The sequence below is a fragment of the Epinephelus fuscoguttatus genome, linkage group LG22, assembly GCF_011397635.1.
Source record: "Epinephelus fuscoguttatus linkage group LG22, E.fuscoguttatus.final_Chr_v1".
NCBI lineage: Eukaryota > Metazoa > Chordata > Actinopteri > Perciformes > Serranidae > Epinephelus > Epinephelus fuscoguttatus.
In genome coordinates, this window is record NC_064773.1 from 2,424,487 (window position 1) to 2,496,196 (window position 71,710).

Here is a 71,710-nt window from a genome sequence, read left to right on the forward strand (position 1 = left end):
ATGAAGCGTTTTCCTGTCTGATTTAGCCTTTGTTTTAATCAACAATTAAAACTGTCAGTTTTAATTGTTGTTGGTTTCCTCTTTGTTGCTCTGTTGCCTTCAGACAAACTAAACACTGTTTAAAGTCAAGTTATAAACGACATGGATCAAAGCAGCTCTGTCAAAAACAGACAAGGTGTGTATTCTTATTAGTTTAATGGACACTTCTGAAGCGTGCTGCGGCACATCTGCTGGAATCACAAGAACTGTCCTCTAGTTTGCTTGTGCCTTTGGCCGTAAAAGAGGAGGTAGGGAATAAACAAAGGACGCAGAGAAGGAGAGGAGCAGGTAGAGAAAGAACACAAGGGTACAGGGAAGGAAAGGAAAGGAGGAAGGACTAAAGGGACGCACCCTCAGTGAGAGGAAACTGGTAGAGCAGGCTGGTCTGTGGGAGCTCGAGTCAGTTGAAGGCAGTGAGTCGTGAAGTGAGGAGCTGCTGAGGAGGACGGAGTGAAGACGAATACGAGCCATGGCTGTGAACAGATGCATCAAATACCTTCTCTTCTTCTTCAACCTTCTGTTCTGGGTGAGTCTGAGAAACAGAACTGAAGTCATTTAACATGTTTTTAAAAATGATGTCAAACTTTTGAAGACTTTGACTGACAGGAGTTGTTTTGGACAAGTGTTCACGTTTCATCTCATTTTTATAGATGATGTTTAAATCATATTAATCTTGTTTCAAAGAGTTTCTGAGTCACAGGTTGATTTAGTTTGTCACTGGAGGAGTTTCCTCTCTTCAGTTGTTCAGTCAGTGGGTGTGTTACACTGGGCTTTAAAGCTAATATGTGACCTTGTATTGAAACAGTGGTTTATTAATATTGTTTATTTGCCTCTTTTCAACCATTTTAACTTGTTTGTAAGTTGATCAGGTGTTTAACAGGTGTTTTATATTTGATCTTTCCTCTCTTCTCTCCTCCTCTCTCCTCTCCATCTCACCTCTTTTACACACATTTCTCATTTCTCTCTCTGTACCTGTTTTAGTCGAGCAGGTGTTTCCTCGTTTGATCCTTTTTAACTTTTGTGTTGAGTTTACATGTTTCAGTTGTTAGTGTGTAGCAGCTCTGGTGTGACCACCATTGGCCTCCCAGTGCTTTGTACTTTCTCAGTCAACCCGTCAGTAGCGTAGAACAGGTTGTGTGGGCTCTCCATTATCTCCCTGCCTCTCCCTCCACAAACAAACGTCTGCTCAGTTTCAGGGCGTGGCTCAGCGCTCAGCCTCCCATCATCATGTCTGACATCTGCAGCCTCATGTTACTCCTCAGCCCGTGATTAAATTTTAAATGTTGCACGTAAACGCTGGAAACAAGTTGGACAGAAAGCACAGCCGTTGCTTCACATTTCCTCACATTCTCCGCTGGGAGTTTCCCATTAAAACTTAATGGTCCATGTTGGTTAATCTATAGCTCGACTCAGACATAATGGAATAAGTTGCTACACACAAACCTGACTGTGCTTGTTGTAGGTTTGTTGTAACAGTGCTGTAGAAATGCACATGGTATTATTCTTAAAGGAGGAGGCGGCTCATCAAACCAGATGTGGTGGTTTTTTCAGCAGGTAGCGCGGGAACGACAACCGCTCAAAAGATTATCAATCAAATGACTTTGGAGCCGTAGGAACGTTTATTTTTTATGTCACTATATTGTTTAGGACGGATTTAGACCAGCAGTTTTCACTTACTTCCAGTTTGTGTGCTAAGCTAAGCTAAAGACCTTGGTACGCTTCAAAAGGAGTGCTTGTTGGATCATCTAAAGGCCTCGTCACACCAGAGAGTGGTACTGTGAATTAATCCATGTGTCATGGTGACAGAGACCGCTCACACGGCTGCTTGGTGAAATACTTCGAGCTAACAGCTGAAACACTAGTCAATCAAAGTATCTCTCAGATTGTTTTTCTACACTATATTTTCTATAAAGTTTTTAGCCCCTTTTACACTGCCAGATTTTCCGTGAATGTCTGCTTTGCCGGCAAGCTGCGAGCATTTAGACACACAGAGCCGGATTGGCGAGTTGATCCGAGGTGCCCAATTTTCTTCCTCGTAGGGTAGACATATTGGAGGAACCCTTTTAGTTTAAACAGACCGAGGCGACCTTCTGCAACGGGAGGGGCTGTTGATGACTTGTGGGAGGAGCTGTTGATGACTTGTGGGAGGGGCTGTTGATGACTTGTGGGAGGAGCTGTTGATGACGCTGCACGTGCGAGCCACTGGTGGTGGATAAACAGGAAACAGCTGATAGCAGGAATTAGCGAGCAGCTAGTAGCAAGAGGGAAACACAAACCTGACAGACACTGTAAAGATGAGCAACTGGGGAGACAAGGAATTGCGCGCCCTCCTTGTCCTCGCAAACGAAGAGGCCATTAACCGTCAGATGACGGGGACGGTGAAGAACGGGCCGACTTACGAGAGAATCACCGAAGGACTGACCAGCCGCGGCTTTGACGTCACTGTTTACGTCGCTGAGCTGTTTTGATGACTTGTGATTGGAGGCTTCTGTATAAACAAAAGTAGGTAGGCGGCATTTTGCTGCACTCCCCGATTTTGTTTTTATACTGCCAATGCTGAAAAAAGACTGATTGGGCTTTCCTGCAAATTTGCACAACTCCTGTCTAAAAAGGGCTACTGAAGAGGAAAAATTAAAACCATTGCCAGAGAATGTTGGACAAGGACATTTTTATGAAGTGGCTGTGTTGAAACTTTACATCTATTTACCTTTCAACGACCCTGTGGTTAACATGAGCAGGTTTAGGGACAAATACTACTTGATTATGGTGAGGAAAAAAATCCTGTTTTAAATTAAAATACCTGCTTTAGGCGGTAGAAGCCTGGCAGGAAACTCTGTGACGTCTCAGGAAAAAACAACATTTTTGTGGCACGATCCCAGCAGGATTGGAATATTTGTGCATATTCAAAACCTGCTAATATCCAAGTCTTCATAAAGTTTAAAAGTCAGTTTGTTTCTCTGTCCGAGCAGAAATGTGGACGTTTCTTGTGGACACATTTCTCCACACCAACCTTCAGACTGTTGGTTCGTGTACAACGTGTCCATGACAACGCAGAGCTGAACGTAAAGTAACAAGAAGCCTGTAAAATGTCAATATGGCCTCTGCCCATCAGATATCTAATAATTGTAAACTGAGAAACCAAGTAAGTTTATCAGTGTGTCATTCCTTAACTCTTAATTGACATAGTTAGAACTCCTGATATTCAGTGATGGATCTTGGTTTTGAAGTCCCACCACAAGATCTGCAGTGACTCCATCTGACCACCCGAATGAAGAATATCAGGGTGTATCACTGCTTTGTACAGAACAAGACAAAAAGCTGGTGTCACTGCTGAAGAGTGGCCCATGGACGCTTTTGACGTTCTGCTAAGTCCTCACTTTGCACGTTGTAGTGTTATATAAAATATTCTGTCATCAGCACATGTGGACACATCAGCAGAAGTTAGTGATGGATCTTGGTTTTGAAGTCCCACCACAAGATCTGCAGTGACTCCATCTGACCACCCGAATGAAGAATATCAGGGTGTATCACTGCTTTGTACAGAACAAGACAAAAAGCTGGTGTCACTGCTGAAGAGTGGCCCATGGACGCTTTTGACGTTCTGCTAAGTCCTCACTTTGCACGTTGTAGTGTTATATAAAATATTCTGTCATCAGCACATGTGGACACATCAGCAGAAGTTAGATTGTTTTGTGTTTGCTATGGTTCATTGGTTTCTCAGCCTGTTGCTGCTCTCCTGAGGCTCAGCTCTCTTTACTTAAATTAGGATTAATAACTTAGAAAAATGGAAGTCGTCCTTCTTGGTTTTCTCTAAGAAATCATCTTAAATCCAAAGTCCAGCTTCAGCTCTGTGTTTAAAATAAACCTGCATCACTTCTGCTGCCTGCTGAGGTTATTTCAGTCCTTCTCTCATGTTCCCAGAAACGACGTTAAATCGATGTTAACCTGATTCTACCCACTCAGTGGGACATGGTGGACATGATGTGTTTACCTAATGATGATGGGATGATGGCGAGGGTGCGGCAGGATTCATTTACTGTAAAGTTTTTAACTTTTGGCTCTGCAGCAGCTTTTAGTTGCTAATGATGCTTCGATACACGACTTTAATGATCTCTGGAGTCAAACATCCATTTAGTGGCCCCAGTGTCTCCTGACAGGAGAGAATACTGTGTCAACTTGGATTCTGACTTTGTTTTTCAGTCCAGAAAAGCATCAGTGATCAGTGAAGAGGTTTAAAGTGTCCATAACTTGCTTTCTGTGCTGACCCTTGATCAGTGGCTCTCAGTATTCTGCATGTAAAGAACCCCTGAACTGATACAGATTAGTTAATGGACCCCCACTGGTAAGATTTCACTTCAGGGACCTCCATCTGTTAGATGGGATTAAGACCAGAATTCTTTAGTTGTCAGCCACAGTTGAGGAGATGATCCTACAGGAAGTAAAGCCTGAGACAAGAGTAGTCGTGATGCGGCACTGCTCATGAAATCAAGACAATCGTTCAGTTTGTGATAAAAGCACCACATTTGGTTCAAATAAAGGTTAAGATATTGTATTTAGAAGACATCTGGATATTGAGGCGACCATGGCGGCAAAATCCAAAATGGCCGCCACCTGAAAACCATTTAAACTGTAACTTTTGAACCACATGAACCACAAAAGAAAGCTTGGTGTCTTTTACCCCTCATTTGCATTTTTCCAAGATGGTGGTCACCTAAAAAACAGGTGTTTTTTGTTTGTTTTTGATTCTTTTTTTTACTCTGTGATGCCCTGATATCCAGATGTCTTCTGTATATTTTAAGCTATGTATACCAAATATACCAATATACTAAATTTGGTGCTTTTATCACAAACTGATTGGTCAGATCGCATCACTATAGAGGGACTATTGCTAGTACTTCTGTTCTTCTGTAGTGAATTGAATAGTGAAAATAAAATATTCCCCATTTTTCTGGGGACCATCTGGAACTCCCTCCCCATTCTCATTCCCAGGTTGTCAAATACTGAAGCTTTTTGTACCCCTCGGCGTCTGATAGCGACACAAAGGCTACCCCTTAGCGTCTCTATGTGACGCACAGCTGAACACGTTGTCAGACATGGTTAATGCTGTGGAACAGTTGTGGTTAGGTTCAGGCTACAAAACTTCTTGATTAGCTTTAAAAAAAAAAAAAAAAAAAAAAAAAGATTTTTTGCGGTAAAGTTACGATGTTTGTTACGTAACGTGACATAAACACTTCATGTCAGTGCACTATGACCATACATAAATTATGTTGGGGTTTTTTTTTGGTTTCACATGGCCAACCTGGTCTCATTCCGAAGTTGTCAAATACCGCTGCTTTGTCAGTGGTTTTAGCATCGAACACCTGACACCAAGCCACCTGTCCTGGTGGTATGATAGCCTGCCATCAGTTGGTGACGCAGCCAGACGGAACTTTTGGCAGTGCGGTTGGCCGTACAGCACCTGCCACGGCAGCATGATATGCATGTTGGATGGTGTCAGGTTGAAACACTGCCAATAACAATGTAATATAAGAAGCAGGAAAGTCTGTACAGGGCAGGCAGGTGGGAGGGGTGGTGGATAGGTCAACAAATTCCGGACTTTCACCAGGGAAGCTGGTGTTTCCTTTTTGTAGAGCCAAACCTAACCAAGTGCTTTTGTTGCCTAAACCTGATGTTGGTAGCAACACCTAGGAATGTCAACAGCAGACACAGAAGGATACCTAGTGCGTAATTTGTAGACGTAAAAGGCCACTGACAAAGTGGCAACATCTGACGACTTGGCATGAGAATGCATGGGGCACCTTAATCTCATCCCTAACTCCTCAAATACAAACACGTGGTCAGTGGCCTTCGGCAGCAGATACTGACACATCAAGGCGCTCCTTAGCAACAATATGAGATGCACCGGGTCCTGTAAAAACAGCAGTTTACTTCAAAAAAGGCACACTACATGTTACAAACTTAAATTTACATGCCGCCCCCAAGCATCCAAAATTGATGCTGGAGGGTACCCAGAGTGTCATAGTTTGACATGTAGGGCCACTGATCAAGTGTTTGACAAGTTGGGAGTTAGAATGTGTTGACACGGGACACAAACTGTGGCCTCCTGGGTGAAAGTCCAGTTTCCTTTGACCCTGTACAGACTTTCTTGCTCTTAATACTATGACAGTTTCTCTCAGCATCAAGAATGGCTGTGGATGGGTCCACCTTGGAGACAGAAAATGCTAAAGGGTGTCTTTGGTGTTGACAGCACACGCAGAGGGGTGTGATGAAGCGTCAGTATTTGACGACCTAGGAAAGAGAACGGGCTGAGGTCGTCCCTGCACCCCTGGTTGAGACCCGCTGCCCTACACTAACCCTCTGTTTCTATTGTGAAGTTTGAAGAGGAGCTGTGTTAACGTTAATTCCAGCTTGTTAGAGGCTTGACAGTGAAACAGGAACCTGTTAATATGTGTTTGTTTTGCCAGTGCCTGTTGATTTCTTTGTTCTTATTCAGCTGTTGCTCAGCAGGATCTTTGTCTCTCTCAGTTGTCAGTCTGGTTGAACCATTGAACAGTGTCATATTCTCCATGTATTAAAAAAACCCATCTGTTTGTAAAGGGGACTTTCTACGAACTAAATGCATCAAAGTCCATTAAGACATTTAAAGCAATCCTCTCACACATCTGACACTTACTTTCAGGACATTACAAACTTCTGAACTGTATTTCCGTACAGTGCAACTGAATAATTGGCTCTCACTGGTTCCTCTTGGCATCTTGAGACCTCTCAGTCCATCTGCGGCTCTTTCTGTGGCTTCACAGACGAACTTCTACAAACATGTTGACATCTTTTCAAACAGCAGTGCTTTCACGGCTTGCACGACAGTAGAGATATAAACAATTATGTGCGGCTCTGTCTCTGTACATTAACGCCTTTTAGCAGAGTGCTCATATACTCCATGAATAATAGATGCTGCTTTCAGGGACCATTCTTGCACAGGAAGAGGACGATCCAGACAGAAAGAAAACGTGTTGCAGCTCTGCAGCAAGTCATCACTTTTTACATTAAAAAACATATGATATGCGTATATAATGAGACTTAGTACCACAGCTGACTACTAATATACCAGTACTATACAAAGTACATTAAACTTTTGCTCCATGTTGATGAGCTACAACATAAAAAGGCTCTGACATGATCATCATTCATGAACAATATAAAGGAGCTGTTTTGCACACGTACGTTCAGGACTTTTAGACCATGATATTTCTACTTTTACACACCATCCAGTCGCCAAACAAAAATACTGTTATGTTTCTGAGAGCCACAAGTATGTTACATTGCACATTTCTACAGTGACTTAGTATATGAGCTAACTTTGTCATGTGGAGGTGGAGGATGACATAACACCTAGGGGAGACACCTGTCGCTGTTTTTCCACCAAGGATAGTGCCATTTTTACGGAGACATTACTGTGTTCTCTGCCAGGATAGTTCCCCCAGGATCGGGTATTTTTAGTTTTTACACGAAAATGATCCACTGAAAACTGAATCATTTCTCATTATTGCTCTGAACAAAGTTCTGCATTCAGATGACAACATTTTGAGAACAATCGCCGTGCACATGGATCCACAAAAATGACCAAAAACGCTGTAGTATACATGCCAGGCCAGTAGGTGGCAGTGTGACTTTGTAATGAAACAACACCTGCGTTTCCTTCTACAGAGCAGTGATGTATAGACAAACAAAATGGCAATCGCACAAACGTTTGTCTGGATGGACGACGAGGTGGAGTTGCTACAGTAGATCTACACTTTACTGGAGAAGTGTGGATAAATTCAACAAACAGAGCTCGGGAGTCCGCCATTGTTGTTGTGATGGTCGACTTTCTCGCATGCATCTATGATGCGCATGTGCGAAAAGTCTCCGTTTTCAGACAGACTGTTTAATGCAAATGTACATGACAACGGAGACGCTGCTGTTTCCAAAAAATTGCACTCTGGAACCCGTTTTCAAAATGTTGTGTTTTCAGGCACCCACAACGTTGCTGTCATGTTAATGATCGGCCAAAACTAAAGTTCACTGTTTTCGGTTCCAATCGTTGTCGTAGAAACAGGACCAAAGCCATAACCTGATCTTTTCCAACCATAACCAAGTGTTATTTGTGCCCAAATCTAACACATGGTAACCATAGTATTGTTGAAACTTGTGGAAGAAATATTTACAGGAACCAACATTTTTTCTGGCCATTGGGTTGTAACTTGAGTAAAGGATCTAAGTCTCTATTCTAAATATATTTCTATACTGATTTTGGTTGATAATCGAAGAGAAAGACATTCCCAGAACAGCTGCCATGTTTTTCATCATCATGTATTTCAGTCAGGCTGGTGTCAGTAAAGCAGAGGACTGCCGATCATCAGCAGCTCAGCCTGATAGGGACAGTGTCTGTCTGAACTTACAGCCACAGAGACGTCAGGGGCCCCGGACCCTGTGGGTTGTCTCTGACAGGCTCAGTGGGCTTGTATGTGTTTGTGTGTGTGCGTGTGTGTGTGTGTGTGTGTGTGTGTGTGTGTGTGGTTATGACATAATGATACTCTGATGGATTTACAACGAATCCAGCAGATCAGTGTGTGTATGTTACACAATGACTTGTTACCACTGTGTTCTCTGCTGCAAGTGAGTCACAGCTGACGAACGAGTCGCCCACTCTCTGGTTTAAATGACAACATGAGCGCCCTTTAATTATTATGATTATCACAATATTTGTTACTTAATACTTAAGACTGAGAAATAACTGGTGTGTGGTTGACCATCGTGACCTCAACAACATGAATGAAAGGACGAGAATCCAGATCCAAACGTGACAAACATATTTATATTGTCTGATTTAGACACAAGACAGAACAAACAATAGGCGTAAGTTAAAAGACAGGAAGAAGATACTTTAATCCTGATAAACTATCATTAAAAAGTATTAAAGGGACAATTTGGATCATTTGAAGTGGGGTTGATTGAAGTTCATATCCATCGTCAGAGTACTGACCTATGGCTAAGCCACGCCCCCTCCACTCACCAGGACAAACCATCAACATTCAGTGCCCGGCGCTATGGCAGGTGTCACAGTACACGGCATTTCACAGGAGGCAATTGATGATTTTTGGAGACATAACGATCAGATGTCATTGAGAAGTAACCAAAAGGGCCTAAACTACGCATTGGAGGGATATATTCATCATTTTATTGTTGAGAAGGTCGATGAAAAGCTTAAATTACAAGCCAACATTTACAGGTCACAGTGTACGCTTGTGAACCGCATCTGGTTGCCGTCACCATCAAAGACAACAAGTTAAAGGGCCACTGAAGTTAAGGTTTTTGGCTCAGAATATGAGAAAAGGATAACGGCCTTTTTACCATCTTTACCAAGAGTGTCTCTCCTTTAGTTTGGTGCTACAGTATTTACACTGAATCATTCAGCATAACGTTTGCCAACCTTTGTTATCTCTGCCATTACAGATAAGTTAATGAAGCTAAGCTCCAGAAGTTAACGTTAGCTTAACTAGAGCCCTTTGGACAACAGCTAACAATGATGTACCATCACCAAAGTACAAAACTAGAACAAAATAGGCTAATGAACTCCCAGCAAACAAGGTGACATGATGAACAACGCCGCTAGGAGCTAACGTTAGGCTAACTTTAGCTAACGTTAGCTAGAGATGTTAAAGATAACTTTATATTTCTTTGCAGCAAAGTGACAATATGTTGCCTCAAACACAATGTTGACTTACCTTAGAACAGATGTAGACATCATTGTTAATCTTATTCACGTTGAGTTGATGTTGTGGTCTAACGTTACCACACAACTTTATCCGAAAAAGCTCATAAAACCCAACAAACTGACTTTCTGTAATGCATTTCAATGGACGTCCAGGCAGAGAATGTCCCAGTGTATGGGAATGGCTATACGCACTGTGATTGGCTCATCACGTTTGAGGGCGGGGCTTAGCCATAGGTCAGTTGCACACAGTAGATGTCAGTCAGCACACCAGTTTGGAGAAGCAGACTGGAGTACTGACACAGAAGTGAAACAGGGGGCAGTGGCAAAATGTATTTTAGCTGTCTAAAAAAAATCAATGTCAGTTTCTTGCAGTTTCTTGGAAATGCTCTAAATATAGTGTACAGTTAAACTCATTGATTTTACATTTAGCTGCTGCAGCTGTCCACAACAGGACTTTGTTTAGCTTCTCCAAGTTGGGGACGTGCCGACTTGACACGTACTGTTTGGACAAGAACTTCATACAACCAAATGATCCAAGCAACACCTTCTCACTCTGACCTTGTTAAAACAATAATGGCGACTGGCTGCATATCATGCCGACGTGAAAGGACGGCTTTCTTCGTTGGTGTCTGACACTGGAAGTCACTGACCAAGTGCCAGTATTCAATGACTTCAGAGCGAGACTGGTTGGACCCAAGCTATCCTTTTAACTTCAGTCTTATAAATATTCATCTGAATAACTTTGCCCCCAGTCAGCTTTGTTCTGATCAGTTCTAAGTTTATGATCCTTCCGTCAGCTCTTGGTTCAGAGCCAACGTGCCGCTGCGAGCTCAGAGGGTGTGTTAGTGTGTCAGACCTGTTATGTTGCTCTGCAGGTTTCTCTCTCTCTGTGTGAGTTCATGTTACTGTGACTCAAGTTTTAGTCGCTCTGCAGATGTTTAGGTGATAACAAAGATCCACAGCTCTGTGCAGACGCTTTTCATTCAGTGTTTGTGTGGTTTTTTGGGACCCGCCTGCAACTGTTGGCAACCAGCTTTAAAAGTAAACACCAGCTTTGTATGGGGTGGGTTTTTTTCCCGGTGATTAGCAGGAAATCACTCCTTCACTGTAGAGTCTCACATCCAGTAACTGAAAACCACACAGTCAAAGTCCTGCATTAAACATGTTCCTTCAGTCAAAGTGGGAATGTATCATCAGTACAATGAAATAAAGAGGTTGTCTTTTAAATATGTAGTAAAACCAGAAGGATCCTGAGCAGCTGGAGCAGTTTCGTTAACTTCAAAGGTTTTATTTCATGAGGGCCGACGTCTCGACATCAGACCCAGTGTGAGCAGACTGATGGAGGTTTGTTCCTCAGGCAGTGTTTCCACCAGCAGCTTCGTGTTTGTCATTCAAACAACCTGAGCTGTCGTTCCTACAACACCCGAAACTGTCTGACACTAAAGTGGAAGAGTTTCTGTCTGTGCCCTTTGATTTTCTCTACAACCGTTCATCTGATTCCTCTCACACTTTTAATTATGTTGTCTTACGATATAATGACGAAAACACGTTTTTCTCCTCACTGACTTGGTCAATCCATGTGAAATTTGGCACAGTGGTAGAGGGTCATGGGAGGATGCCAATGAAGCAATATTACATCAATTGGCCAAAGGGGGGCGCTATAGCAACCCATTGAAATGTCAAACTTTGAATGGGCATATCTCATGCCCCGTATGTGGTAGAGACATGAAACTTTGCACAGAGATGCCTCTCCTCATGAGGAACACATTTGCCTCAAGAACCCATAACTTCCGCTTATATAGATTTTCCACCATTTTGAATGTTTTGAAAAACACTTCAAATGGATCTCTTCCTAGGAAGTTTGAGCGATCTGCATGAAACTGGGTGAACATAATCTAGGGAGCAATATCTAAAGTTCCCTCTTGGCAAAAGTTGGAAAACTTCCTAAAACTGAGCTTCTATAAGGCAATGAATATTGCGGAGGGCGTGGCTCATCACATAAAGGTGTAGAACATCTCAAGGGTTTCACCCATCACCACGCAACTTTGTAGGCATATGACCACACATAATCTGAGGGGACCCCTCCATTATTGACCCCATCAAACAAAATGGGGGTGCTAGAGAGCTCATTTTCCCATTTCTTTAAACTTGGTTTTGCGTGTTCACAAGAGGGGAAGTGGTGTCCCAATTCTCCGTCAGGTTAGCTCTTAACCTCTCCAAATTGGGACACTACCTCCCCTCACGTGAACGTCTTGTCTTGGCCCTTCTCCTTGATAAAACCAAGGGGAAGGGCCAAGACAAGGGCTAAAGGGAAGAAATGGAATTGGTCCTAGGTCTGTAAGGGCTTAGGGCTTGAGTCAACGAGTCTGTAAGGGATCCATTTGGGGGAATGTGTCTCAAATTGCATACTTCCATTAGTACACTGCACTTACTGGAAGTGACGATGGCTTCTTTTTGTTCTTCGTCCTTTTTCTAAAATGGCAAATTGCAAACAGACGGAACATTATCGCCAACATTTGACGGCTTCTATTCAACAACAGTTTTGGTGCTTAGTGCAAAAAAGATGTAGAGCTTACATCTGTATAACGGTGCGGTGTTCAGTGCAGCCAGCTCAGGTTTGTGATCAAGTCAAGTTTGTGACGTAGCTATGGCGACTGTTGAGGGTGAGAAGTGTCCGTCAGTCCACACTTTTGGATCATTTTTCCATACTATGCAGTGTGAACACACTTGTGCTCTCAAATGATAAAGTATTTAGTGCGGAGGTATGTGATTTAAGACACACTCTTATACTGTAGCATTGCTCAAGACCAACTCTGTCATGACAGGTGTGTTCAGGTTGTTTGTATGAGCGGTTCTTGAGAAAGCCACAGGCAGTGACACCTCAGGCCAAGAAATCGTCCTGTCTCGACAGGAATGTTTTAAGGAACTCGTTTATTCATCAGTAAAACACCAGAAATGTATCATATTCTGTAATAAAGGAGCCGTCCTGCATGATGAGGACTTTAAGTGCAGTTTGCTGATAATATCTCTGAACAAAGTCACCTTTTGATTTCAGGGCTTTAACTTATAACAGAGTATTTTAAGAATGTGGTGTATCAGCCGTCACTTCAGTAGAAGTGAAAATGTCGCATTCTTGCTTTAATTTCAGTACAATATCTGAGTCTTTCACCTCCCACTGCTGAAGCACTGACATGACACTGGGCTGAGGTTTTGTCTGATTGGTCAGACGATAAATCACCAGACTGACGAGGCTCTGGTTTCACTGGTCAGGTGTATGTTTAGGTGTGACTCACTAAATCCTGGACATGCTGTTGTTTGTTGTTCAGCCTCCTGAATAAGGTCAGGGTGTGGTGGCACTACAAGTGTGTGTGTGTGTGTGTGTGTGTGTGTGTGTGTGTGTGTGTGTGTGTGTGTGTGTGTGTGTGTTTGCTGACATTGTAAGCACAGAGGTCATGTCCTCTTTGTGTTTGTCACGTCTGTTTCCATTCATTCAGAAGTCGAATGAATCATCCATTTAGAGTTCATTTATGGTCTAAAAATATTGTACAGATTCACAGAGAGATGAACGCATGAATGAAGTCAGTGTGAACCACTGATGTCATATTAAACCAACTGCAATGGAGAATAGGTGGCACGGTGGTGCAGTGGGCAGCATTGCCAGGAACCCTCTTGCTGTGGCAAGAGGTTTCCTGGTTCTGAGGTGGAGGAGCTCCCTTCTGTGGAGTTTGCATGTTTCCTCCAGGTGCTCTGACATGTTCTCCCTGTGTCAGCGTGGGTTCTCCAGGTGCCCCCCCTGCTCTGCGCTGCACACAGCTCTGAAGATGAAATATTGATGGCACATAATCACTCACAGTCCTGTGTTTGCGTTGGCTAATTGTGTTGAGTGTTGAATAATACATGTCACTTATCAGTGGAGAGCCCCGCCCACCAAAGAGCTGAAGATCCAGATCGTTGACTCTGAGGATCAGCTGCTGTTCTGTCTCTGCTCCAGTTTGATTTATTGTCAGCTAAAGATGAATCAACCTGAAGGTGCAGACCTCCACCGAGGCCTGATGTCTCATAGCGTTGAAGCTGCAGCATTCAGAACAGCAAACCACGACTGTCTGTGTAGAGATATAGTGGAGTAATGGCGTCCCCACTGGCGAGCACTACCACTACCATCCCACTGGATGGTCATTGTTAGCACTGCACTTCTAGCTGCCACCGTACTGGATCAGCCACCTCTGCGTTTGCTTGTGACGTCCGATGTGAAAGCTGTGTGCATGTTCAAATTCAAAGGTTCTGTATGTGGAATTCAGAACATTCCTGGAGTCATGGGAAACCTGACAAAGTCCTGCAGCTCAGGAGGCAGAGTGGGTCATCCAGCAGTCAGAAAATTGGCGGGTCAATTCCTGCTCCCTGGTTCCCACTGGTTAGCTCATGACTGCCCTCATATGGAGATTAACCCTAATATTGGGACAGTGTCGTTTCCAAAGTGTAGCACTCACCCACCAGTTCTCCCCTGGTTAACACCGTTAGCTCTGTCAGCGCTGTTGCCATTTTTTAGCATTGTTTATGGAGCTAGCACCGTTAGCTGCTAGCCGCCAGCTCAGCCACCTCCATGTTGAGAACCGTGTGCAAACAGTTCATGCACCTTGAATTCAGCAAAGAGTTCCTTCAACAAAATCAAATTTGTGTATCCACCCCTCGATTCAAATCTGGATTCACCAGTCCAGATGAAACCGCATTTCAAGAACATCTAGCTTCAGTTTTGTGACGTGTTTCCAAGTGAAACAGGATAGATGGGCGGGATATAACGTTGGGACAGTTTCATTTGATGATTGAAAAGTGGGTGTGTCATAACAGTTACGCTCCGAGGGTGTACAACGACAGGATAGCACGATCCGAGAGGGATCTGAAGTCCATCGTGTGCTTCATGTAACGTTGCAAAATCAGAAGCCATCACAGGCACCACTTTCCCTAAAGTGAATAAATTATTTAACCACATTATTTTGTCACATGCTGTTGCTAGCTAGCTCACTTAACTTTAGCAACGTGCAGCTCTGTCGTGGACCGAGCAGTCAAAACACAAAGAACAAAGGTTTAAGTTAAAAAAGGTGGCTGTATTTCCCCCCAAAAATAGATTTTACAAGGTACATAACTGAAGGCAACAGAATTAAAGTTGCAGGACCTTTAAAGAGGTCGACAGAATGAACTAGACATTAACTGACAGACACCAAGAATGAGACATATCAGAGCAGACTAAACACACAGTGGAAACTAAACAGACTCAAAGAGACTCTGGTCTGATCCATTCAGAATGAGCCCACGACCCACCTTTGGACCACGAGTTGGGTTGCAGTCCAAAGGTGGGAAGAGCGGAGGCTGTTAGAGCGGCACTTTGTAGTCCATGATTTCAGAATCACAGCTCCAGAACACGTCTCTTTTTGTCCTGACGGTGGCGCTAGAGATAAGGCGCTCATCCTCAAGGAATCACAAGTCTACTCAGTAAATTTCAGTCCAGTCTGCCTGTCAGGTTTTGAGATGTGCTGTGTGTAGATCTGACTGTGAGGTTTGAGTTGCTGCAGGTTTTCTCCACTAGGTGGCGCCAGAATCTCAACACAAAAAACACCTGTTGCACATTTTGTATTTACATGAGATGTCTCTGTTCTCCTGCAGATCAGTGGGTGCATCATCCTGGGCGTCTCCATCTACCTGAAAGTGCACAAGGATGGAAACGAGGTGAGACACCACATCAACATTAACGCAGATGAATCTTTATTGTTCCTTCTTTCACACCTGAGTCAAAGTTTTCACCTCCTCAAGTCTCAAGTTATTTATTTTCATATGAGCAGCAATTACAGAGGTGTTGGCAGTAAAACTCTTAGAGCCGGTCACAAGTGTTCTTATTAATCTATCTCTCTGTGGTCAGCGGTGTGACGTACTGACTCACTGTCTCCCACCAGATCACAAATGAGTCTCTTCCGGGCGTCGACCTGATGATCGCCATCGGGGTCATCATCATGGTGCTGGGCTTCCTGGGCTGCTGTGGAGCCATCAGAGAGAACCGCTGCATGCTGCTGCTGGTGGGACTCAGCACGTTGTTCTCACCACATGCCAAACTTTACTGTTACAGTTACTGTGACTTGTTAATTACTTTTTAATGCTGAAGTATTCTAGGATTTTATTTTTACTTTGATGAATTTTGTTTGACACACTGTTCAGTGACTTTTAAATGAATTTTTATGACTTGCTATATCAGTGAAATTTCACACATACTATTGATTTTTAGTGAAATTTTATGAATTTTATTCCGTGACTTTTTTATGATTTTTTAAAGAAATTTTAAGGGCATTTGATATTATGAGTTATTTTAGGACAGACTTTACTATGATTATTTTATGACTTTTCAATAAAATCTTTAGAAAAATACAATACTGTGAATTTTAGATTACATTTTATGACATACTTTGCTATGATTTTTAGATAAACTTTTAGGATAGTGCACCCAAAAATGAAAAGTTTTAGAGTCCTCACATCACTTGCAGAGATCCAAGGGGAGAGGAGGTAGCAACACAACTCCACCTAATGGAGGCTGACGGCGCCCCAGATTCAAACGTCCAAAAACACATCATTGAAACCACAAAATATCTCCATACTGCTCGTCCGTAGTGATCCAAGTGTCCTGAAGCCCCGACATAAAAAGTTGTTTGGAAAAACCTCATTTGAACTCTGTTTTTAGCCTCATTGTAGCCTGTAGCTCTGACTGTTAACTTTTTATGTCGGGGCTTCAGGACACTTGGATCACTACAGATGAGCAGTATGGAGATATTTTGTGGTTTCAATGATGTGTTTTTGGACGTTTGAATCTGGGGCGCCGTCAGCCTCCATTAGGTGGAGTTGTGTTGCTACCTCCTCTCCCCTTGGATCTCTGCAAGTGATGTGAGGACTCTAAAACTTCACCTGAGCCTCCCTCAGCATATGGGTGAGTAGATAATGGCTGAATTTTCAGTTTTGGGTGCAATATCCCTTTAAGGGCATTGGTATATTGAAATATAAAGGACATACTTTACTTTGACTTTTTTTTTTACATTAAATTCTTAGGACAAACTATACTATATATTTTTTTACATTATTTTTTTAGGTAACACTATACAATGGCTTTTTACTACAAAGTTTTGCGTGAAAGTTTTAGGACAAACTACACTATGACTTTTTAAATGAGAAGTTCGGGACATAATATATGATGATGTACTATACTGTGAGTGTTTTAATTAAATTTTCAGAACATACTATAACTTTTTGATCAAATCTTTATGACATACTCTATTATGGTGTTTTTTTGATGATTTGTTTTTAGCTCGTGCTATAGAATGACTTTTAAACAAAAAACTAGTAAATACTACAGTAGTACCATGACTTTCAGGTTACTGATAACTTTGCTGTGACTTTTAAATAAGCTAAAGGGCATTCTGTACTATGAAATAAACTGCACTATGACTTTGAGATGAAATTTGTAGGACAGACACACTTGGACTTCTTTTTACTGAAACTGTCATGACATACTTTACGATGACATCTCAATGACATTTATAGAGCAGACCATACTGTGACTTTAAATGTTTGTGACATTTGCAGCTGTTGATGTTTGAAACCTCAGCTCAGTCATATATTCAGAGATCATTTTCATAAACATAATTATCATCTCAACATGATTATATGCTGCTTTTCTTTTTCGCCTCTGTTCCCTCAGTTCTTCATCAGCCTCCTCATCATCTTCATTCTCCTGCTGGCGGCGGGCATTGTGGCAGCCGTGAATGAAAAAAAGGTACAACAGGAAGTGACAGCGTCCTTGAGTCACATGCAGTCTTGTAAGTTTGTCAGTAGTGTCAGACTTGATGTTTATTTGTTTGTGTGCAGGTGAAGGACTGGATGAAGGAGCGTCTGGAAAAGTTCCTCCCACTGTCAAGCCAACCGCAGAGCGTGAGGGAAGACCTGGAGGCACTGCAGGCGGAGGTAACACACACACACACACACACACACACACACACACCTTGCATACCATGTCGTCACACTTAAAGTCAATTTATTCTTTATAAAGAAATTAAAGAACACACACACACATGGTGCCAGAGAGGAAAAACTTTATTAAATTTCTATGAAAGATAAAATTATTGATAACCAGCTGGTGGAAAATATACAAATGAGGAATGATTTGTTATTTGAGGGTAAAAATCAGCAATTAGTGACAATTATTTATCAAAATTACAATTACAGTACATAAACCCTAACCCTCATAAACAATCAGCGTGCATGACAAGTGATTCTGATTTGTTTCCACAGATTAGTTTACATTTATGACACACATATTTGAAAAACTTGATACCTGCTTTGTGGATGGAGACCCACTAGGGGGCGCACATGCGTCACCATCCTATACTATGATATCTTTGATCACATTTTTTGACATACTTATTTCATGTTTGACATACGTTGCCATGGATTTTTAAAAATATTTTTTATATACTATACCATGACATTTTTCGTGACATGTTTTGACATACGATACTAATACTACTAATCAACTCAAGTTACTAATATTAACTTGAGGTGCTTTTTGGCATTTGTGCTGTAAAACAAATGTAAGATTGATGATCCAGATGGTTGCAGGTTAATATTTATTTTGGCTCTGAAATGAATTAAAGCTCCAGTGTGTCAGTATTTTGGGTCCAGCCTGCTCTTTATAACCTGCAGACTGTTGAAAGGAAGTTTAGAGGTTATTAATGAGCTGACAGTTGACCCTCATGTGTTGTTGTATTTTCCTTCCAGCTGCAGTGTTGTGGTCTTGTAAATGGACCGTCGGACTGGGACAAGGTTCCCGACTCCTGCCTCTGCAACACCACCGTAGCAGCCTGCACCCCCGGCACCCACTACAGCACGGTGAGAGCAGAGCACAATATGTTCAGTTACAGTACTCAGGGAAAATATCAGTAGTTGGTCAAAACAGACAGCCGTGTGATGAAGAGCATGATGATGTCCTGGTTTCCTCCTGCAGCCCTGCTCCACCCAAGTCATCAAGCTGATGGAGAAACACATGGAGGTGGTGCTGGGTATTGCCTTTGCCATCGCCATCCTGCTGGTGAGCACACACACAGAAACACACACTTAAATTTCTCACCAGAAACTGCTGCTAGACATACAGATAGTTAAGATTCATCCTACAGAGCGTCAATGAATGACGATGTGATATATGATAAAACCATGTTTATATTAAACAGCCTTTGACATGAACAAACAGAACTACAATCTGTTTTATAAAAGATTAAAAATACACAAAACTACTTGACTGTTTCCATTTTATACTTGTAATCCACTACATCTCAGACAGACACATTGTACTTTTTAGTGCACTACAAGGATTTGATAACTTTAGTTATTTTGCAAATTCAGATTATGAATACAAAATATACATTAAGTCATGATATATTAATATAGATTGAGCGACCTAGCAGTCTATAAAATATTTAAAATGAACTCCACTTTAACCAGCTGCAACATTAAAGTTATAAACAAATGAATACATCATTAACTATAATCCAGTAATATATTATTCTGAAACAGGTCGTTCAGCATAATAAGTAATATTGGTACTTTAAGTATATTGTGTTGCTAATACTTTTCTACTTTTCTACTTTAACTTGTAAGTACCTCTACCACCACTGGTAGTAATAGAAGCAGGTGCCTCATTTGTGGATAATCAAACCTAATTAGGAAAACAAGTGGGCCCAGGATCAAACCATGGGGTACACCACATTAATATTAAATCTTCCTGAACAGAACTTCCCAAGAGAAGCAAAATCAGAAAGAAACCTGCCGAGCTACGTTGCTAGACTCTTAAAAGGAGATCATTGCAAAGTCTTAGCAATTAATTATATTTCCAATTGAGGTGTTTCAACTAAAAGCAAAATATAATAAATGTTTGACCAGATTCGATGATTTACAGGACAAAATAAAACTATATTTTATATATTTTTTAAGTATCATGTCTGTGTTTAGGGTTTGGTTATCTGAAGTGTTTCCTCTCTTTCCCTCGACAGATTTTCGGCATGGTCTTTGCCATGATCCTCTACTGTCAGATCGGCAGGAAGGAGGGCGTCACCCCTGCCACCACCGCCTGAACACGCACTTGTGATCACACCCTCTTGCTGCCTGGCAACGGCCAATCAGCAGTGCCCACATGACCCATGTAACCTCAGTACTACTGTAACCTATGCTTTTACTGTGGAGGAACACACTGATATTTTGGTTGAAATTAAATGTCATTAATACAGATAATACACGGCCTGATGTCTGAGTAATGACAAAAAACTATATACATATTTTAGGTAAACATGAGAATTTCTGCATGTGAAAAATTAACAAATTAGTGTATTTTTAATTAACTAAATGAATGAAATTGTTTTCAACAAGTGGATTTCCCACTTGTGTACCTTAACTCATTGTATGGACGTGTGTTTATGCTGTGGACAGTTCACACTGTGGCCTCAAGGAACAAAATTTAGGAAAATGACTGTGTTGTCTGGGGCTTAATATGTATGGGCCTCCATTACTGTAAAAAAAAAAAGTTATGCGAAAGGTGCCTAAACGTATAATGAAGTACTAAATCATAGTTGTCTTGGTATTTCTATTTTTATCTTTTCTTAGATGCAGAAATGGGCTTACACTGTTTTTTCTTTGTCCAAACGCTGTCTGTCATGTCTGTCGCCATTTTTGGAAAATATTATAAGGTAATCCTCAGGAAGTTAAAGTTGTGGTGTGTGCGTGTTCGTTCTAACATAACTCCGTAAACCTTTCAGAAATACAAGATACAGTAATAGAATGACATATACATGAGAATTTAATGTTACACCACATTGTTATATTACTTATCAACTTTTGATTGTTTCATTAAAGCGTACAGGTGATCTAATCTTTTGGAGCAAAATTTCTTTGTCTTTGCACTCTGAATGTTGTTTCTGTTGCATTTTTTATGTACACTGGTTGAAAACTGTAAGGATCATTTTTTTGTCACCGAACTAGTTTGGGGACATCAAGTGTCACATGATCAAGGAAGGGAAATAAAAACTGAGAGAAACAAAATCAAACTTGTCATGAGTATCTCGTCATCATTGTCTTTATTTATATTCTGAGGGACTGTATTATGACTATAGTTTATTCAACATACTCAACTACTTATTTCACGTACTGCACGATGACATTTTTTTATAATTTCTATTATGCATACATATGCATATGCATTTTTTTCATGATTTCGGACTACATGCTATACTATGATGTTTTTTGATGATTTTGAACCACATGCTATACTATGACATTTTTTCATGATTTTGGACGACATGCTATACTGTGATGTTTTTCATGATTTCGGACGATATGCTATACTATGACGTTTTTTCATGATTTCGGACGACATGCTATACTATGACATTTTTTCATGATTTCGGACGACATTTTATACTGTGATGTTTTTTCATGATTTCGGACGACATGCTATACTATGACATTTTTTCATGATTTCGGACGACATGCTATACTATGACATTTTTTCATGATTTCGGACGACATTTTATACTGTGATGTTTTTTCATGATTTCGGACGACATGCTATACTATGACATTTTTTCATGATTTCGGACGACATGCTATACTGTGACGTTTTTTCATGATTTCGGACGACATGCTATACTGTGACGTTTTTTGATGATTTTGAACCACATGCTATACTATGACATTTTTCATGATTTCGGACTACATGCTATACTATGATGTTTTTTGATGATTTTGAACCACATGCTATACTATGACATTTTTTCATGATTTTGGACGACATGCTATACTGTGATGTTTTTCATGATTTCGGACGATATGCTATACTATGACGTTTTTTCATGATTTCGGACGACATTTTATACTATGATGTTTTTTGATGATTTCGGACGACATGCTATACTATGACATTTTTTCATGATTTCGGACGACATGCTATACTGTGATGTTTTTCATGATTTCGGACGACATGCTATACTATGACGTTTTTCATGATTTCGGATGACATGCTATACTATGACATTTTTTCATGATTTCGGACGACATACTATACTATGACATTTTTTCATGATTTCGGACGACATGCTATACTGTGATGTTTTTCATGATTTCGGACGACATGCTATACTATGACGTTTTTCATGATTTCGGATGACATGCTATACTATGACATTTTTTCATGATTTCGGACGACATGCTATACTGTGATGTTTTTCATGATTTCGGACGACATGCTATACTATGACATTTTTTCATGATTTTGGACGACATGCTATACTATGACATTTTTTCATGATTTTGGACGACATGCTATACTATGACGTTTTTTCACGATTTTGGACAACACGCTATACTGTGACACTTTTCCTGCTCTGGTTGACATTCCTGCAGTCAGCATGTTAACAACAGGCTTCTCCTGTGTCATTGTGTTGTGATCAAACATCACATTTCAGATTGTACTGTTGTTGTGACCATTCTGCAGCACAGCTATGAAGTTATGACGCTGTTTAATCAGCTAATCTGTCAGGTGGATGGATTACCTTGGAAAAGGAGAGCTGCTCACTTACACATATTTTAACTAATTTATGATCAAACTTTGAGAGATATAAATCTGTTGAGTGCATGAAAAAATTCCGAGATCTTTAACTTAAACCTGTGAAAAATGGGAGCAAAAACAAGTGTTGTGTTTAAAGATTAGTTGAGGGTATCTTCTATATAGTTTCTGCTCTTTTGTTGTTTCTCTGCACAGAAGTGTGTTTCTATCCGTCTGTCTAATCCAGAATGACTCCACATCACAGGTTGCTGTTACAAAATTGCACCACTTTATTCATTTAAGGCTTTTTAGTTTTTACTTTACATTTGGCTTCACCCCCCCTCCCCCCCCTCCCCTACCTCCCGCTGCTGCTGTGGGTTTCTGTACTGGAAGAAACCAGTTCGCACCAACGTTCATACCAGTTTTAAACCCCAACGACTGCCGAACCCTGATGATTCAGCAAAGTGGAAATTTAACCTGACACGTGCGCTGGCTGAACTGGTTCCTTTTACATTTCACTGGTCATCATGCCATACAGAGAAAAAAGAAGCAGATTTATTTCAGTAATGTAAAATAATTTCTTCTTTAAATGAATCGTTTCAGTTTGCATTTTGGCTGCGGCTGCAGTCGTCATTTCGGTGCAACTTCTATTCAGTGTAGGAGCCGTTTTTACAGAAGATCATAAATCAGTTTAATCAGTACAGACACAGGTCCAAGATGTGTTTAGCCTAGCTTAGCACAAAGACTGGAAGCAGAGGGAAACTGCTAGCCTAGCTCTATACAAAGTGAACAAATATGCCTCAGTTTATCATGGACGTTCACAGGATACTTCCAATTTTTTAGAGTGGGGCAGTATGAGGTACTTATCTGTAGCCAGTGTATTAGTAGATAAGTACATGTCAGTCGGCACGCCCCAGTTTGGAGAAGCAGCAGGAGTACAACCAAAGCTAAGTAATGTATGGCTATGTCGGGGTCAGCAATAAAACACATTTCAACTCCCTAAAAACGTCCCAAATAAAACAATCAAAATTAGTTTTAATATACTCTATACTTAGAGTATTTTCACTGCTTAACCTTACCATCAGACAGCAACTTTCGATGGGGAACTGAAGCTGTTATATCGCCCTGTTCAAAGCCAGACTCCTTTGAGAAAAACAGTGATTCAACATCACTGCATGTGAGCTGCTGGTCCACTGCTGCCTCAAACAGTTAGTTTGTGTTATTGGGGTTTAAAAGGGTCAATTTGGACTCACCAAGGTCACACAATAACACAAACTAACTACCTGATCGAGGCAGCAGTGGAGCAGCAGCTCCTGTGTTCTGCAAGCTAAAATTACAGTTTTAGGGAATGGAGTTTGGCGGCTTTGGAGAGAACACACATGGAAATAAAAAGCAACGGCTTCCCAATTGAAACGGGCTGTCTGACAGAAGGTAAAGTGGTGAAAATAATCTCAATATAGCATACACTTAATCTGTGATAGATTTTTTTAGGTGGCTAAAATATATTTTGCTGTGGCCCCCATCCACAGCAGCTCACTGCTTAGATTCTGTGTCAGTACTCCAGCCTGCTTCTCCAAACTGTTAATGAGCATCTACTGCATGTAATACACTGACTATGGATAAGTATCTCATAAAACCCCACTTCAAAAAATCCTAACCATCCCTTTAAAACCTCTGTATGCTTCAAACGAAAGCATCTGATGCCAAGTTTTTAACTTCTTACTCAATGCCAAGTGTCCAGAAAGAACGAAAGAAAACTTTTGCCTGTAGAAAACAGATCATTCATTCAACTTCTTCTGAAGCATGCTGAGGCCTTTAGATCTGCCAAACGTCTAAGACAAAACTACATAATCACTACAAGAGTTAAGCCAAAGCAGTCAACCGTTACAGCCCAAGAAGTCGCACGAAATGACGAATGCCACCACAGTCTGTGTTACTGTGGAAGCCAGAAAGATCTGTCTGCAGCTGCGGCAGGTGTTGATCTGACTGGCGAGCACATCATCCAGGTGCTGCATCGGCCACTGAGCTGATGGCAATATTTATACTACATGTTTTAATCACACCAGGAACGCCTCACCACAGCCGCAAACAGACCTTTCACCTGGAAGCTTCTGCTTAGCATGCAAACTGTCGCAGCACCTCCTGGAGGTCAGACTGAGTACTGACAGAAACATCAACATGCTACATGACTGAACGTACTGCAGGAGAACCAGAATACTGACAGCAGTACCACACTGTACCGCAGTACTCCCGATAGTACTACACTGTGCACAGCAGTACTCACAGAGGTCACTGGTCCAACATACTGTATCTGTAAGATGACCACTCTCACATTTCAGACAAAGACAGATATTCAAAGGCTTTCTGTGGCTGCTGCTTCACAGGCCACGCCCACTAATGCACAGGGGCGGGGCTTCCGCTTTAAGCCCAACCTCCTCAAAGGAAATACGTCTCAGAGATTTTAGGCCAACCTTCTTCTTTCACTGATGGGAATAAAAATCCAAATCCTCCAAATCCAAATCCTCCAAAATCCAGGTGTCAGTGGCTAACACTTTAGCATGTTAGCTTTAAGCTGCTAACACTCAACCTGGAGAGCTAAAGTTTTAGGGACTGTTCGTTATTTATGAGGAGCGGGGGCACGTCAAATATCTTTTTAAGCACTGGAGAGGGACTTAAGTTTTTCGTTTGGGCTGAGGGGAGGGGCAAACAACTTTAAATAGTTGTGTTCTGTATTTATTTTAAAGAAAACTGCCAAAATAAAACCATTTATCACCGCCAGAAACTGTAAAAACAAAAACTATCAATGGATTTTCACATTTCTGACAGTCCTTGGACATATCACGTGCGACAAACGCTTCTGAAAATAAACAAAAAAACAATCTGAGCTTAAAATAGTGATATTTCATCAAAATCACTTCATTCTTATGAAGCTTCGGGGAGGATCAAAATAAATAAATAAAAACAAATAAACAAAAACGAAGTCACACCCCAGCCACCCCCTCCACTGACAGGTAAAGAACAGTCCCTTAGCATGAAACATGTGACCCAATGGACCAGCTCGAACTTTCTGAGGCCAACGTTGGTCCTCCAGAGCTGAATACTTTAATATATGCCCATCAGTGAAAGGACAGATAATTCAGTGCTCCTCCCGAGATGTGTTAATAACATTAATAAGCAGATAATAATGTGGTTAATAATACAGAAACAACAGCTGCTGGCTGCCCTGCTCAATAATATAACTCAACCCCCCCCCCGGGCCAAAAAGGTCATCACAGAAACTGGCGTGGTTCATAGTTGTTATGCAGCTCACACACACTCACACACACTAACAAACACGCACACACACACACACACACACACACACACACACACACACGAAGAAGGTACTGGACCAGTGTGAGTCTGCTGTCTAAAGGCAACATGTCCGCCCTGAGCAGCAGATCAAGGGTCAGCTCACCGTGCTGCTAAAGTAACAAGTTAGCTCGCAGCTACTGTTGTTTATTTGTTTCTTTGATATTGTGGCGTTGATATTCATCTGTGATGTTTTGAAACTCAACACTGTTTACAAACAGCCTGTTTGGCATTGTAAGCTGTTCCTTATTTACAAGCTAGCTCTCAGCTAGCTGACAAGCTAACTCACAGCAACCATCATCCTATTTGTGAAGATACCATCAGTTTCTTTAGCGTGGGCTAATAATGCTAAAGTGTTGTCGCTCACAATGTTTTGAATGTATTTTACTAGCTGCTGGGCTAACACGGTAGCCCATGGCTAGTGCACAAACAGTGTGTTAGCATAGTTAGCATTTCCTCTTAACAATTTCATTTGCAACTGAGACTAGGAGCTAGCCCTTGGCCAACAGCTACCATCAACTTCTTTGGGGATATCCTAATAATGCTAACACCGCACACGCAGCCTAATTTGTTTACAATGTTTAAAATGTAGGCTAACAAATAGCCCAATGCCATTAGTACACAAAAGGAGTGTTAGCATAGTAAGCATTCCTTCCTAACAATACCAAAGCATTTCATTTGCTACTAGGACTAGGACTAGGAACTAGCCATGGCCTAAAGCTACCATCAATCTGAGAATATGCTATTAATGCTAACACCCCACAGTCAGCACTGTAGAGGTGTTGTTGCTGACAATGCTAAGAAAGTCTTTAACTAGCTGCTTGGCTAACAAAGTAGCCCAAAGCTATGAATACATAAACATGTGTTAGCAAAGTTAGCATTCCCTCCCGAAAACGTCACAGCATTTCTTTTGCTCACACGGCTAGGAGCTAGCCCTTAGCTAACAGCTACCATCAAAATATTTGGGGGCAAAGCTAACACCACACAAGTAGCATAATTTGTTCACAATATTTCTAATGCATTTTACAAGCTGCTAGGCTAACAAGCTAGCCCAAAGCTACAAGTAGCATACACAAAAAGTGTGTTAGCATAGTTAGCATTCCCTCCTAACAATGCCAAAGCATTTCATCTACAACAGGGACTAAGAACTAGCCGGTGGCCAAGAGCTAACATCAGTTTCTTTGGGGATATACTGGTAATGCTAACACCACAGAAAGCTCACTGTACTTTGAATGCATTGCACACAGCTACAGTATGTGTCCACATTAACCGTCTCTAAGAACATGCTAATAAGGCTGTCACCATACAAATAGCGAATTTGGGTAGTAAGTTTGCCAATTCACTCCCGTAGCTGTCAGCTAACTTAAGTTAGCTCAAAGTTAGGAACATGGTGAGCTGACCTGCGTGACCTGCTGCACTCCCTAACCCCCCGCCCCGAACCCAAAAATCAAAAAAACAAAAACATTAAATGACTTTTATATCTTTTCACACAGAATCATAATAATAACCACCGTAATAATAATCACTATAATGATCCACAGGTTAAACCAGAGCCACACACACACAGAGTCAGCCCTGTTAGCCGTGACATCACTGCGGCAACAACATGGCTGACAGTAAAGTGGTCAAATTGCGTGTGAATGACTCGGGGCTGCTGGAAAATAAGTAAAAGATAAAGAAAGGAAAGAAACATTTAAAAGTAAAAGCAAGAAGCCACTCCCCAGCACAAAATGGCCTAGCAGAGAGCATGATGGGAACCGTAGTTTGGACAGCCCCCATTCCTGCAACAGCAGAATCCTTATCTTCATCATCATCATCATCATCATCATCATCATCGCCGCCGCTGCAGTCTTTTGATGTTTGGTTTTAATGTTTCCAAGGCAACAGTCTCTGAGACTGTATGGTGAGGGAATGGGAGATGTGGTTGTCACGGGAACAGAGGTCAGAGGTGGCTGATGTTGATGATGACATGGCTGTGTTAAAGGGGCGTGGCCAGCTGGAAGATGTCCTGTGATTGGTTGGTTGGTTGTCGGTCAGGTAAGGAGAAAACTGGAAAGAGAGAAGAGAAGAATTCTCAAGAATACTGCCGACATACGTTGTGTTTCTAGACTTTGGTGTGTAGACGAGCAGGATGAGAAATAATCTCATAAGGAATCTTGTCGCAGTCTGTCGATACTGACCAGATCAGGCTTTAGTCTCCTTCGTAAGTCTTTTCAGGGTCTTCTGGATGTCTATAAAGACTTACCTGTCATTAGAGAAGTTGACAGTTGGACTTTTTGCGAGTTTTCCCTTGAACTGGACTCTTCCTGTTAATCTGTCGCACAAGGTCATAGAAGATCTGCACACACAAACACACACCACATCAGTATTTTGGGCTGAATATCGAAAGTTAAAGAAAAAAAACTTTTTCCGACCACATTTTCATTGGTCAGACGGTGCGTTGTGTTAATTCCATTAGGCTGTGTGTCCTCCAAAGTATTTTTTTTCCCGGCTGAAAATGCCACATTGGAGGCTCAGCGTTTTTTCAGCTGAGACACTTTGGTTGCGTCTGGTTGCTATGATAGAGAATATTTGCAAAAGTAAAAATGTCAGCACAAGATAAGAGTTCTTGCTCAGGATGAAAGGAAGGCTGAAGCACATAGGAGAGAGGACGGACTCGCTGGTCTACGTGGTCATTGGTATTAATTTCGCCTCCATTGTTGTTGAAATGACTGTTGATCTTTGTATTACTTGTCCCGCCCCTTCTTCACTGTGATTGGACCACTGGGTAAAAAGTGACAGTGACAAACGACTGAGTGACTCACCAAAACGTGGACATATTTCAACTCTCGATGACCAGAAAAAACACCAAATGTGCAGCGCCTCATCATACAGCTGGCATGTGGAGCACTGTGTACACGCTGTTGAGCACACTCAGTGCACTGTGGCCGATTTAAGCTAATCTAGAGATAACGTCCGAACTTTTTTCCCCATTGATCAATCAAATAGTTGAAGAGTAAGTAGGATTTCAGTCGACCAAGATTTTCCTGAGTTGGTTACAGACCTGTTTGATATACTGACACACAAACCTGAGACAACACAACCGAAACCCAAAGTGAACATAATTTGGCTCCTGGGTTGGGTGTCGGTTCGTAAGAACAACTGAATGTAAAGACCTCTAATGTATATGTACATAAAGTGTGTGTGTGGTCACCTCATTGACGTTGATCTTGCTCTTGGCCGAAGTCTCAAGGAAGGCGCAGGAGTTCCACTGGCGGGCAAGGCCGATGCCTGACTCTTTGGCCACCACACGCTCCACCTCCAGGTCACACTTATTTCCAACCAGGATCATGGGAACCTGCAACGTCACATTGAGTTTTCATATTTATATTCACAATCCGAATTGACGAATTCAGAAACTGAGAAAACGCTTGAAGTCATAGGGGTCCATGTTTAACAAGAGCAAAACGAATCAAACTAGAATTACCGCAAACTAGTCTCACTAATTCAGCATCTGACCAAATGTCTCCCCCTCTGTTCCCGAGTTATGACTCAGAAACAAATTTCCTTAAGGTGTTCTTGAGATATCACATTCATGAGAATGAGACAGACGCAAGGTCACAGTGATGTTGACCTTTGACCACCAAAATTCAATCAGTTAACTTTTAAGCCCAAATGAACGCTTGTGCCAAATTTGAAGAAACTCCCTTCAGGTGTTCTTGAGATATTACGTTCTTAAGAATGAGCCAGACAAGATGACAGTGACCTTGACCTTTGACCACCAAAAGCTTATCAGTTAATTGTTGACTCCAAGTGGACATTGGTGCACATTTTGAAGGAATTCCCTTGAGGCGTTCTTGAGATACAGATATTGTGTTAAGAAGCATGGGACAGATGGATGAACAACCCCTACACATAATGCCTCCGGCCACATCTCTCACCAGCGAACAGGCATAAACATCGTCAACAGAGTCTCAGACAACTTTGAGAGAATTTTCTCAGTTTTTGAATTCTTACTTTACCATGAAGGCATGTGTGAAAAGTGTTCCTCATGAATTTCATGTAACACACGTGGTGAGTAACTGAAAGACAAATGATCGTTTTGTGGGTGATGTCTTCCTTGAAGTTTGCGTCTTTAATGTGTTGAGAATACAATACAGTCAGCGATTAAATATTGACCTTTCAAATTAAGAGCACTGCAGCGAGGTGATTCCATAATGTGTAAATGTGGAGCTGTGGTCACTTCCACGTACAACACATGTGGCTCCACTTCAATTTTGATTCAGTGCTCAATGGTGAGGTTTCAAAGAAAAATGCAGTACCAAGATTTGTCCAGCAGATGTCACCATTTACACCGTACAGATCCCTCTGACTCAATCAAGAAAAGCTTCATCTCCACCATCACTACTTAAACTCTAGTGCTGAAACAACTGGTCAACAATCAAACAAACATCAACACCTCATCCATTTATCATTTAAGTCATTGATGAAGCAAAAGTGCCAAAACATTGTTTGGTTGCATCTCGTCTAATGTGAGATCTTAATTTAAACATCAGTGGATTGTTGGTTGGACAAAACAAGCAGTTCATGGATCTTATCTTCAGCTCGAGGACATTTTAATGGACGTGTTTTACCTTTTTTTAATTTGTTTTCATTTTATAGACAGTAATTTAAATGACGAATCAAAGAATTGAGCAAAAATAATTGTACCAGATCTTTAGCTTTACAGCACGAGAATTACAGCCGGACGTTACAAGTTTGATGGGATTAGAAAACGCTGCAGTGCAGCATCTTAAAAGCACTGCAAAACACATAATGTACATCATCTACAGTGAGTGTGAAGTGCTGCGCTGAAGACTATCGGTGTCACTTAACTTGATTCATCACTCAGAGCCGTCTCCTCCTGCTCCCTGTCTGACGTTATGAAACAACAGAGAGCAGCACAAAGGTAAATCTACACTAAGCTGCCAGTTTATTAGGAACACCTAGCTAATACTAACACAGTCTAATACAACAGCCCTGTTTTAGAGAGATGTTGATTTTACTGTATCATCTTTGTAGATGTAATTTGTGAGCTGTGGTGAAACCAGGACTTCCAGGTTCTGTTACAGAAGTAAGAAAACCTCATTCAAGAGACTTTCTCAGCTGTGTGTCGTGTGGCTGCTTCATATGTTTGGATAAAGATGTCAACGTTATTTGATATTCCTGTGTTTGAGTGGCCTTTAACGAACACCATTTCCCACAAGCCCTTCACCTGCAGCAGCTACATTACACACACGTCTGCAATAACAGCAGGACAAAGACGACCGTGGACGTTTTTGGACATCAGAGATACAAAGTTGTAAATATTAAAAGAAGACAACGCTGGTGAGGTTTCTGGATATAAACTCACGATGATGCTAACAACTCTGCTGAAGAGCTTGTCGTTTTTCGCAGTTTAAGTAAAATCGCAAAAGTTTTCACTTTCACTTCTGCAGCTGACCTGATTTGTTTGTTATGAAAAAATAAAAAATAAAAACCTCCAGCAACATGCCTCATATTTCAAAAAGTGCACTTAAAATAAACTTCATTTCCCACAAGCCAAGGAGCTTATTTAATAGTCTGGCTTATCCCAAAATCTGACAGATTATTCAATAACATCGACTTTACCTCATAATTTTTAATTATTTAATCACTTGAACTTATGTCTTATTTTTAATCTCCTAATTTTGATTAAACTCTTTATTTTCACTTACTTATTTTGACTTAACCCAAAATTTGACTAATTATTTAATAACAGACATTATTTCATATTTTCTTTTCTATTTATTATTTTTAATAATCATCTATTTTTAATCTCCTCATTTTAATGTATCTCCACATTTTTACGTTGTATTCAATAATTTTTACTTAGCACAAAATTAATTATTTCATTATTTTATTCCTTATTTTTGTCACCTAATTTTTGCTTATTTCCATATTTTTATTTTTATTTCTCAAACTTTTGGCTTAAATTTCTTAATTTTGACTCTTTATCTCACAAATTTATCATATCTCTTAAAAGAAATGCTGAATGAGAGACTGTGTTGAGTAATAGAAGCCAGAGTCCTGCAGCAGGTCGGGTATCTACAGGAAACCCTCAAAAAGCTGTGTCACGGTAAAAATATTCATGTACATATAAAGTCAAGGGCACGGGTAAAAATGAACTCCACACCGGCAGGCAGCGGGTGAGAACAAAAATAAATGTTTTTTATTTTTCAGAATAAAACCCAGTAAAAAGCTGTGCAGTATCTGTGTAATATTCTGACAGTTGCTTTTATTTTGAAAGTCAGTGACACAAGTGTAACCTTTGACCCCGTGGTCACATTGGTCACCGACGTGGAGGACTTCAGCCATGAAACTTTGCAGCCCGAGGATGAGGTGGCAGCCTACATGGAGTTTAAACCCAGCTTAATGTGAGGGACGGGAGCCTGGGTGGGTTTGATCATGGGTGCGGGTTTCCAAACATTGACCTGTGCAGGACTCTGACAGAAGCTTGTGGAACAGAGGCTCAACAGGAAATGACATCATGACCTCAGCTCTCTATGTTGCCAGGTGTTTCTAGTGTGTTTAAGTGTGTGTGAGTGCGTCTTACATCCTCGGTGTCCTTCACTCTGAGGATCTGCTCTCGGAGGTCCTGAAGGTCATTGAAGGTCGACTGAGCCGTGATGGAGTAAACCAGAGCAAAGCCCTGACCGTTCTTCATGTACAGGTCTCTCATCGCCGTGAACTGCTCCTGCACACACACACACACACACACACACACACACACACACAGGTCGTCAGGGACACGGACTAATACGCTATATGGCCAAAAGTATGTGGACAGTCCTGTAGAATTTAGTGTCCTTTCATGTCTGTTCTTCCTGGTTTTATAAAGGGAGGTGCAGATCAGGAAGCAAGTCACAAACTGTCCAAGGGTACAGACAGACAGACAGACAGACAGACAGAGAGACAGATCTTACTGTTCCTGCTGTATCCAGGATCTCCAACATACACTGCTGTCCATCGACCTCGACTTGCTGCAAACAGACAGAGACGTAGAGACAGTGAGTCCTCAGTTCTTCAACAAAACTACTCCACAAAGTTCCACCTCACTAAAACATCTCAACAACAGCGACCGGATGGACTGAGGTGAGATGTGGTTCATCACTCGTGTTCCTCTCCGTCTGGCTTTTCATCGTCATCATCAGGTCGACGTGTTAATGTGTCCAGTACTTTGGTTTATGACCAAACACCTGCAGAAGTTATGAAGTTATTCAGCTGGACTCTGTGATTACTGATGATTAGCTAACGTACCAGGATGTTCAACTGTACGCTGTCGGACTTTGCAGTACGTAAGCAGGCACGCCTCTCTGTCTGTTCTGACCCACAATATAAATTTAAACTACAGCAGACTTTATTATGTTTGTTTGTTTATGCGGCCCTGATGTTTGCGCATCAGTTTACAGACGCTGAGATGAGATGTGGTTTCTGTCGTGACGGATGTTTGTTGGGTGAGACCCATCGACAGCGTTAAAACACATTTCATTTCCACCTGTGGTCTCAGACGGGTGGAGTGAGGCGCGCTGATAGTGCTGCAGTGATGAGCCTGCCCTGAACAGGACGGGTGGAGTCAAGCGAGTGAGACTGAAGGAACAGGAAGTGTTCACACTGGACGTGCTGAGGAGACACATGAACGCCCTGCTCCTCTGCAGCTATATTCTTGTTTCATATCAAAGTTATTCATGACTTAAAAACATGTCGGTCAAAAAAATGAGACAAGAAGTTTTAGAGAAATAAACAAAGTGATCATCAGTGAAAATTATTGACTTATAATCTATTATTCCTGATTTATTTTCTCCTGCGTTTGACGTATTATTTTCAATTTTTACTTCCTGTATCGCCATATTTTAATTCATTATCTCATAATTTACTTTTTATCTCATAACTGTAACTTATCTCCTATTTTTTAGTTATTATTTAATATTTATTATTTATTTTCACATAATTTTGACTTATTATCTTTAATTTTTAATTCCAGTTTTACCATATTTTAATTTATTATCTCATAATTTTGACTTTTTATGTCATAATTGTAACTTAACTCCTAATTTTGATTTATTATTTAATATTCATGATTTATTTTCTCCTTTTGGGTTTTTATTTAATATTTTTTGACTTACTTTTACATATTTTTGATTTATTATCTTTAATTTTTAATTCCTGTTTTACCATGTTTTTAATTTATTGTCTAATAATTCTGACTTTTAATCTCATTATTGTAACTTATCTCCTCATTTTGATTTATCATTTAATATTCATGATTTATTTTCTCCTAATTTTGATTTTCTGTCTTCACTTTGTACTTCCTGTAAAACCTTATTTTAATTTATTATCTCATAATTATCTCCTCATTTTGACTTATTTAATATTAATTACTTTTTATCTCATAACTGTAACTTATCTCCTATTTTTTTTAGTTATTATTAATATATATTACTTATTTTCTCATAATTTTGACTTATTGTCTTCAATTTTTAATTCCAGTTTTACCATATTTTTATTAACTATCTCATAATTGTAACTTATCTCCTCATTTTGATGTATTATTTAATATTCATGATTTATTATCTCCTAATTTTGAGTCTTTATCTTCAGTTTTTATTTCCCATATCACCTTTTGTCACGTACTGTCTTGTAATTTTTACTTTCTTATCTTATCATTGGAACTTATCTCCTCATTTTGACTTATTTAATATTATTTTCTCCTACTTTTGACGTATAATTTATTATTCATAATTTATTTTCTCCCATTTTTGACTTATCTTCAATTTTTACATCCCATATCATCTCATTTTAATTTATTGTCTAATAATTTTGACTTTTTTATGTCATAATTGTAACTTAATTTAATTTATTATTTAATATTCATGATTTATTTTCTCCTTTTGAGTTTTTATTTAATATTTTTTGACTTACTTTTACATATTTTTGATTTATAATCTTTAATTTTTAATTCCTGTTTTACCATGTTTTTAATTTATTGTCTAATAATATTGACTTTTTATCTTATTATTATAACTTATCTCCCAATTTTGATTTATTATTTAATATTTATGACTTATTTTCTCCTAATTTAGATTTTTTTTTATCTGCAATTTTTACTTCCCGTATCACCTTATTTTAATTTATTATCTCATGATGTAAACTATCTCATTTTGTCTTATTATCTTCAATTTCTACTTCCTGTATCATCATATTTTAATTAACTATGTCATAGTTTTTATTTTTTATCTCCTCATTTTAAGTTATTTAATATTTATGACTTACTTTCACATAATTTTGACTTATCTATTTTTTTATTCCTGTTTTACCATATTTTAATTTATGATCTCATAACTTTGCCTTTTATCTCATAATTCTAACTTATCTCCTAATTTTGATTTATTGTCTTCAATTTTTGTTTCCCATATCACCTGTTTTCACGTACTGTCTCGTAATTTTTACTTTCTTATCTTATCATTGGAACTTATCTCCTGACTTATTATATTTGATTTTTACTTCCTGTATCACGTTATTTTAACTTCCTTTCTCATAGGTTTTACCTTTCAACTCAATATTTTGACTCAACAAATCTAAGTTCTGACAAACAATCATCATGATTAATTTTTCTATTCTTTTATCTATTTTTCTCTCTCTTTCATATTTTCCTGTTTCTCGACTTTTCTTGATTTTTCTTCTTCTCTTCATTTACATTTTGCTTTTTCTTATCCTGATCATTTTCCTTCTTTTCTTTCTCCTCTCTTGTTTTGATCTTCTCATCTTTCTGCTTCTTTGTCTTCTTCCTCTTTTCTGTGGCGTTACGTTGTGGGATGGTTAGCAGCTAACATTCAGACAACCCTCGCTCCGTCCCACAGTGGATATGAACCGTCTCACACCACTCACACAGACCGACAGCAGAGACAGACAGGCTGAAGCCGTCTTACCTTCCTGTAGGAATCCTCTATCGTCGGGTCGTATTTCTCCACAAAGATTCCCTGAACAAACTGGACAGTCTGGAGACAGGGAGACAGGCAGAGAGACAGACAGGCAGTGAGATAAAGAGAAGTAGGGCAGTGGTGTTAATGGAGCTCTGTTCTGTTCTCCATTGGAAGTCATTAGAATGGAATTAATGTGACACACTGACACATCTCCATTATATCATCTGGAGTAAAGCACTTCATTGTAGTGACACTGTGTGTGTGTGTGTGTGTGTGTGTGTGTGTGTGTGTGTGTGTGAGATGGAAACACTGAGGATGATTCACAGAAAAACACAGTGACATCAGTCTTAATCCGTTTTCATCTGCAGAACTTTGTGTGAAAACATTTCAAATGTTGCAACAAATGCAAATGAAACTCGATGCATTTTCATCATCATCATCATCATCATCATCATCATCATCAGGTGAGTTTGGGTTTGAAGCCTCACACACAGTTATACACCTCTTAAAGCGCGGTGTTACTCTCTGTGTGACAGGACTGTGGCAAAGAGCTCAAGGCGTCGACTTTGCCTCCAAATTCCTCAGATCCCAGTCTGATCGAGCATCTGTAGATGTGCTGGTGCCTCTCCTCACAACACACAGGACTCAGAGGATCTGCCACTGGTGCCCTGGTGCCAGACGCCACAGGGCACCCTACTCCACACAGTCGATGCCACGACAGGTCAAAGCCAAGTCCGCCCCAAGGGGATCAGGCGTACCTCTGTGGTACTGGAACGTCCCTCAGGTTCTTGAGGCCGGGTCGACGCCTTGAGGTCTCTGTCACGTTTTTATGGCGAGACATGGTGCACTGTCCTGCTGCCATGGCTGTGAGGGGGTGAACTTGGTGTGTGACGGTGTTTGTGTGGGCGGAGCAACATCCACTGTCGCAACGTTGACAGTTCTGCTTTAGTAGAAACAGCGAAGTGTGTTTAATGACTCACCAGAGCTGACTTGCCGACTCCTCCTGATCCTAAAACAACCAGTTTGTATTCACGCATCCTGACTGTCTGTCTGCTGGGCGAGAGGAACACACACACACACACACACACACACACATACAGACAGAGAGAGAGAGAGAGAGAGAGGTTACATTTCCCAGCAGCCAATCACAGAGCAGCATTACGACAACACACCTGGAGCTGTAAAACCATCAATTACACACACACACACGCACACACACACACACACACACAGATGGAGACTTCCTCCCTTCTCTCTGGGAGGTCACGATTACCCAGCATGCATCTGGGCACCTTCATGAAAACAGAGAGAGGTCACATGATCACCCACAGCTGGTAGTGATGTCACAACTGTGGAATCCTTCCTGGTTACTGTTACTATGCACCCTCATATATGTGTTTGTGTGTGTGTGTGTGTGTGTGTGTGTTTGCATACCAGTCATGCCTCATTGTGTGTTTGTCGTTGCAGCAACAAGAAGCAACATGACACACACACACACACACACACACACACAGTCAGAGCTTCTTGAATCTGTTAATAAGGGTCTGCTGAGGTTACCATGGTGATGAGATAAGTGTGTGTGTGTGTGTGTGTGTGTGTGTGTGTGTGTGTGTGTGTGGTGAAGCAGGTGGTGTCAGGACCAAACATTAACAGCTCTCTCCCTCTAACAGCCATTTTTCCAGTGTGTTATTTTACCCAGAATTCCCTGTTTCATCTTGCCCGGCTCCAGCCCTTTGAATCCGCCTACTCCACCAAGTCGACTGATTCGTGTGTCATCACGACATCAAACGGCGGCGTCTCGGTTACAATAAAAAAAAAAAACGATCCCATGAGCGCCATGGGTGGGACTAGTGTCGTTGTCATGCATGAAGCGACTGGGTGGAGTGTTATCTGTTCGGGTGTCAGTGAACGCATCAGCAGAGGTGGATTTTTAGTGCCTGGAGGTGTGAACGCCGCCCGCCTCACTCCGTCTCCTTTCTGTTTGATGCAACAAGTCCAGGCGAGTTCAGGGAATCGCAGGAAGTCACAAACTGAGGCAGCAGGCGAGGCCGGTGAAGAGAAGGTAAATTATGACTCCCAAACCTGAGTCTGGATTTTCCCCTCACGTTTCAACATGACACACAGTCAGAGTAAAAACATGGAATGAAGACATTTAAATCTGCATCAGGTGATGTTTGTGATCACACCCACACATCATCGCCTTATTAAACTGTTACTGCTGATGTGTTAGCAAACAGTTTGATGATTCATCTTTGTGTTTGTGTCACATGATGAATGTTGGTCCAGTATTCTCTCTCTGTGTTTGGTCTCCACCACCTCCTGAGTCTCAGACTGCTGTCAGCCCTAGAGTGGTCTCCTCTGGTCTGAATCAGGGACTCATGTTGTTCCAAAGTTGTATAATTGCCTAGAGTTGGTTGGTGTTCTCACGGCAGCATTTACAAGAGGACCAGATCAAATGCCTTGTGTGAGAAAGCTGCTCTTGATTGGTCAGAATTTCCATGTGGGAAAAATCCAGGAAGTAAAGCAAACGTTGAAGAAGAGTACACTTGCAAGATAAATGTGACACTTTCTAATGTCACAATGGAGGGACAACTACGCAGGTTGATTTTAGCGCTGCTCATCGTGGACTATATTGCTGTCATTGTTCATTTTAGTCAAAGCATACAGTTTGAAAACGAGGCAAACGCGGCTCCAACTAGAAAACAATGTTTTGATGCATTGGATGTGCTGAATGTGCATATTAAGGCAGTACAGGAGGAGGTGCACATTAATAATCCTCCAGGACTGTAACATGCTCATGTTTAACCCAAACAATGTGTCATGTGACTGCAGTTGCTTCACATCCAGGTCAGAACACCTTCTCACCACAAACCAACCGCACCAGAGTTCCTTTGGAACCGGACTGAGACCACCTCTTCAAACTGCTGATAAAATCTTTGTGGTTTTCACACTGTGAGCAACATATTACAACAAACAGGATACTCAGAAGTTTCAGATGAATCCAACAAACAACAGTTCAGATATCAGATCATTAAAATGACACCTCGAGGTCACTGAAGACTAATGGATAAACTGTTTTATAACCGTCAAACGTCTCAGCAAGTAACACCTGGATAATAAGCAAATAACATACATGCAGAACATGATTAGTCAAGAGTTGTAGTGGAAAATAAATCTGCAGCTACTCTGATCATCAGTTTATAAAAATGCCAAAATATTCTCTGGTTCCAGCTTCTTAGATGTGAAGATGTGCTGGTTTTGCTCATCATATTTGACGGGAAACTGACTTTTTGTCACTGACAGGCTCAGATTGTTATGCTAAGTGTCTGACAACATTATGAAAGGATCCCTACAGAGATAGAGCTTTGTGTTAGAGAGTAAGATCCACAAACAGCCCTGAAATCACCGTCACCAAACCCACCAGACGCCATTTAAATAAACAGTCATGTTAGTGTGTATAGAGGCAGCACGTTGTCACATCTGACTGGTGAGTTAACGGTTAATTTAAACCAAACCAGAGCTGGTGATTGTTGGAACAATGGAAAGATGAACCAAGATGGTTTCTGTGCATTTGATTTTGTTTCTGTCGAGTGTGTTTAATGATGACAAAATGACTGTTTATTTAAATGGAGTCTGGTGGGTTTGGTGATGGTGATTTCAGAGCTGTTTCTGGTTCAACTAATGCCCAAAATAACAGCTGTTTATATTACTGTTTTCATTCATCAGCTGTCCAACTGGTCGATCACTTTGTCTAAAATGCCATAAAATAGTGATAAATGTCCATCACATTTCTTTCTACTATCTGATTTTGTTTGTCCAACAGTCTGAAACCAGAAATATGCAGTTTACCATCACAGAGGACAAATAGAAACACAAAACATTCACATTTCAGACACTAGAACCAGAGATTTTGGGAACAAAATGGACATAACTTATAACTGATTCATTTTCTGTCTACTGTTAATATCATACAACACCAGAAGTGATGGCTTAAAAGGATTCTTCAAACAACCATGCGTTCTAGATCCTTCAGACTACAATGGCCTCTAGATCCTTTAGACCACCATGGGTTCTAGATCCTTCAGACCACCATGGGTTCTAGACCCTTCAGACCACCATGGGTTCTAGACCCTTCAGACCACCATGCGTTCTAGATCCTTCAGACTACAATGGCCTCTAGATCCTTTAGACCACCATGGGTTCTAGATCCTTCAGACCACCATGGGTTCTAGACCCTTCAGACCACCATGGGTTCTAGACCCTTCAGACTACAATGGCCTCTAGATCCTTCAGACCACCATGGGTTCTAGACCCTTCAGACCACCATGGGTTCTAGATCCTTCAGACCACCATGGGTTCTAGATCCTTTAGACCACCATGGGTTCTAGATCCCTCAGACCACCATGGGTTCTAGATCCTTCAGACCACCATGGGTTCTAGATCCTTCAGACTACAATGGCCTCTAGATCCTTCAGACCACCATGGGTTCTGGACCCCTCAGACTACAATGGCCTCTAGATCCTTCAGACCACCATGGGTTCTAGATCCTTCAGACCACCATGGGTTATATATCCTTCAGACCACCATGGGTTCTAGATCCTTCAGACCACCGTGGGTTATATATCCTTCAGACCACCATGGGTTCTAGATCCTTCAGACCACCATGGGTTCTAGACCCTTCAGACTACAATGGCCTCTAGATCCTTCAGACCACCATGGGTTATATATCCTTTAGACCACCATGGGTTCTAGACCCTTCAGACTACAATGGATTCTAGATCCCTCAGACAACCATGCATTTTAGATCCTGCAGACCACCATGGGTTATATATCCTTCAGACCACCATGGGTTCTAGATCCTTCAGACTACAATGGATTCTAGATCCCTCAGACAACCATGTGTTCTAGATCCTTCAGACCACCATGGGTTCTAGATCTGAACATTTAAAGCTCTACTGATGTAGAATTTACCGCAGAGCTGAGATACTGCCTCTGACTGTACCAATGTTCCTGTTATTTTGTCCACACCTGCAACATCACCTAAATCTCAACCATGTGGTTATAGGGCTGATATTGATGAGCTATTAGACAAGGTAACTTAACACTGACACATATGAATGAAGTGAGACTGTATGTTCTACATCCAAACGTCAATGATGTAAGATAACAATCTGAAGCGAAACCTTTCTGCTGCACAAATTTCTGCTTTTATTTAAGACTCTGACGCCTCTAGAAATCATTGAAATTAAAAATGCTGCCACAAAAATCTTTCTTACATAACAACCAGTGATGAAGGGTATTCTTCTGAGAGCTTTTTATCATCAAAATGTTTTTATTAAGGCTGCGACCGGTGATTATTGTCGTTATAAATTCATCTGCCGATTGAGGCCCCTTTGAGTCCAAGGTAACGTCTAATCATTTACAACAACAAATTCTCACATTTAAGAAGCTGAACCCAGAGATTTTTTGGTAATTTTGCTTCAAAAACAACTAAAAGTTCAATTGACAATCACAAAAGTTGCCAATTAATAACAGACACAGCTTCGTTTAAAGGAGTCAGAAGCTAAAAAGGCTGGGAACCATTTTTTCAGATGATCATTGGTGCATTCAGGGAAAATTTACACAAAGAAAATCAATAATTCGTGTGTTAGAACACTTTCAACAAATGCAAAAAAATATGTCTCCAAAAACTATTTCGCGAATGTAAAACAGATCTGCTAATACACAAATAAAAAAAATCTGTGAATACACTAAATTAATTTACAAATTATTGAAAAACATTTGCGAATATTCTCCCAACATTTACAATTTTACACTTGCAGATTTGCTTTTTCGCAAATTATTTTTGAAATTTATTTGTGTATTTGCATTTCTGTTTTCTGTTTGAAATATTTCTGTGTATTTACAAATCTTTTTTTGTATTTGTGTAAGTTTTGTATTTACAGATGACACATGTACACACAGGTTGTTCCAGTGATGTTGACACAAATCTATCTCTGTACAATCAAACAGGTTTTCTGTGCTCACATCTTTTTAGACTTCAAACAACCAAGAGATTCAATACAAAGAGGAGTCATGTTTCCTTCTGTTAAACGATCAAGAACAGTCTCACCTCACAGTATCAATATTATATTGATCGATCACCAGCCTCAGATCTATCTCACACCATATTTGTATATTTTTGGTGCACTGAGTGTGTAGTTCTGCTTTTTCCAACAGGCCCCGAATGCAGCATGATGTTAATCTACTAAAGTAAAGTTGGTGGAGGAGAAAGATGGACACACACACACACACACACACACACAGATCCCTGAGTCAACGAGAACTAGGTGGGGCCTGTCAATACTTAAGTGTGTGTGTGTGTGTGTGTGTGTGTGTGTGTGTGTGTGTGTGTGTGTTTGCTGCTGACAGTACAACAGCAGAGGAATAAAACCAAGCCTTGTCTCTACACTACAGTCAGACAGACAGGTAGACAGACATGCAGGCAGACAGACATGTTCCTCCAAACTCCTCAGCTCCGCAGTCTGCAGTAAGTTACTTCCTCTCTTATTTCTCCAGCAGAGCAGCGGGAGTTCCGCAAGCTCTGTGGCCGCCTCAGAACGCTCCCCCCCGGGCCACCTCTGGCGGCAGGCCCCGCTGCCTGCCGGAGGAGCCGGAGACAAGCTGGCACGCGCAGATCTTACAGGGCGTGAAGACGGACAGACAAACAGCCGCCATGTTGTTCCTTCGCCCGTCTGTCTGTCTGTCTGTCTGTCCTTAATATCAACAGTTTTATCGTTAACGGGAGCTCCTGTCTGTCTGCCTCTCTGTCCGTCCGTCTGTCCGCCGGTCGCTTCCGCAAACCCAGCCCAGCTCGGCTCGGCACCGGCCTGTCCCCCCCCTCCACCACCGGCACCACCCCACCGCCCCTGTCCCGGTCCGGCCCGGAACAGGCCCGTGTACATGATGGAGGGAAGAAAGAGGAGAAAAAGGAGGAAAAGAGAGAAACGAGAGAAAGGAAGCGGTACTCACAGTCATCCACCCGTCCGCTCCGCCGCTCTCTCTCACTCTCACCTCCACTCTCTGTCTATGTCGCTCGACCAGAGCCGCTCCCTCCTGCCGCCGCTGCGCGCTGACGTCAAGTTCGACGCCGTGAACGCCAACGCTTCCGGTCACCTCTTTCAAAATAAAAGAACATAAATAAAGCTGCAAAACATTTTTAACATTAAGATAAGATAAGATATACTTTACTGATCCCCCAGAGGGGAAATTCAAATATCACAGCAGCACAAGACAAAAACAAAAAAACATTAAATAGAATAAAAATTATTATTGGCGTTATTATTAAAAAATAAAAATTAAATATTATAATAGATAAATAAAAAAATAAATAAAATTGCTACATCAAGATGAATAAAGTGACTAAAATGCAATGCTCATAACGACAAAATGAGTCAATAATAATAAAAGTGATAAAATTATTATTATTATTATTATTATTATTAACAACAAATCAGTTATTTGACAGGCAGATTTTTTCCCCAAACTTTATTGAATATATTGAGCACATGGAGGGTGTGTATGTGCATTCCAGATTTTCATTAGAAAAGATGGAGAAAATATATTTCATAATATTAAAAATAAAAAACAAATAAAATGTAAGGAAAAGAACAAAACATAATTAGAACAAAAATCTTCAGGGTCTGCAAAACAGATGATATAGAAATTAAATGTCTAAATAGCCTAACAGTTTTGCCAATTTACAATTCTTTTTTTTTTTTTTTTTTTTTTTTACAGTAAAGTATGTTTTAAAATCGGTATGTTTGAAAATATAAAGGGGAGGGCAGGCTTTTACATTCATGGTATTTTTTATTGTATTATGATATATATGTATTTTAATTTTATATATTACAGTTTTAATATATTACAGAGTTTAAAAAAGAAGAGGGAAGTAAGATAATTACTGTTAAAATACTTAAGAAAGAAAGTCACAAAAATATATTTATGCTAAATAAATAAACAGCAGAACCTCCACCTTAGTGTTTCAGAATAAAGGCTCACAGCAAGTAGGCTAAAATACAAAATAATAACAATGATAATAATAATAATAATAATAATAATGAAACATAAAATGAAACAGAAACTTCACTGTGTATCACACACAATAAACAATTCTGGTCAGTCATTAATGTTTTGCTTTTATTTTGAAGACAGTTTTCAGTAACTTCCGGTGTCGCTCTAATTTCGTCACATTTTGGCTCAGCTGCTCTTTTTTTTCTACTTCTTGTGACGTTTCAGCCTCGCTCTCAGCTGCTTCCCGCTTCCTGCAGAGCAGAAACACCACAGAGATGCTTCTTCTTCTTCTGTGGTTTCTATTTGCACCGGAATTAAATTAAATAAACTGAAAGAGGTGTGAAACATGACGTCACATGTTACTGTAGCCTACCTTACCACAAACTGAAGGAACTTGTACTCGAGTATTTCCACTCAGTGTAACTGTCTCCTCTTCCTCCACCTCTGAGGTGAATGCTGTACTTTTTACTGCGTTACATCTGACAGCTTTAGTTACTTCCTGTTCAGTGAAAACCACGTATCTCTGTGTTCCTTTATGTGTTGCTAAATAAACTCTCTAAAACCCTTTGATGTGCCGCAGTTGTTATGGAGACGAGCCAGAGCCTTCACCGCCATTGCTCATGTCAGAGCGATCTCCAGTGCGACCTGTGTGTGTGTGTGTGTGTGTGTGGGGGGGGGGGGGGGTCAGGCTGGAAAATATGAATCAGTCACTCTTTCTCCTGCTCAATAAAGGTGGATTTATAGTCGTGCTTTGGTCTCTATGCAGAGTCTATGTGCCATGGCCTACGCTGTTGTGAGCATTTGTGTCTGTGTCACTCTGCAGTTACACCTCCAAAACACTAGTTGGCGACAGGCTTTCTGTGAAGTGCTGTAAAGTTTAGTTGATTCAACACACGTTAAACACACATTAAACACACATTAAACACACATTAAACATGGCTTAATAGAGACAGTTTCAAACACAACTCAGCTTCACTATAACTCGCAGCATTCACAGACAAACACTTGTCTTTATCTGGACACATTTTCACCACAAATACAACATGCTAACATTATTAGCACAAGCCTATGGCATTTTACATTGTACAAATTAGCCTAGCAGCTAGCAGAGTTTTTCTCTACCCATATGAAGCCGGAATAAAAACTGCACTCGAGAATTAAGATGCTGCTGTGTGAAGGCTTTATTGTCTCCACAATTTATTGTTTCCTATCTGTGAAATAGTAGAATCACCACCTCCCTGTGGTTGTATGACTCCGCCCACCAGTCCACCCTGTGGTTGTATGACTCCGCCCACCAGTCCACCCTGTGGTTGTATGACTCCGCCCACCAGTCCAGTGTCTCTGACAGTCTCCATCCATGTCAGTGAAAACATGGATGCTTCACACACAGAAGATCTATACAATCAGCACAGTTTCAAGATTAGAGTCACCAATTCAGTATCTGACCAAATGTCTCCCCTTCTGTTCCTGAGATATGACGTTAAAACATGATGATGTCACAGTCAAGCTGACCTTTGACCTTTGACCTTCATTATTTTATCCTGTTAGACATTTGGGTCAAGTTTGGTCATGATTGGCGCGTGAATTCTTGAGATATGGCCAAAAATGTGTTTGTGAGGTCACAGTGACCTTTGACCTTCAATCACGTTTGTGCCAAATTTGAAGAAATCACCTCAAGGCGATCACAACAATGAGACAGACAAGGTCACAGTGACCTTTGACCTATGACCATCAAAAACTAGTCAGTTCATTGCGGAGTCCAAGTGGACGTTTGTGCCAAATTTAAAAGTTTTCCTCAGGCGTTCTTGAGATATCACGCTCATTAGAATGGGAGGTTTTACATGAGTCTGGTTACTTCTTCAAACGAACGACTTCATACGACCACGTCTGAACGTCTCACTCGTCTCAGCTGGAGTCAAAAAACGGTCATGTGATCATGTAATGTGTTTCTGCTTCTGCTGATGTCATGTGATGTCATTAGTCTTTTTTCCTGTCCGCGCACAGTGGAGGTCAAAGGTCAAACTGACCGAAGAAAACTACACTCTGAAACTACAGAACTGGTGTGTTACTGCAGAGTCAGAGCGCAGTGGAGCATGTCGGAGCGTGTTGATGAGAACACACCTCGACACACACACACACACACACACACAGTGTTTACTACAGTCAGAGATACAGTGTTGTGAAGCCACACCCAAACAGGAAGGAGTCACCAAGAATAGAGTTGCCCCCCCGCCCAGCCAGCTTCCCTTTCACTGATACACACTTCCTGTGTGTGTGTGTGTGTGTGTTAAGTCAAAGTACATGATACTTCTGCAAAACTCAGGGTGTGAAAGTTATCTGATCTATAAATACTCAGAGTGATGATATTTAGACAGCCTGGAGATATATATATGTATATGGTGGCTTGGTGGTGGAGCGGGCGCCCAGTGTGCAGGGCTGTTGCAGCAGCGGCCCGGGTTTGACTCCGGCCTGTGGCCCTTTGCTGCATGTCTCTCCCTCTCTCTCCCCCCTTCACACTTCACTGTCTTATCAATTAAAGGCAAAAAATGCCCATAAAAATATCTTTAAAAAAAAACAAGTAATAAAAATAAATATTTATTTGAATGTGTTTTAATGCAAACCTAAAGCTCCGGTGTTAGAACGAGACATTTATATCTACACATCTACAGAGATCACCATGTTGCACCGCCATGTTTCTACAGTAGCCCAGAGCAGACAAACCAAACACTGACTGTAGATAGAAGGTGTTTCTCAAAGTCAAGGAAGAATCCTCAGATGAGGCTGCGTCATTGAACCTCGCTGCAGGACCGTTCTAATGTCAAGGATCCTTCTGAATTTCACCGTAGACTGACTCCTTCCTTTGGAGACTTTTTGAGGATGCATGTGTGGAAAATCCCCACAATGCTTTGCACACTATTTGCTAGAAGTGAGGGCGGGGCCTCTTCAATGAAACCTGCATGTCCATAGTGATCCAAGTGTCCTGAAGACACTTGCGCGCGAGACCAGCGAAAGCACGTGAACACACATGAAGGCGGTGCCCATGTCTCACGGTCTCGTGCAAGCGCACACACGTGAGCGCGGTGCCCAGAGAGGCAGTCAGAGCTACAGGCTACAATGAGGCTAAAAACAGAGTTCAAATGAGGTTTTTCCAAACAACTTTTTATGTCGGGGCTTCAGGACACTTGGATCACTACGGACGAGCAGTATGGAGATATTTTGTGGTTTCAATGATGTGTTTTTGGACGTTTGAATCTGGGGCGCCGTCAGCCTCCATTAGGTGGAGTTGTGTTGCTACCTCCTCTCCCCTTGGATCTCTGCAAGTGATGTGAGGACTCTAAAACTTCACCTGAGCCTCCCTCGGCATATGGCTGAGTAGATAATGGCTGCATTTTAACTTTTGGGTGCACTATCCTTTTAAAGAGTAACTGATTTTGTGTCTCAGTCACTCACAATTTCTGAAACTGGTCGAGTGTGCAGTGTCCGTCCACTCAAAGTGCTGTTTTAAGTCTGTGACATCACTATGGAGAGGATCCCGACAGAGAAGCGACACGTTTTCTTTACTTGTCGCCTTGTTCCAGTCTGTTTCTTACAGGGTGTTACTTAGTCTTGTTAAAGGGGAAGTCTTGTTCTGAAATCTTTTTCACATTGTCGAAATCTATTCAGCCATGACACTGAAAATCTTTAAGATAAGCGTAGGATGCGCGTACTGCACTACAACACAATAAACTCCTCCTGGTGTCGTGTTGAGGACTGTTCCCTGTTCATATGTGTGTTTGCCCCTGAACCAAACCTTCAGCCCAAACCATTACCACAGAGGGACGCTGCGGTGTAACAGGAGAGAAACACATTTTGACTGAACACCCATACTCCTCTCTCTGACTCTCACTGATGATTTCACTGTTGTCTTCCTGCAGCAAGTCATCTCTCACAAGATTTCACAATGAGACTTCTCCTTCAGCGTGACCATGACAAACAGAGAAAGGCCCAAAAGGGATACTCCTTATAATGTGTCAGACACTTAGAGTAACAAACACTGTTAACAGTGGACGGGCACTGACGTTGTGAACAGAGTGGTTACATTACAGCAGCAGCCTCTCTCCCAGTACTGGACCAGTTTCAAAAAACAATGTCTCCATCAGTCACTTATGCCGGGTTCACACTACACGACATGTCTGTTTTGACAGTCACTTTTTCAGATTACAAGTCATAAAATCGTGCCGTGACTTGGCCGACAGACATGACATACTCCACCATAGCTCACGTCCAATCATCCCTGGTTGTCTTTCACAACGTGCGTGATGTCATCAGGTTATTCTTGTCCTATTTTTATTATTATTACTATTATCTCAGTCACTGTGTCTGCTCATGTGTCAGCCGAAATGTTATTGTAGTAATGTAAAAAGCGCCAGCAGATGAGCGGAGCTACATTTAAACATGTAAGTCACTGAATCCTCCACAACCAGTTCCTGCAAATGTTTCACAATAAAAGCCTTTTAAGAAACTGAAGGGATTCTCTCAGCTGAAATGAAAAGGGGCTTTTAATTTGAAACAGAAACAGGAAGTGTTGAGGCCCAGACACTATCTGTGAGTTTGATTCCTTTATATCCTCCATTATGAAGAAAGAACATTCTTTGCTAGCTTGATGCTAACGGCAGCGGGTTTTCACTCTGTGAGCTAACGTCCCTACAGGAAATATCTGAAAGACTGGGCTGTTGTTGTCCTACAGTTTCCACGGCAGCAGATCGCTCTGTGTTCCTATTGGTCAAAGTGACAGCTGTGACGGGAGAAGTCGTGTGAGACAAAAAGAAAATCAAACATGCTAGACTTCCTGTCGTGACGTCATGAGGCGTCCCAGACGTGCCGTCAGTTGTCGTCTACTCTGACACACTGCACCAGATGAAACGATGGGTTATCACGTACGATACTCGCTGTTGTTTACGATCAGAGCTGACGCCATACGACCCTGCGTCAGGCTGTAGTCGGGCTGATATCATGTAGTGTGAACCAGGCATTAGACACAAAAACATGGAAAACAGAAAAGGCTCCCTCTTGATTTAACACTACTTATGACTGCTGAACACATTCTGGTGAAACTGACCCTCTGCTGCAGTGACAGTACGAACAGCACACTGTGAAAATATTCAACCAGTAACTGTCCTGCATTCAAAACCTCACTTAATTAAAATAACGTATCAGTGAAATGAACTTATAAACTTATAAATATTGTTGTTTTCAGAGGTTCAGTGATGTCGACTCTCCGAGGTTCACGGCGTCGCTCCATCAGGGCAGAAAACATCAGAGAGGACGAATCATCAGCATGTCAATGATCAGCCAGGCCGCAATACAAACTCATCAGTTCAGCTGTTGCTAGGAGACCACAGCAGTGAGCATCACTCGTTTTGTTTGCAGCTCTAACGAGTTTCTGCCTCATTACAACAGCCAATCAGAGCAGAGCTTCATACTCTGGACAGGAAGTTGTTTCACTTCTTAGCTGTGTGGGTGTGTCTGTAGATCAGCTCCCTGTGCTCAGTGGACCCTGAGTTTAGACTGTCAGGTAAATATGACAGCCTGGGAGTCTAAACTCAGGGCAGACTCTTTCTCTCTCAGAGTGTGTATTGCTGCAGTGTGAAGTGCTGCGTCTGGCTCCCTCTGCTGCTGCGAGTCGTACTTCAGCTACTGCAGACAGAACAAGTCTTCATGTTTCTGTCTGATGAACCTCGAGTTAACCGAGTACTTTTACTCAACTACTGCACTTGAGTAGAGTCTGAGGTATTTAAATATCACCATCACACACTACTTTAGCAATTTAAAAAACTTCAAATATTTTTTATATAAAATAAACTAGAAAAAATCAGTTCCAACTCCAGATGCGATGATGAAACGTTAAAGCATCAGGAGAAATTAACCAGTGATAGTATTTATAATAATATCATAAGAGTAATTTTTCTGCATACTAAGTCCTCACTTTTGATACGAAGCGAGTCTATACGTTTAAAATGTATTTAACATGTTTCATAAATGTTTGTGACTACACTGTGTTTCAGTTTGGTCATGTCATAAAGTCTCTTTGAGTCTGAACATATTTTACAACTATGAATGAAGGATTTTTTCACTTCCAAGGTAACGGACAGATGAGCAGAGGGTCACAGTTCAGGGTCTATACTGTGTGTATACAGCGTGCAACAGTACGTCCTTTTAAAGGCAGCTGCAGCACCTGCTAGAGGTACAAAGGAACAGTGTGTGATGAGGTTTGCAGCTCGGAGGCAGTTCTAATGAATTTCATGCTAACAGCAGCACGCTAACATGCTAATATTTAGAGTTGTGAGCTATTGTTGACATTTTGTGTGACGAATCATCTGTTAGCAGCTCCTGTGTGCAGCGTGTCCGTGGACGCACAGAGATCGTCACTGCTTCACTGTGAAACTGAAGGAAACCTAAAAACATGCAGACTCTCAGGCAGGTCCTGCAGCCTCTGTTTTTATGATTTCTAAGATGATTTATGAACGTCTAAATGTGACGTCTAAACGTGTGTGTGTTCAGATTTGAGTTATGACTCGGAGAAGGAGCAAATTTGCTGAACCATCTGAGAAGCTGTAAGCTAACGACAGAGGAAATAAGACAGAGGCGCAGGATGAAGGCAGGCAGAAATGGACCTTTTTTATTTTTCTTGGGCGATAAACAACAGTGGATTGTCCTGACCAGACCGGACTGAACCGGATCGAACCAGACTGGATCCAGTTTCACCAGAACAAACCAGAGAACAGCACAGTTAATGAAACCAGTCCTGACCACCAGACTGAACCGGCTGGAACCAGTTTGTGTGTGTGTGTGTGTGTGTGTGGGGGGGGGGGGGGCGACTGACTGACTGGAACAACAAACAGAACGATCAGAACATTGTTACTTTGTGTTACACACTGCGTTACCATGGCAACAGCCGGTCCAATCAGGCCTGGTCAGGTTGGACCTGGTCCAATGAGCTCTCCTCTTCCCTTCAGAGGAGCGAAGGGAGCGAGGGCGGGTCTATTGAATCAGGGGAAAACAAAGAAGCTGATTGGTCCACAAACAGTAAAACCCCGCCCACCCATCATCACCCCCCCCAAGCATCCTATTGGTTACCTACATCATTCGCAAAAAAAACAGAGCGAGCCCTTCTCCCATTGGTCACCACAGCCTCAGGCAATTCAGGCCGTTTCCCCATTGGTCAGTTTTGATAACACGCCAACTGTCAGTCACTCAGCAGCGGCCAATCAGGTTACAGTACCTGTGGAACTTTCTGGAATAACGAAAAGAAAAAAAAAGTCAAACAAAAAGAGAAGAATGATGATGAACAGAGAGGCCAGCCAATCAGATGAGCTCTCTAGGAAAAACAAACAGGAAGTGGGAGGAGCTTCCAAGCCTCAAATGGATTTTTTTTTTTTTTGTTCTTTGTTTTTGTCCTTTTTGTCCGTGTGTGTTCGCCGTACATCAGTCTCCGTCCTTTCTTTTCCAACAGCTGATTTCAGTGCAATGCATCATGGAACGATCGATCGCTAAGAGAGGGTGTGACACTACGAGTGTGTGTGTATGTGTATGTGTGTGTCTGTGTCCTGTTGTCATGGAAACATGCTGCGGGGTTAGCGCTCCAGCAGCTGGGGGTGGTGCCGTGTTGCATCGTGGGGAATCTGTCTGTCCGTCTCTTTAGCTGGTGTCCATGGACTCCATGTTGGCGGAGCTGGAGTCCCTCTGGATGGAGTCGAAGATGGCCGCCAGCTCCTGATTGGACGAGATCTGGGACTGGAACTCCGACATCAGCGGCGACTTCTCCGCCTCGGGGATCGTCAGCAGTGCCACGACGGCTCGCATCGCCGACCTCTTCAGCTCATCCTGCTTCTCGAACTCCTGCTTCACCGAGTTCGCCTTCACCTGCGGAGAGGAGACGCTTTTACTCGACTGACCACAAATTTATTATTTTTTATTTTCATGTTTAGTCTGCTGAAATCGTTGAGGTTGTTACCGGACAGGAACGAGTTAATTCACATGGAAATGGCCGTGGAAGAACTCAGATCTAGGGACGAGTGTGATTAGACGTGTAACCCATTAAACATCCACCCCCTCGCTAGTCGGCACCAGAAATATTAGCTGTTTAAACCAATTTGTGTTTTATTCATGTACAATGCCGCTTAAATGTCATGCAGCTATCCGCCACTAGTGGGTGCTACAGAGGCGTCAGACAGCAGTCCAGGCAGTTCAGGAGGTTTCAGGCTGGATCTGTAAATCTCTCACATGACCTGATAATCTGGACAAAACATCGGCATCGAACGTCTCAGACCAGACTGTCTGGAGGGTGAAGAGGAGATAACTCAAAGCTCTGCAGTCTGAGCGCAGCTTTACAACTGTTTCACAGGCTGGGTGGTTCCACTCCACGACTGACATGTGATACTGGTGCAGCATGTGTGTGAAGCGTGTAGTGTGTGTGTGTGTGTGTACCTTGGTGGTGCAGGTGGCTCTCAGCGGTTCCACCAGTCTGTCCAGTCTCTGCAGGACAGCACTGGGACACAGAGACGACAGCCGGGCCAGCATCAGGAACGTCAGCATCTGAAAACAACAGGATGTTAACACTTACAGGGGAAACACGGCCGCTGTCAGAGTGCATACATGTCGTTCACACGGTCTAAGACGGTCCAAAAACATAAGTCTCTCTTTGAGATAAAACAAAGTTAAAGACACTGGCGGTTCATTTCTGCCACCTGACAGACAGAACAATTCATTAATGAATCCAGACACTAACCAATAGATGAAACAATAATGAACCAATCAGCCCTGATGCTCTGCAACAGCCAGTCTGTGCTCTGACAGATGTTTGTATTGATTCAAAGTGCTGAATCCATCTTTCCTCCATTATAATCAATACTTCTGAAACTGGAAGGACTCAGGTCTCAGTGAAGCAGCAGCAGAGCTGCACTGCTCTGAACTTGTGTTCTGAAAGCAAACTGAACACGTTTGGGTGAAATAAAACAAAGGAAATTAAAGTTTAACTTTTAATAGACAAAACAATTCAATAAAGAAAATAATCAATAGATTAATCAATAATGAAAAGACTCTGAATACGTTCTGAACACTGGTCTTTGTTTTGATGACATTTGTGTCAACTGAAAATTCCTCATATTTAAAATCAGTCAAAAGGCCCGACATCAGTAATGCTGCTCCCACGACTAGAAATAGTTGTGTTGTGTCTTGTCGTGGTGTGTCGTCGTATCGCAGCGTGTCGTGGTGTATCGTGCGTGGTGTTGTGCTGTGGTGTGGTGTAGTGTGGTGTGTCTTGTCGTGTCGTGGTGTGTCGTGCGTGGTGTGGTGTTGTGTTGTGTTGTGTTGTGTTGTGTTGTGTTGTGTTGTGGTGTAGTGTGGTGTGTCTTGTCGTGTCGTGGTGTGTCATGTCATGTCATGTTGTGTCGTGTTGTGGTGTGTCGTGTTGTATCATGTCGTGTCGTGGTTTGTCGTGTCGTGTCGTGGTGTGGAGTGTCGTGTCATGTAGTGTCGTGTCATGGTGTGTCCTGTCGTGTCGTGGTGTGGAGTGTCGTGTCGTGTAGTGTCGTGTCATGGTGTGTCCTGTCGTGTCGTGTCGTGTCTGTCATGTCGTGGTGTGTCGTCGTATCGCAGCGTGTCGTGGTGTATCGTGCGTGGTGTTGTGTTGTGGTGTGGTGTGTCGTCGTATCGCAGCGTGTCGTGGTGTATCGTGCGTGGTGTTGTGCTGTGGTGTGGTGTAGTGTGGTGTGTCTTGTCGTGTCGTGGTGTGTCGTGGTGTGTCATGTCATGTCGTGTTGTGTCGTGTTGTGGTGTGTCGTGTCATGTCGTGTTGTGTCGTGTTGTGGTGTGTCGTGTTGTGGTGTGTCATGTCATGTCGTGTTGTGTCGTGTTGTGGTGTGTCATGTCATGTCGTGTTGTGTCGTGTTGTGGTGTGTCGTGTTGTGGTGTGTCGTGTTGTATCATGTCGTGTTGTGGTTTGTTGTGTCGTGTCGTGGTGTGGAGTGTCGTGTCATGTAGTGTCGTGTCATGGTGTGTCCTGTCGTGTCGTGTCGTGTCTGTCATGTCGTGGTGTGTCGTGTCGTGTGGTGGTGTGTCGTGTCATGTGGTGGTGTGTCATGTGGTGGTGTGTGGTGTGGTGGTGTGTCATGTCATGTCATGGTGTGTCGTGTCGTGGTGTCGTGTCGTGTGGTGGTGTGTCGTGTGGTGTTATGTCGTGTCATGGTGTGTCGTGTCGTGGTGTGTTGTGGTGTGTGTCGTGTCGTGGTGTGTCATGTCATGTCGTGTCGTGGTTTGTCATGTCGTGGTGTGTCATGTCGTGGTGTGTCGTGTCATGGTGTGTCGTGTCGTGGTGTGTCATGTCATGTCATGGTGTGTCGTGTCATGGTGTGTCCTGTCGTGGTGTGTTGTGGTGTGTCGTGTCATGTCGTGTCATGGTTTGTCATGTCGTGGTGTGTCGTGTCGTGTGTCGTGTGGTGGTGTGTCGTGTCATGTCATGGTGTGTCGTGTCATGGTGTGTCGTGTCGTGGTGTGTTGTGGTGTGTCGTGTCATATCGTGTCGTGGTGTGTCGTGTCGTGGTGTGTTGTGGTGTGTCGTGTCATGTCGTGTCGTGGTTTGTCATGTCGTGGTGTGTCGTGTCATGGTGTGTCCTGTCGTGGTGTGTCGTGTCATGTCGTGTCGTGGTTTGTCATGTCGTGGTGTGTCGTGTCATGGTGTGTCGTGTCGTGGTGTGTCATGTCATGTCGTGGTGTGTCGTGTCTGGCATGTCGTGGTGTGTCGTGTCTGGCATGTCGTGGTGTGTCGTGTCGTGTCGTGTCGTGGAGTGTCTTAGTGTGTCGTGTTGTGTCTGTCGTGGTGTGTCATGGGGTGGCGTGTCGTGTGTTGTGTCGTGGTGCAGTGAGACCTTGATGTCGTAGTGGTCCTTGAGGCCGTCCTCTACGTGGTTGAGGAAGGTGAAGATGTCGAGTCGGTCCAGGCAGCTGTCCAGCAGAGTGTACATGCACTCGAACGCAGCCTTCCTCAAGTCCAACCCGTCATCCACTGTGTGTTTGAACGGACCCATCTCCACCTGCGCACACACACACACACACACACAGGGTCACACATGTGCCGATCAAAACAGAACCAACATCTGGACCTGCTGACGTGTCTCGGTGACGTGTTCGGACCTCTCTGATCAGCTCCTTCCTGACTTTGGTCTCGTTGTACAGCTGTGGTAAAACTGAGTCCAGCAGCTCTCGGATCAGACTGGGTTTGTTGTGGGCCGCAGAGTTAAACGTTACCAAGGCAACACGACGCACGTTCAGGTCCGGGTCCTCCAGCGTCTTCAGGAAATCACCTGAGGAGAATCAGTGATTCAGAGATCAGAGCTGCACCCTGAATCAAATAATCGCTAAACCGATTAAAATGTTCCTGATTAACTGATCACTTGGTGAGAGATCAATAAAATAAATGTTCACCTATGCAGTTCTTCAGCAGCGGGTCGATGGGCTGTGGCTGGTCGGAGATGGTGAACTTTACCGCCGTTACCACGGAGCTCCGGGCGTACGATGAACCTTCATATAAACACACACACACACACACACACAATCAGTAATCAATGAATCAATATGTGACATCAATCATCAGATGACAGCGTCAGCAGCTGTTTCATCTACAACTACTGGTTTATTCTGACCCTGTACACCAATGAGATTCAGGCTGAGGAGACAGAGACAGTCTGATTGGCTCAGAGGAGTAGAGGGGCGGGGCTTAGCATCATGTTAAATAATCCTATTGGTCGGAGGTTTTTTTCACTACAGCTAAAGATTCACTGTTTAACAATCAATAGGGTTTATTGATCGATCAGCTGGTGATAAACGGCCTTTGATCATCTGACAACACACAGGAGGATCATGGTTATTGATTATTCATTCAATAAGTGATCAAATCAATACATTAAAAAAAATGAATCTTTCATGATCAATTAGTTTGGTGCCGATATAAAGATTAACAGATACTTATTGATCTTGTAAATCGTGTTAATTCCTGAGAGAGGTTATCTTATTATTGATCACCTGACAGCAGGCTTTATTGGTACCTGATCAGAGTATTGATTACCTGATAGCAGGCTTTATTGGTACCTGATCAGAGTATTGATTACCTGATAGCAGGGTTTATTGGTACCTGATCAGAGTATTGATTACCTGACAGCAGGTATCCTTTGAGGCGGGGCAGCAGGGTTTCGGGGTCAATGAGCGTCAGTTTGCCGAGACACTCGGCCACCACGTTCCTGGTTCCTTCCTCCTGACACTCGCAGTGTTTGAGCAGCAGAGACCAAACTGACTCCACGTACGGCTTCAGTCCGGACACCGACGCCGAACCTGCACACAGACACACACACGTTACAGCCAAAGACACACACACTGATTTATCCACAAAGTATCTGAGCTGCTCTTCTCACTGATGATCTCTTTGAGCGAGTGCAGCAGCAGGTACTGTCTCTTAGAGGAGGAGATCTCCTGCAGGACGAAGGGCAGGTACTCTGGAAGATTCCCCACGGCGATACTGCCGAGCGCATAGGAGGCCGCTGACTTCACCTGAGGCGGAGAGAGGCGTGTTAATGTCGACCAACACGTAACTAAACTAGGACTTGGTAGCAATTGTCGTGATTCCTTCTGTTGTGGCACAAAACCCCTCGAGGCTGAAGTCACCTCAGCAATTATTCATCCATAATTTGTTTGGTAAATAAAATATGATTTTCACAGTCCTAAATCGCACAGTGACGTCTCTGATACAAACTTTTAATGTGAAAAGTCCAGGATGTGAAAGGCACTTCCTGGTCAGACAGGCGGGTGTTACCTCTTCACTGGAGGAGGAGAAAGCGTCCAGGATGACTGTCTTCAGCTCTGGTTGGCTGCTCAGGTCCACATGGTGTCCCACCTCGCCCAATGAGAGCAGAGCGAGCAGTCTGATGGAGTCTGTGGAGCGGCTGTTCTTCACGTCCTGTCAGTCAGGGACAACAAACAAAAACTTTATTTAAACCTGCTCTAGGAAAAAAAAAAAGATTATTCCGATTATTAAACAGTTGCAGATGAATTTTCTGCTCGTCGAATCGTTACAGCTCTAAAGTTCACCTGGATGAACTGTCCGACCACAGCAGGTCCCTCGTTGGGACAGGCTCGGGTCAGAGCGGCGACACACTTGGCGATGGAGCAGTAGGCCTGTTTGTGAGGCAGAGCGGCGCTCTGGGAGTAAACGGGACCCGTCAGCATCCTCAGCAGGTCCATGTAACCAAGACCAGGAGTCTCTGTGGCCACCAGAGCCTGAACACACACACACACACACACACACACACACATTAAAGTCTCAGGCTGTTTTCATCAACAGGTCCGTCTGTTCTGACACACTGTGACTCTGTACCTGGTAGAAGTCCAGCATGGCGGCGAGCGCTCCGCCCTGCAGCAGGGGGGATCGAACCAGTGCGATGAGCTGCTGCAGGATGTTCCCTCCGCTCAGCTGACCCAGTGAGGACGGGTGAGTCACCGCCAGCGTGGACAGGAAGCTCAGCGCCATCTGTGACACGTGCATGTCGCTCTCCGAGATGAGAGGAGGCAGCTCAGCCAGCACGGCGTCCACCATGACGGGCGTCACCGCAGAGCTGAAGCACAGACACATTCACATGGTGTTACTGACAGAGGGGAGTGGGCGGAGCTGACGGCTCTGAGTGACAAGTGTGCGACATGTGTGTGTGTGTGTGTCACCTGTAGTTTCTGAGCAGGATGTCCAGAGCAGCCAGCGTGCAGAGCTTCAGGGCTCGCTGGTTCTTGCGGAGGAAGGAGGCGAGGATGGGAACGGCGTCGGGGAGGACCGGCCTCAGGTCGATTTTCAGCGGAGAGCCGGCGATCAATGTCAGAGCTGCAAAACAAACACAATCAGGACTGCGGTAGAAAATAACTCCACTTCAAACTCTTCATGACAGAAAACCTCTGGAGAGTCTAATTTAAGACAGTCTTTTTATTTTTATATCCATGAATCAGCGTTTCACATTCCTGCCGCCACAATTAAAAATAAAAGGCTGTGTCATCAACAATGTTTATTAAAACTCACTTTGACGTAACAGTCGACACCTGCTGTGTCTTCACTCACAGCTACAACCCTCACTGTACAATAAAACACACACACACACACACACTGCCTCTGTTCATACTGCTCATTTATATTTAATATTATTTATCGACGTGTTGTGAGATCTGAACATAAAGCACACAGACGTGTCGCACAGTTTTATCCAGATAGGACCTGAGGTGAGTTTCAGAGGCAGCATGATTGTACACAAATTAGATTTTAAAGACACAAATCAGCCTGAGGTGGTGCATGAGTTGTGTGAAAAATAAATGGCTACCCCGCGGCTTCATGTATCTGCTTTACAGAACGCACAGAGACGAGAGAACAAGGGAAGACTGGAGGGAAAGAACAGAGAGAACTGAAGCCTCTGGAGCCGAACACAAACACACAGACGGTGCCGTTTCATAACGCTGCAGAGACATCAGAGCCGCCGGAAAACTACCAAAAGGCTGCTGAGATCAGGGCGGGGCTTACCTTTCACCGTCGTGAGTCTGGTGATCTCATTCTTGAGGCGCTCTAAGAAGATCAGCAACGTTCCAGGAAGTTCAGCGGGCAGCCGGTCACCTACACAACCACACGGGAACGTGAGAACGTGAGTCATAAAAACAGGAAGCTGCGTCATCACAGCGATGTGACGGGCAGACGGTGGTTACCTAGGTTGCAGATGATCTGTCCCATGCAGGAGATGGCTCGTTCTTTCACTTCCTGGTCGATGTCAGCGGCTTTCAGGCGTTTGATTGTACAGGTGAACAGGTCGTTGATGTAGGGGGAGGGGTCGAAGCTGTCTGAGCCCTCTGATTGGTTGTCCAGAGGTCGGATCACCTGGAGGGGAGGAACAGGAGTAGAATCAGCTGCTTCACATAAAGAGGCTAAAGAGGTTACGGAGGTTGCAGGTTCGACTCCCACCTTGACGAGCTGCTGAGTGACGAGCAGAGCCTCGGAGGTGATCTTGTAAAAGGGGTCTCCCACGCACGCCACCACGGGCGGGACGAGGGCGGGGACGTGAGCGTGGAAGGCGTGAGCGGGGTGTGTGACCATGATGACGTGGAGGCAGGCCAAGGCGTCGATTTTTAGGTTGGAGCTGCTCGACTTATCGTTCAGAGAGAAGATGATACCTGAAACACAAAGATACTGCCGTTACTGATACGACAGCTTTGAAATGACCTCTGTGTCAAAGGGACAGCCGGCAGAACGGGATGTGACATTTTGATGACGTTTTATATGTGCGACCCAACGCTGGGAGATTTAAAAAGCAGCTAGAAGCAGTTAGCAGCTAACTCAAAGAACAACAGCGACCAAATATGTCCACAAATTGGGAAAACAATGAGGTCCAGGAGCTGATTACCCTCCGAGCAGAGCACGAGATCAGCCGCCACATAACAGGGACGCTAAATGATTGTTATTGACATGTGATGTCATTGTTGTTTGATGCGTACGGTATATGTCACACAAGAGGCCAAAGCTGTTGTGTTACATGTCACGCTTCTTGTTTCCAGGATGCTGACATGCCGTCTGAAATCACACACTGATGCTCTTATTTCAACTGATTTCTATAATTCACGAGGACAGAATCCAAAATATTGTCACCTCTGGTTTGGCAGGAACCAGTCGGCTCAGAGCTGAGAGGCACAGACAAGATAGTAGTCGTAGTACTTGTACTTCTAATGGCTGTGAAGCATTACCTGGTATTAGTACTGGAATGTGGGAGGTCAGGGCTCCTGGGAGGACGTTCACCAGCTCAGTCAACATGTTGAAACAACACTGACGAGTTTTGACACTTTTCTCCTTCAGCTGCTTGTGAAGAGCTTTCACTATCATGGGGACCTGCGCAGGGCGAGACACATGAGCACAGTGAGCGAGAGAGGAGACCACCGCCACCACCACCACATGCTCTCTGTGGCCGACGGTGCCGGATGCTGCTGAGGGTTTCCTGTCACCATGACAACAGGAAATAGCCAACTGAAAACAACAGTGACATCTGCTGCACAAAGACAACACTGCAAGAAACTTCAGTCTGACTCAAAGAGAAATACTGCTCTGAATAATTTAGGGCTCCAGAGATTATTTTTATGAACAATTAATCTGACAAAGTGTCTGAAAATCTTCCCAAATCCAAGTGGACGTCTTCAAACATCACCTGGCTCTGCAGCATGGTGAGCGGCGTGTCTCCCTGCTCCATGGCGTCTGGATCAGCCAACCAGCTCTGAGCCGGTCGGGTCTGTTTAAGCAGCGACAGGTAGGCGTGGAAAACATCCGCCTTCACGTTCTCCTCCCTCTCCTACACACACACACACACACACACACACACACACACACACACACACACACAGGCAGCTCCAGTCAGATTAAAGTGTATGGATTACATACGCCAGAGGAGTCGGGAAAAAACCCAAATGCATCAGGATACAATTTTATTTATTTGAACAGACCGTTAAACAGGTGTCACAGACAGACAGACAGAATCCTCCCGCTGGAGACTGAGGGAACATTTTGTCCTCAAGCAACTCTGGGGAAACTGTTTTCATTATAAAAAAAATCAGGAACATTGCAAACACTTCTTTATATTCGTATTCATTATCAATACACCACAGTAATATAAATAACCAGCACCAATTCATCAGTCAGTGAGAATGTGTGTGTGGGCGGGGCATAAGCACACAGCAGCGACCCATCGTCTGACACCGGCACACCGTGAGGACAGAAACACAGGGCTCTGTGGGGACGGAGCACCTGCTGCAGCAAGCCAACACACCGTCTGTGGTGATTTTGACTTGACCAGCGGACTTCACTACAAGCTGATTGGCTGGTGAAACAGGTGACGTGCTTTAAAACCAGCCGCCAGCAATTTGATCAGCGTCAGTGTCAGGTGACACCATCAGTCAGCTTGAGTCGAGCTCAGACCGGCCAGTTCACACCGCTGACACTTTTCTCTGCAACGTTCTAAAACGGTTTCATCTCGTCACAAATCTTTGGTCTGAACTGGACTTAAAGGTGCAGACACATCAAAACGACATCAAAGAGCTAGCGGCGATGAAAGCCAACTGGTGCGTCGTCTACGTCGCCTCACGTCGCCCTGTGTCAGTTGCATTTGAACACGCTACACGGACTACATCCGACGGCCAAGTAGCACGTACGTTCTGCGCCTGCGTGAGAGAGAGCGGAGTGAGAGAGTGGTACATCCTGTCAGCCGAGGGGTTTCCTATCTGTGCAGCCGAGCACCGCAGCACCTCCACGGACTATTACATCCAGACGGTCCCGGTGTTTCCTCCGCAGGCTCCACTTCACTCAGCTGCCCGATAAACCCGCTGCTTCTTCCCACTTTAACCTGAATAACAAACCAGGGCTCGGTGCTCCGGTTGGATCCAAACGGAGAGCCGGGGCTAGCTCAGAGACTAGCGGAGGCTAAGTGTCAAACATCAGGCAGCATAATTTACTGACGCTGTAATAAACATCACAGTCCTCTACACTGAAGTTCTGACGTCAGTAACCGTAGTTACGGGATGGAACTTTAGTTGTATGAGTGTGAGAACTGCAAGGAAAGGAGGAAGGTGTGAAAAGTGACCAGATCCTCATAGTTTATAAATATGACAGTGACGATACAAACATTTCATACACCAGACGTATGTGAAGCAGAGCTGCTGACGCATTAGATGCTTCATATGAGTCAGACGTCCACTGTGAGTAGAGACTTCAGTCTGCAGTGTCATTCATACAGAGAGCTGTACAGTAACGCTCCACTTCACGATTAAAGAAAGTTTGGTTTGTTTCCTCTTCATCGTGATGACTGACACGTCTGGGCGATGCCACCGAATACGTTTCTACATACAGTGATGCAACGCTGACACACTGACTCGTCCTCTACACCGCTGATTCCGCTGTTCTACACAACTCAGCTGACGGGGAAACTGCAGGTAGGTCGTCCAGCTCCAGAGTTTCATTTGCACTCGCCACAGTGCGACTGACTCACACCTTGTTGGGCTAATATCAGCACATGATACTCACAGTGTAAGGCTACGAGTTTCTGGGTAGAAATTGCGCTTGTGAACTTTTAATCTACATTATGTGCAACAATCTACATATCGTGCAGAGAGAGGAGAGGAGGTAATGAAGGAGGTGATGAAGCAGTGAGCAGAGTGTGACGGTACCTTGAAGCGACAGACAAGTGCAGGAGAGACGGAACGATAAAACTCTGGCAGCATCTCATGACGAGTTGAAACGACAGCGTCCAGACACTTGGCGGCCGCCCGTCGGACCTTCCAGCTCATGTCGTCGTCATCGCTGTACTCATCGTCGCTGCCTGGACACACAGAGAGACCGGCTGTCATCACCCAACGTCACAGGGTGGAGAACTACAACCTGAAGACTGTTTTTTAAAGTTCAAGATCCCGAGAACATATTCAATCGATCAGCTCCTCACTGTGCGTGTTGGATGAAACTTTAGTCACACACAGCTTCTTATAAGTCAGTACCTTGGTAGTCTTCGTCGTTCTGCTCAGCGTCCATGGCGTTGTCATCCTCGTCTTCATCGTCAAAGTTGTAGTTAGGGTCGTAGGTCAGGTAGCGCAGGCAGATGGAGATGACCGTGGGAACGTGGGGGTAAACTTCTTTAGGACACCTGAAGCAGCAAATACAAGTTAAAGCAAGAACAATGAGTGTAAAAAGGTGCGTTAGCAGTGTTACTGCGTGTGTTACCTCCTGACGAAGGACTCAAAGGCCTGGATGCAGTACTCTCTGAGCTCGTCATCGTCAACGTTACAAAACTTCACTACCAGAGGAATGATCTTCTCCAGATACTCGCCTAAAAGAAACAGACAGCAGATCAGAGACAGTTTGTAAAAAGACATCCTGGATTAAATACTTTTAATGTGCAGATATATTTTGGTCTCGTCGGACTCACCGATCCTGTGTCCCGCCTGTCTGCTGATGGCGGCCGTGCACTGGATGTACGTCCTGGTGGTCGACATGTTGTCGTTCCTCCCCAGCTCGGTCAGAAGGTGCTCGATCAGATCGATGAAGACCAGGTTCCCACAGGACATGACCAGGTGACCCAGAGCCATGATGGTCCTCTGAAACAGGCACACAACAACACAGGAACATGACGACATGAAGGAGATACACACTGGCTCCTGAAGTGATGGAGGGCAGCGAGACGAAGGGGAGCTGTACCTTTCTGACAGCCAGTCTGGGGGAGGTGAGCTGAGGGAGCAGACAGCTGAGGATGGAGGGATGGAAATTCACCAGCAGACCTCCCTGTCTGCAGAGAGACACACAGGAGGAACGTTAACTGTAGTCCATTTGATTCAACACAAAACTACATGAACCACATCATCACATGGAGCAGAGCTGCGGCTTAATACACGTTTTATTATATAGAGTCAGACTCAACAACACCACCATCATCAGTGTAAACTCTAGGGCTGTAAATAGATATTAACTTTTGATTTCATCCTTTGAAATCACCGAGCTTCTGACTACCTACGCTCCAAGTCATGACCTGAGAGCCTCAAACCTGCCCTCACTAGTCGTCCCTCGGTTAAGGCTGGTAACTGAATGTCACCAGGCTTTTGCCATCGACGCCCTGAGGCTCTGGAGTTCTCTGCCGGAGGAAGAACAGGCCTGCTAGCACATTTCTCATTTTGAAATCATTGCTTTAAACATACTTTTATGGGAAAGCTTTCCCTTTTAATGCCTGATTTGTACTTTTTATTATTATCATTATTAATGTGCAGCAGTACTTCAAAGACGACACGGTGAAGCTTACCGTTAGCCTGCAGCTGCATTATGAGACACAGCGGCCACTGTCGGAGTCGCAGATGACAGAGAAAATAACTGACCTAAGAAATTCTCCTGTTTCATTGAAATCAGTGGCGGGGCAACATTTTACCTTCCCCTAAGTTATGAGTACAACGAACATGTTGACAGGAAAAACTCCGCTACACATGGGCACCATACGCCACCAAATACAGCAGGATATATTTGACTCTCTTGTTGAATCTGTGTTTAACGGTTTGTGCAGCTGACGGTGAAATAAGTTACTGTAGTTTATTACAATTCAAATACATTATTTAAATGTGACCATGTGGTCTTAGTGTGGCACAATTAAATAACAGACAGGAAGTGTACCTGCAGAGCATGTCAGCCATGATGTCGAGCGCCTCCAGCTGGACAGACACGTCTTCCTGTTTGGCGATGGCGCTCGTCAGTCGGCCTGTTATCTTCTTACAAACACTGGCTGCCAGAGCAGAGCCTGAAAGACACAGTCAGGTGTTCATCATCCAGGAATTTGTCTTTTTTAACTCTAAACCAACTCTAAACTAACGAGGTGACAACATCAGTATCACTAACGACCACCGGAGGCGAGCTGTAATATTCTAACAGTAACAGGTAGTATTTGTTGTGTTTGTACCACTGGAGGCAGGCGGTAACTCTCCGATGACAGTTTTGAGTCCGATGGAGGAAATGTCTCGGAGCTGTTCTTTGTCCGACAGCATGTTGGTGCACAGAGTGTCCACGATCGTCTCCACCTGGTACTCCTTCACCTTACTGACCAGGGGCCCCAGGCTGAAGAAAACAAACGCACCCACAGTTAACGAGACGCACAGTGAGGCGGGAACACAAATTTATATAAATACAAAACTGTGTTTTCACCATTTGACGGCCAGATTCTGAACCTCTCCGTTCTTGTCTTCCAACAGTTTGAGGATCATCCTCACCACCTGTCAACCAATACATCAATCAATCAATCAATCAATCAATACCAAAACTCACTGAGACAACCTGACTGGTTGTTAACAAAGAGTCAAAACTTTTAAAAACTGGTTTGAACCAGTATGAACTGACCTTCCTCTCGCTGTCGTCGTCCAGTTTGATTGAATCTTTTTGTAGCTCCGTCATCAGGTCGTTAGTGGCCATAAACCTGGAGAGAGAAACAGAAATTAATTACTCGATCAAATAATTCATCAAACTTGACTTTGTTAATCATGAACGGAGAACCCAGCTTAACGTGAGCGACTGTAGACCATGTGTAATTAATCACAGGTGCAGGACTTAAATTAACAGGTGCAGCTTTGACTAAAGGTGCGGACACACCAAACCGACATCAAAGAACTAGTGGTGACGAAAGCCAACTGTTGCGTCGTCTACGTCGCCTCACGTCGCCCTGTGTCAGTTGCATTTGAACACACTACACGGACTACATCCGACGGCCAAGTAGCACGTACGTTCTGCGCCTGCGTGAGAGAGAGCGGAGTGAGAGTGGTACATCCTGTCAGCCGAGGGGTTTCCTATCTGTGCAGCCGAGCACCGCAGCACCTCCACGGACTATTACATCCAGACGGTCCCGGTGTTTCCTCCGCAGGCTCCACTTCACTCAGCTGCCCGATAAACCTGCTGCTTCTTCCCACTTTAACCTGAATAACAAACCAGGGCTCGGTGCTCCGGTTGGATCCAAACGGAGAGCCGGGGCTAGCTCAGAGACTAGCGGAGGCTAACTGGCTGTGCTTCCCTCCGGTCATGCTGCGGCTAACGCTCTGCTAGCCGCTCCCAGCTAGCTCCGGTTTGTTATTCAGGTTAAAGTGGGAAGAAGCAGCGGGTCTGTGGGGCAGCTGAGTGAAGTGGAGCCTGAGGAGGAAGCACCGGTTAGCCCCGGTTTCACTACAGGCAGATTCACTCGCTACAGGGGCGAGGAAATAAAACCCAAACAGCCAATCAGAGTGAGCTCTCTCACCGACAAGCTCCGCCGCCGATTCAACATGCTCAATCAGCCAAAACAGCGGCCGCCGCCGAAGTGCCGATGGCGCGGGACACACTGCAAAAACTAGGCCGACAGACGCACACCGACAGCCCGACTTTGGTCGACAGCCGACCGTCGGCTTGGTGTGTCAGGGCCTTTAGACTAGGGCCATTATAGCCATTAGAGAATAATGTTAACACTTATATTTTCATCACTAATAAAATGCAGGGAATATGTTGTTTTACTTAGAAATGATGTCCTTGTGTTACTTTTTGCACTATAACCTACCTCTGTTAAATTGGCAGTAACAAGAAGAACTCTGGTACTGTGAACATACATGTGAATGTCTTAATTCATACAGACTTTGCATGATTATTTTATTTCCCAGAGGTTTACTGCCTTTTTGCACATCATGTTTTTGATTTATTTTGTGCTCAAATTGTTCATATGCTGCTTGTTCCACACAATTTCTGATAATAAAAGTATTTGAAAAAAGTAAAATGTTCTTCCTTCAATTTATTTATATCTTTGTAACAAGTGTTTGAACTATATTTAAGACATCAAAAGCAGGTATTTCGGGGGGTTTTAAATTGAAAAACGTAAAAATTTAATCGGCCGATGTATTGGTTAGCGGATTTTTTGATTCCGTATCAGAATTGGCATCAGCCCCCCAAAAAATCCATATCGGTCGGGCCCTACTTTAGACATAATGACGGGTAACTGGTTGGTTCTGGTACTGAGCTTTACAGGTGCGGGCAGGTGTAGGTTTCTTAAACATGGACCACTGCAGGACTCTGATGTGTTTCTTGTGTATTTCTATCATTAAATTTGGGGGCATGACGTCCACCAGGAAGCACTGCACACAACGTTTAGCAAAGCACAATGTAAAGAAAGAAGTGGACTCAGTGACAGTGTGAACAAAACTACATCATTGTTGACGAGAGGGGAAACAATATTAAATGTCCTGAAAAGGAATTTAGTTTCCTCTGTTCAGCTGAAGATGAAGCTTTTCTGTTCTGTGCATCAACAAATCTGGAAGAAGATTTCAGGAAGCTAAGAAATAAAATCCTTCAGCCACCTTCAGGTCTTTGATGCTGCTGTTCTCCTCTTTGACAACACTTTACAGGACGCTGCCATCTTGTTTAGGTTTTGGCCGCGCAGAGAAGAACAATTAAAACGTGTAGTGACGATAACGCAACATACAATTAATAAATGAAATCATACAGCAGCTATCGACTGATGCATTTGATTAGTGGAGCCTCTTGGACACAGTCTGAGAGCCTAAAATATGACTCCGCTTACTCCAGCTACGTTTATGCTATTAGCTTTCAGTGAACCAACATATTAAGTGTTTCGTGCCCACATACTGACCTCCACCTAAAGAGCGTTTACACACAGGGTCAGAGAGACTTTTGTCCACAGGACGGTGAAGCTTATGTTAAAGATGACATTTAATCTGTTTCAGATCACCTGCAGGATGATGATATTAACGTCTTGATCAAATATTTTGCTGCAGCTCTGAGACGTTTAATAAAGAGTCATATCCTCTGAGACCGCGTTCAACCCAGTGTTTGTATTTTCCTCCGCTGCCTGCACACACTCAAATTAGAGAAGTAATTTGGACGTGTTTGACAGCTGAAAGATGGTGTGAATTCAGCAGCGGGGACGCATCACCTAAAAGGAGAGTGTAATTATCTCTCCTGCCGAGTATCTGCAGTATTAAAGCACTCAGATCAGGACTGAAGCGACTCTCTTCTTCTACAGGGTCAGCAGCGACGGGAGCGAAACACTGACAAGTCTCACAATTTCACGGATATCTCGTACTGAGAGTGCTGCTGTCACATGTGATGAAACTGATTAGTTGTGCTGCCAACGGTGGTTGTGATCGTCCTCGAGAAGCTTTTCACAAGAGGCTGCTTGGCTCTGAATTTTATCTGTTAAACGGTTGCGAGGGACTAAATCGTCTGATCCTTTACCTCCGCTTTAATACTCATTTCTATATTCACATGAGGAACACGCTGACACCGAGGCCAGGCGAGGAGCGATGGGGGGAATATTGATGAGGCTGTTTTCTAATATCAGAATACAACACACTAACTCAATACTTAGAGCCCAGTTGCTCCATTGTGGTTCGACAGGGATCGAGGGTCAGACAATATTCTCCTCTGTCTCGAGACGATGTGAGGATGTCGACGAAATGGAAGAGTTATTATTGACGGACAGAAGAAAAATATCAATATAACAGCTGAATGCAAACTTGTCAGTAGCAGTGATATCACTGTTGATTATTTTCTCAACTAAGTGATTGGTTGTTTGGTCTGTAACATGTCAGAAAATGATGAAAAATGTCGAGTCTTGTTTCCCACAGCCCAACATGACGTCCTCTAATGTCTTGTTTTGTCCACAACCCAAAGATATTGAGTTTACTGTCACAGAGGAAGAAAGAAACCAGAAGATATTCACATTTAAAGGGATACCTCGCTGATTTTCAACCAGCTTTGTATCAAAACATTGTGGGTAGTATGTGATAAATGAACTGTGTAACCTTCCCTCCACCTCGCCCTTCTTCGCTGGCTCTCGGGCTGTTCCTCCAACTACAGCCTGTACTTTCACATTCTTGTATCGCGAGCCACCGCGGACACAAAGCGCATAGGCGTGGATCAAGAGACAGACCCGCTGTCTTTCTTAAGCCTTCTTAAAAATCCGATCTAACAGTAAAACTAGACGGAGCTGATCAAATAAAAATCAAGATTACGTTACTGTGTTGCTTTATAAACATATTTTAGTGCCCTGTTTAACTGTAATAACGAGAGTTTGTGAACAGGAAGTGGGCGCCATATTGTTTCCTGCACAGCAAAAACGGAGGCTGAAAAAAATTAGATTGTTGCTGTGTTGTCGATTTCTCACCTACAATGTTTTTAGAAACATATTTTAGGTTACTGTTTCTCGCCAGCCAGCCGCCATTTCTTTAAACGAAGGTGTTCGCCTTATGCTGTGATCCATTTATGCTGCTACGAGCGGTGAGACTCAAGAAGATGTCGTAAAATGTCGTAACTTCCTGTTTAAATTGGAGATATGCGTCCCCTTTTGCGTCTGTACCATTTACGACCTAAACAAAAATAGATGCCTCCAAGAAAGCAGTTGTTGCTATAGTAGCGGAGCTTTTATTATTAGCAACACTGCTAGCTACTTTCACCAACACCAACGGATAAACACATACAAGACATTCCACGTACAACAACACATCATAAAGCACTCCCATGAGGCATTATAATGTGTACGAGTTACTAAAATGACGACTCAAATTTGCTCAATAGTAAAAATAATAGTAAAGAGCAGAGCCACTTACGGTAAATATGGAGCGCAGCCATCTTTGCTTTCGTCAGTCTTTCAAAACTTGTAGTTGTCTGAGTTTGTACGACGACTGCTACTAGTAGAACCGCCTCAAAGAGGCGTGTCATGTTGTGTCGCTGCATAATTTTGCGCAGCTTCCTGTCTTTCCTACCGTCTTACTAGCGGTAAGATCTATATGGAACGCACCATTACTTCACCCACCAGAGGGAGTGTTTATAGGTCTGATGCAGTGCAGTGCATTCTGGTAGTTGTAGGTTTTTCTCCCTCTTGAGCAAAAGCATCAATTTTCGAAAGTATTTGCATCTTTCTGCTGCAGAGACATCCTAGTTTAATTAAACAGCCGTCTTTCCAGCAGTGAAACACTTCTTCAAGAAGCTGGAATCACAGAATTTAGATTTTTCCTTTCTTAAAAAATTACTCAAATTGATTATTTGATCATGAGATTAGTTGGCAATCAAATAAATAGTTAAGTACTAATTGATTAATGATAGCAGCTCATAATGTGGCCAGAGAATATTTGGCATTGATGCTTAATAGATTACTTTAAGTGATAGTTAATTCGTTGATCGCTTCAGGTCTATCTCCAAAACAAACTAAAGCCTAGATTTAGACTTAAGACTAGTGTTGTCATGAGAACCGATACTTCGGTACCAAGTCGATGCCAACATGCAAAAAATACGTCGGTACCTGTTTGTTTTCGGTACCGTAAGTACCGGATACAACTTTGCCCTCAGCAGGCCGTGTCGATTCCTTTTGGAACTGACGGAGGCAGGACACGTGTTTCAGTTGGTGCCGAGGACTAGCGCCGAAGAAAAATGCCTATTCTCCATCGTCTTTGCTAGTGCTAGAGCTTAGATCGGGCCCAAAAACTCCAGGCTGACTCCACCTGAGCACGTGCATGTTCTGTCCGAGCCCGGCCTGTTCCTTTAACTGTAATTATGAGCCCGGTTTAAATGCGACATTTTTTTTTTTTTTAAGGATACGAACATGGACATTGAAGGCTGACTCTCATCTTTCCCTCCATGGCAAGCCTTCATCACGTGCCTCTTAAGTGTCGAGGTCCCTGTCTTTTTGCTGTCATAAACCAGCATCGTGCTGCACTTGCTACACTCGACGAAGCCGACACACACTTTGTCACCGTCAATCACTCATGTGCGCGGCCAGTGGCACCGTCAAGGGGGGGAAATTAAGGTCAGGTCAGGTCTGGTCTCGGGCAGAGAATCTAAGCTCTAATAAGTGCTGCTGGAGCCACAACACCTCGGCCTGTCCAAAAGTCAGGAAGTCAGAGTCGTGTGTGGAGATATTTTGCATTTGAGGCAGATGAAAGCGTTGTAATTGTAAACTTGCAAAAACCAGTGTGCAAACGGTGCCTCCGAAGTTTCCAGACCAAAGGAGGAAACACTTCAAACCTGGCTACACACTTAAAAGACAGACACTCTGACTTGTTTAAAGAATTCAAGGTGAGTGAGTTTCTGTTTTTTGTTTTTAATCGCAGAATCGAATGAGTATCGAGAATCGTGGAAATTCTCTGGTATTGAAATTCTCTGGTATCGTGACAAGCCTAGTCTGCACCAAACAATCTATAAAGTCATATTAAAACGAATATCAAAATCTTTGTCGACTAATTTTCTGTCACTTGATTAATCGCTTCAATACCCATATGTATATTACTCACTGACATCAACTGATATTGATAAACCAGACTAACCTGATCTATATTCAATAACAGAGAGCAGAAAGAAGGTAAAACCACACAACACATTTCTTTAACCCGTCGCCATACAAACACACCAGATAAATCACAGCTGGTACACTGACATCATCATCATCATCATCATCACATCAGTAGAGTGTCACCATGTATATTTACTCAAGTACTGTGCTTAGGTACATTTGGATGTACTTGTACTTTACTTAAGTATTTTCTTCTCGTGCCACTTCATACTTTCACTCCACCACATCTCAGAGAGACATACTGTTCTTCTTACTGCTCTACGTTTGTCTTCAGTGACTTTGCAAATGAAGATTTTTGCACATGAAACTTTTTTTTAATGAAGCTATTAGTCCATTAATCAATTAGTGGATTGACAGGAAGTTAATGTGAAACTGTTTTGATGGTTGAAGTCGTAATAACTGTAATTAGAGCTGCCTGCATTAACATGTTAATTGCGATGCGATTAGGGTGTGAAAATAACACATTATTTTTTGTTAATAGAGTTAATTGCGTGCTGCTATTTTGTCTCTTCGACACACCCTCACTTGTAGCCAAGCTGCCACAGCCGTGATGGAAAATAAATCACCACTGTGCTCTTGGACGCCTCCTTTCACTTCAAAAAACTCCCAGATGCAGCGTGGGAAATTAACTTTTTTGTCCCTCTGCCACTGCGGTTGGTGGTTTACAAAATCTACAAGCCACTCAAAAAATTACCACAGCTTTTTGGCTGGTGAATGAAGCAAATCTAGCAGGTGCAGCTAATCAGACTGATATCAGCGGGCAACCACATCGCCAGAGGCGGCAAAGCACTATTCTGTAGTGTGGGAATCGCCACAGACCTGTGGATGAAAGTTGTTAACTACAGCACTTTCTAAATGGGTGGAGACTGACTGCAGAGGAGTCAACACTCGGGTCTAAGGGACGTCCTCAGGTTGGCATGTAGTGACCAGTCATGTCTTACCATCAGGGGGAACAAAGTATGACCAGCACCTCTGAAGTTGCATTGATTTGATTCCTCACCAAAACACT

The 71,710-nt window shown here is 42.9% G+C and overlaps 3 protein-coding genes across 5 annotated transcripts in view; 1 reads left to right on the forward strand and 2 right to left on the reverse strand.

Moving 5' to 3' along the window:
• The first annotated feature begins 435 nt into the window (after positions 1-435).
• tspan9b (tetraspanin 9b) lies at positions 436-20,916 on the forward strand. The gene is made up of 8 exons (XM_049567490.1): positions 436-565; positions 15,452-15,514; positions 15,739-15,858; positions 17,526-17,600; positions 17,693-17,788; positions 18,602-18,712; positions 18,828-18,911; positions 19,870-20,916. Exons 1-8 carry the CDS (start codon positions 509-511, stop codon positions 19,948-19,950), a joined length of 687 nt encoding a protein of 228 aa, XP_049423447.1. The 5' UTR covers positions 436-508; the 3' UTR covers positions 19,951-20,916.
• A 4,183-nt stretch (positions 20,917-25,099) lies between these two features.
• LOC125883245 (ras-related protein Rap-1b) lies at positions 25,100-42,875 on the reverse strand. 2 transcript variants are annotated; one of them, XM_049567497.1, is made up of 8 exons: positions 42,734-42,875; positions 36,703-36,772; positions 35,729-35,797; positions 32,726-32,782; positions 32,356-32,496; positions 28,957-29,100; positions 28,009-28,101; positions 25,100-27,812 (listed from the first exon to the last, which is right to left on the reverse strand). In XM_049567497.1, the coding sequence occupies exons 2-7, from the start codon at positions 36,757-36,759 to the stop codon at positions 28,015-28,017; spliced, it is 555 nt and encodes a 184-aa protein (XP_049423454.1). In that variant the 5' UTR covers positions 36,760-36,772; positions 42,734-42,875; the 3' UTR covers positions 25,100-27,812; positions 28,009-28,014. The 2 variants fall into 2 exon arrangements, with proteins under 2 accessions (XP_049423454.1, XP_049423453.1); XM_049567496.1 differs by having other exon boundaries at positions 36,703-36,775; positions 42,734-42,864.
• A 7,531-nt stretch (positions 42,876-50,406) lies between these two features.
• Positions 50,407-71,710, reverse strand: part of cand1 (cullin-associated and neddylation-dissociated 1) — a 26,525-nt gene continuing 5,221 nt past the window's right edge. The window contains exons 2-27 of one of the 2 annotated variants that reach the window (XR_007448473.1): positions 64,722-64,797; positions 64,530-64,597; positions 64,288-64,442; positions 64,005-64,128; positions 63,048-63,135; positions 62,779-62,947; positions 62,574-62,679; positions 62,351-62,496; positions 62,027-62,178; positions 60,019-60,159; positions 59,564-59,705; positions 58,788-58,996; positions 58,535-58,703; positions 58,356-58,445; positions 57,518-57,671; positions 57,177-57,414; positions 56,891-57,079; positions 56,616-56,759; positions 56,218-56,353; positions 55,961-56,137; positions 55,235-55,330; positions 54,944-55,113; positions 54,679-54,843; positions 52,241-52,348; positions 50,895-51,676; positions 50,407-50,794 (exon numbers count right to left, since the gene is read on the reverse strand). Coding sequence is in view for 1 of the 2 variants with exons in the window: in XM_049567440.1 (XP_049423397.1) it covers positions 51,452-51,676; positions 52,241-52,348; positions 54,679-54,843; positions 54,944-55,113; positions 55,235-55,330; positions 55,961-56,137; positions 56,218-56,353; positions 56,616-56,759; positions 56,891-57,079; positions 57,177-57,414; positions 57,518-57,671; positions 58,356-58,445; positions 58,535-58,703; positions 58,788-58,996; positions 59,564-59,705; positions 60,019-60,159; positions 62,027-62,178; positions 62,351-62,496; positions 62,574-62,679; positions 62,779-62,947; positions 63,048-63,135; positions 64,005-64,128; positions 64,288-64,442; positions 64,530-64,597; positions 64,722-64,797 (3,637 nt within the window). In the remaining variant the exon portion in view is untranslated. Of the gene's footprint in view, positions 51,677-52,240; positions 52,349-54,678; positions 54,844-54,943; positions 55,114-55,234; positions 55,331-55,960; positions 56,138-56,217; positions 56,354-56,615; positions 56,760-56,890; positions 57,080-57,176; positions 57,415-57,517; positions 57,672-58,355; positions 58,446-58,534; positions 58,704-58,787; positions 58,997-59,563; positions 59,706-60,018; positions 60,160-62,026; positions 62,179-62,350; positions 62,497-62,573; positions 62,680-62,778; positions 62,948-63,047; positions 63,136-64,004; positions 64,129-64,287; positions 64,443-64,529; positions 64,598-64,721; positions 64,798-71,710 lie in introns of both variants that reach the window. The other variant, XM_049567440.1, reaches the window with a different exon arrangement.

Bases quoted from the DNA above. Each gene is read 5' to 3' on its own strand.
- tspan9b (XM_049567490.1), top strand. From the start codon at position 509: ATGGCTGTGAACAGATGCATCAAATACCTTCTCTTCTTCTTCAACCTT. The intron at 15,859-17,525 runs GTGGGACTCAGC...CTGTTCCCTCAG, and splicing joins ACCGCTGCATGCTGCTGCTG to TTCTTCATCAGCCTCCTCAT. The intron at 18,713-18,827 runs GTGAGAGCAGAG...TTCCTCCTGCAG, and splicing joins CCGGCACCCACTACAGCACG to CCCTGCTCCACCCAAGTCAT.
- LOC125883245 (XM_049567497.1), bottom strand. From the start codon at position 36,759: ATGCGTGAATACAAACTGGTTGTTTTAGGATCAGGAGGAGTCGGCAAG. The intron at 35,798-36,702 runs GTGAGTCATTAA...CCCTGTCTCCAG, and splicing joins GAGTCGGCAAGTCAGCTCTG to ACTGTCCAGTTTGTTCAGGG. The intron at 29,101-32,355 runs GTAAGACGCACT...GTGACGTTGCAG, and splicing joins GAGTGAAGGACACCGAGGAT to GTTCCCATGATCCTGGTTGG.